Below are 51,301 nucleotides of genomic sequence, written 5' to 3'. Positions count from 1 at the left end.
CAATATCATGAACAGTTTGCAACGACAGTTCAATTTACCCAAAACTATTCACTTTTTTCATATACTTAAGTAATTCCCGAGTTATAAAGGGGTGAACCTCCGCTTCAGCTATGTTAAAAAATTGGCAATATTGCCCATATATGTTCATAGCATTGTGCAATCTCAATTTGTTTGCAATAAAAATTCCACAACAACAACGCCAACAAATTTCGATTTATCTAAAACAAAGAAGTTGCCATTGTCGGATGTACAAATTGCTTAGTGGCACGTTACTGATTTTGTTGGCTCATTTTTTTTTTTTTTTTGGCAAACACAAAACACTTTACTAATTCTTGTTAGCCATCTCCGCCTCCTTCGTCCTTTTACACAAAAACCTATTTACCTATCAACCTTAACTACAATGTACCTGTCCTCTTAGCTCACCCCACACCCCACCATTCGCCGTTGCTCTTCAAGGAATATTCCCAAATTTATGGCTATTCAAGACACATTTGTAACGTCACCAGCCGCCAACAACGTTCTTCCGAAATAGTTGAACTTTAAGCGCAAACACGCTGAGCTTTTAAAGGGCACCAGGCTAATGAAATAAAAACTAATTTGGACTAGTCGCAAAGAAACCGCTAAGCCTTAGGCAAAGACGCTGCATTTACAGGTGGCGTTCATGGGAGTTCTTTGCATTTCTTGGAGTGTAAAAATGTCCATTAAAAAACCAGCCGCCACATTAAAAATACCTTTACTACTGACATTAAAGGCCATGTCCGTGTAGATGTGTGTATACATCGACCGTCGGCATATGTGTGTTCGGATGTTAACTAGTGTTTATTTTTACCTTTCTTACAGGTTTTTGTTTTTCTCTGTTCTGCAAGCCAACACTAAGCGATAAAAACAGGTTGAAACATTTTCAGTTGTTTCAGGAACTTTGAACGATTAAGAACCTCCTAAAAGCGAATTCATTATGGAATCTTAGGAAACGTGCTAACATTTGTTTGCCAATATGTATGTGTGTGTGTGTGTGTGTGCACACGAGTGTTTGTATATTTATTCTCAGTTTGAGTGCTAGCGCAACAATGAAGGATAATGAAAGTAATGTCAACATTAAATACCAATGACAGCAAACGATTTCCATGTGGCGCCTTTGTCTCCAGGCACACTTCCGCTTTATTCAATATCTCTGCATCTATATGTGTGTGTGTATGTGTAAATATGAATCTAGTGTTGATGAATGAAATATAAAAATCTTAGAAATGTGTCTGTAGTAAATTTAATAACGATTTGTAATATATTTTAAAATATAAAAGTAAACCAACGCGAAGACAAACAACATGGGGTGAGTATTTTATTTATTTTGAAATAACACAATATTCAAAATACCAAAACGTTCACGCAATATTCGATACTGACCCAAACTAAAGGGCGAATGATGGTCGACAAGAATCGAAAAAAATATATATTCCGTATCCATATTCATCAAAGCGGATGCGTAGTTGATCTGTTTTGGCTAGACCAAGTCTCCAACTAATTTTTTTAAACGGAGTTGACTCCGAAATAATCTTCAAAGACATTGTATACACCCTTAACTCTCTAGCCTTGCTCCTCTGAATATAGTTCTTGGTTCCTAAAATTGTATAAAGTCCCACAGAACTTCTTGATCTTTGAAATATATGTGGGTGGGTTTTTACTCACTTTTTTAATTTTGCAGGAAAAATCACTTCGATGGAACCATTGGCCCCCTGCGTACGCCCCTATACTGAAAACTTTGTTTTAAATTAATCAACACAATATTACTTCTTCATTTTTCTAATTTCAAAATAACAAAGTAGCAATAGGCTCTAATTGTCATACAACAGAAATATAACAAATTTAAAAAGTATTATTAAAATATATCTGAATCAATCATGGCGGAACCAGATTATGAAGAATTTTCTTCATATCGCAATTTTGTAAGTTATATCATTGCCTTCCACTCTACCATCGCAAATAAGTTTCACTCACCCCATTTCCAGTTAAGCTGTTCCAATGTCAATGATTTGCAATATGAAGATCGTTGTGAATATGTGCTTGGCACCGCCGAATGTCTGGACAAGGGATATTTTATCAACTACATTAAACTTCTGTACTGTTCGTTACAACCATCAACGGATTCACAACAGAATTGGTTTCTCATTCTGCTGATGAGTATGTGTGTAATAATGTTCGTGATTTTGGGAACAACGGCAGATAAATTGTGAGTTTAGATTTCATCTCTCAGAGATTCCAATTCTAATGTCACGTGACAGTTTTTGTCCCGCCCTAGAAGTCATGTCCAAAATCATGGGTATGAGCGAACATTTGGCCGGTGTAACTCTATTGGCTTTTGGCAATGGTTCACCGGATTTATTTACCAATTTGGCCGGAGCCAAGGGATCAACTTCCACGTTGTTTTCAAATATGCTGGGTTCATCGATTTATGTCACGGCATTTATTGGCGGTGTCATATGTCTGATACGCTCCTTTCGCATTGATGGCAGTAATATTTTAAGGGATACATCATTCTTTATTTTGGGTATTTTGTACATTGATTACGTAATGAAAGATGGTTATGTTACCACATGGGAATCGATTTGTAAGTAAAGATGCCATACAATTATTCCCACAGTAATATTCATTATCTGTCACAAGGTTTAATTCTTATTTATGTTGCCTACCTGATTGCCATAATTTTGGATCAATATCTCTTGAAACGCCAGGTTCTATGTAAGCCCAATAAAATAAAAATAAGTTTTCCATTTCATGAAATTTTCTTTTTGATAGGCATGGAGGTCATGGCTCAAAGCGGGAATTTAAGTGGTACCCTACAAAATTTTATTTTATTTTCTATACATTTTTAATCAAAATCTGATCACCCACTCTAGCTGAAGCCTATAAAAGATATTCAAAATTGCGTCAGGAAGCCAATATTGATATTGTACATCGACTGTCTCACACTTCTGTGGATATTGAAGGAACGAGGCATGGTTTCGATTATACCGCTCAGTCGGACGCCAATGGAAATTTATGGCAACAATTTATGAATTCCTTAAAACCTTTCGAAATTGAAGAATGGTGTTCTTCAAATGGCTGTCAAAAGGCAATATTGTGTTTTAAAGTCCCCATAGTATGTTCATTGCAGTTTTTCCTACCCATAGTCAACTATGAGGAGGAACGCCATGGATGGTCGAAATTATTGAATTGTCTGCAAATTATCATATCGCCAATAATTATGTTCATTTTAATATGTAAGTTTTACTACTTTCTTTTAACATACATAAAATTGAGTTAGCTTCTAATGAGATCGACGCTTAGTCTCATCACAAGTGGGTCAGAAATATTAGGAAATATGGCATTGGATTATATTAAAGCTAATGTAAAATTTGTTCATAGAAATTTCCTTATATTAAAATTTTAGGACTTTATATAATTTTAAATAATTTAGATTTTATCTATTTCAAATAGATCACACCCAGACATATTATTCAGTTCACTTTTACTTCCATTATGAAATTTAAAAGACAAAATGTAAACAGAGTGAAAATAATATTCATCCAAACTTGACCCGTTGTGTTAAATCTACTTTACGATCCTCTGGAACATATCTGAATCGTCACATATCTGGCAGTCGATCACACCCCAAGCGACACTCTTTTCATTGGAAATGGACAATTTTGTTATAAAATGTATTTGGAACATGCAAATATACATTTGAACGATGCATCACATATGTTTCCAACAAAGGTATAGGGGGTCGTATTACTATTGCCGTAATGTATACGTTACGTGGGACATGAGCTAATTTATATTAAAATATTGGAACGATATTTTTTACAATAATTGGGGCTTCATTGTAAATCCCTCTTGTTCAATTTCTAAATATCCCTTTTTCAGACTTAATATGGTATATCGTTAGCTAAAATGCAAAAAGGCGTAACTAACAAAAAATTGAAAATTGACTTTTTCAATGAATATTGTGAATGGTAATAAACTACATGTGTTGACAAAGTTTTACACGTCTGCGGTCAAAAAAGGAGCTTACAAGTGGGTTTATTTGATAAATGCAAACAAAAAAAAAATTCAAAAGTTTTTTGTTAAAAAAAATTATAGTCTATTATTCGTATACTACAGTTTTTTGCTTCTCCTACACAATTATGCTTTTGTTAGTTACGCCTTTTTGCATTTTAGCTAACGATATACATTTTTATTTCTTAGGTGGTTCTCCATGTTGGAAATTTTGTCTATATAGCTTAGCTATCACAATACCCCTAAGTGTATTTTGTTTTATGCATACTCGAACAGATGAACCTCCAAAATTTCATGCGGTATTATATTACAATCTAAAATTTTTGCTTGCACTACTAATAAAATTTTGCCTGATTAGCTTTTTGCTCTACTCTCAGCTGTGGGGTCAATGTGTACCATCTATTCTTGTGCTGCTGAAACTGTTGAGATTTTATATGTTTTGGGTTTGATATTGGATTGCAGTAATTCCTTTTTGGGTTGTACACTCTTGGCCTGGGGTAATGGTGTGGGCGATTTGATATCAGATGCCACATTGGCATTTCATGGTTATCCCAGAATGGCATTTGCAGCGTCAATTGGTGGGCCGTTTTTCAGTAAGTTGCTATAAATTAACTATTGTGAAAGATAATAGAAACTACTGACATTTTAGATACCCTCCTGGGCATTGGTTGTGTTATGCTGTTAAAGAATTTGTATGGCCAGACGGGTTATGAACCAGTGAGTTTGGTATTTATTTAAAAATCAACAAAATAATTGCAATTCTTTTAATTTCAATTAAGCTTCCCTCCGGACCTTTGGGTGAGAATTGTTTTGTTTTCCTATTGCTGATACTATTTGCAACCCTTCTATGGTCAATTACCACCAATTTCCACATTCGTCGTTGCATCGGTATCTTCAATATTCTTTTGTATGGTTTATTTTTCCTCTACACCGTCTTGGGAGAGTGTGAGGTGATACAAACTTATGCCGAAATAAGTCAATATGGCACCGAATAATGACCCAGAAATTGAACTTTGTATTGATAGTATTTATTATTCATTTACTTATTTTTTTCTTTATTTATACACATGTACGTATTGTTGTTGTCGTTATCATTGGTAATTAATATTCGTTTGCTGTGTTTTGTTCTAATTTCCCTAAACAAAAATGTCATTGGCCTACAAAATATAATAGAGTAATAGAAAACAAAATAGTTTTATGTTCTTTTATTAGTACTTGGAATAAATGAGGAAAACTATTTAAAGAAACTAACATCAATGAATTGACTTTTATTTATCGATATTGGGATAATTGATTGAAATGTTAAGATGACTAGGTACATATTTCCGTTAGATGAAAAGGAGGAAGGAGAAGAATTTTGTTGAAAGCTTAAATCATTCGTTATAAATTTACAATGGGAACCGGTTTTCCATATACACATAATTAGACTTAACACTTTACTTACACTTAATAAACCCTTTGTGTCCCGAATTTGTTTCCGTGGCTATAGAACTATTTTCTGTGTACATATTTAATGTGACTATCTTAAATACGATATGAACAAACGTTGACGTCGCTACATCCCTGCATTCGGGAGATACAGCACCCTCTTTCTGAAAAATAAAAGTCCAATATCAAGAAAAACAAATGCAATATCGACGAACAATATTTTGGAGGGTACAATTCGTACATTCCGAATACGAAGTGATTTAAATAATTTGTACTATATACGCTAATCGGTACTGTACACATGTTTGCACTCATCTATATATTGAAAAGCATACAACTTGACCAAAAATTTAAAATTTTAAAATTTTTCATTTCTCTTAAAAATACTAATCAAAAAAATATTGTTTGGCCATAAAGGGTTAAATAATCAATCAGGGTGCACTTTTTAAGAGTCGTCGTTTACCAAAACTAGGCATACCCATGGTATAGATAGAGGAACAGCAAACATAATGAATAACCAGATACCCAGTTAAACGAATCTTTTTATAGACCCCCTAGCCTCATTGCCCAAAAAACGGCATCAACCAACATTATGCTTCCTTTCTAATCGAAACAAACGAAAATTGGTTCTCCATAAGCCATGTTGCCCAGACATTCTTTAATGGAATATGGGCTTACCACCAATGGTGATCCGGTGTCCAACTTCCCTCTTGCCCCTCCCCCACAACAATTATGTACAACAATTGTTAATTCATATGATTGCATTCGCACTTAAGTGATTAACAATGAATTGGATGTCTTGACTTTATTTATGGCACAATTCTTGGGATATGACTGACCTTGATTTTTTTTCTTTTGCTATGTAAACGTAACTGACCCGCCGCCAGTCATCCTGTTTGTGTTTTAATGCGAGAATTCATAAAACAAAAAACAAAACACCACAGTTAAAAAAGAAGGTAGAACGAACATATGAAAAGCATGTCATTGCCACACACAGTGGCACGCATTGTATAGCTCGGTGTGCTGGAGCATGTTAGCCACCTTTCACCCACACCAAAGCCTAGAATTTCTCCATGCCTGGGTCAATGATTATCAACTGACCCCTATTATACTACACTTTTATTTTCGCAGTTTGGTTTTTTTCCTAAAATAAAAACAGTTCAACCAAGAAGGACAATGATGAATGGTGTTTTTCCCCTACTTCTTCTTCAAAGAATGTTTCATACGGTTAACAACAACAACAACAGCAGCAAAAACCCAAACCAAGACCATTTGATTTGTGCAAAACTCATTGCGTGCCAAGCGAATATTTAATGAGAAACCATCATTTATTTTGAACCGTAATCTGTTTCTCTTTTTTTCGACTTCTTTTTCTTCAGGAACAGGAATAAAGAAAGCATAGCTGAAGTAGCGACTGAGAGAATTGTGATTGTTTTTTTTTTTTTGTGAAAAATTTACAGTTGTGATTCTTTCTTTATTTTCTTTTTGGTTTATTTTTTGTAGCCGGAAATATGTATATCGCCAACGCATAGCGATAGTCGCTTAATAAAATCCTCGCAACGTAATAAATAACCGTAAATGAAACAATTTCAATTTCGTCCATGTCTTCCAGTGAATTTTGCTAGCTAACAAGGTCAGCATGTCAGACATTGTAATCAATTACAGTTAATTGGCAAATGTCAATCAGTTGATTAAGGAAGTAAAATATTAAGGCAAAGGCAAAATAAAAACTTGGATTTATTTCATGGTCAACGGAAATGAAGAAACAAGTAAAAACAAGGAGGCGTTGTGTGAGGTAATAATTTTGATTGTTTCTTTTCGAATTAGAAATATTAAAAAAAAAGTAGAGAACGCGTAGAACGTTATCAATACGTTGATGGGTTTTTGTCGCAGATATATCCTACGATCATGGCATAATTATACAAGGTAGTCTCATGCAGTCATATGTTTTCAATTTTTTCATAAATTTGCCTTTGACAGTACTCAGCTTTCGAAATAGGAATGAAAAAAATCTTCCTTCGAAATTTACGCATACCCAATGTTCAGTGGCAAAAATTGCCAAATAATGTATATTTATAAGAATTTTCATGTTCCCCGCCTCTAAAATTTATAAATATAAGATGTAACTACTACCATGAAAATTAAAAGGCGTTTTCTCGAAAAGGGCATGTGATCGGCACACAAGGTTACTAAAATCCATGATCCCATCAGTGCCAAAATGTAATATTTTATTTATAGGAGTGATGCGGAAGATCGAACATGTATTGTATTTTACCTATGTTTTGTAAAACTAGCAGGACGAATGGGCCAATACAGTCAATTTTCGATCAAACTCTTTTTAGCTTCCGATGTTATTACATTTTTTGGCGACGTGCATAATGTATAGATATGTCTAATGTCTGGGCAAGAGTTTTTTTAATTATGGGGTTTTTTATATCTCAGACTTTCTCCTCAACTTTTGCCAGCTTACATTTACCATGACTATACATAACAATGTGATACAAAACAACAACAAAAATTGATTCAGGGGTTCTAACGCACCAAGTTGTTGGAGTCCCTGGACCACGAAAATACCTTTGTTTTTTTCGGGTCAAACGTTAACTGAACTGTGGTTTAATTGTCATAGGCAAACATCCATGATTAGTCTCCAGTTTTGAGATAATCTGGATCGTCATGACGGAGTTTAAAAGCTCCTGAGCGATTTCCATGCGAAATTATTTTTGCTAAAAATTTAAAATGCCAAAAATTAACTTCCAATCCCAAATGGCTGATAAAATTGTATTTAATAAGGTGTATGCATGAATTACAACAACTAATTATATTACAATAACAACATTTGGTCTGCTACCGTACTGCAATAATCTAATAGATTTTACTATTTTCTTCGATATCATAAAGGAAAAATCGTTATCGTAGTAAAAAGTAGTCGATTCGTGCAGTACTGGGACAGACCAATTATTGAAAAAATATTAAAAATGACACGATTTAAAATACATCTCTTATTTTTTTTGGTATGTTTTGGAACCAATTTAGAATAAGTTCATTGAAAATATGATTTGAAGTGAAGACCCTAATATATTCTGACAATTTATTTTACAAAAAAAAGTCTGTATATTAGGTCATCTAGTAAGGTCAACTAATAACTATATTTTTTGTCAAAATATATCCAATTAAAAAAATACACAAAATGTTTATTAAATGTAGTGAAAAAACAATTATTTATTAAAATAAAATCAGGGCTATGTTTAAATCTTGTTGTGCGCGTTCAAAAAATACATAACATTGTGTATTTCCAAAAATTCGCCTGCTGGATGATCTGATATTTGGGCCATGCAAAAAAAAAATAAAAAAACAGTCTGATTGCCACTTACACCTTATATAAATACACCTTGTGTGTCTGATATCGCCTATCTGTTATAACATACATGTGTACTAACATAACTTGAAATACGTAATTCGGGAAATGGTAAAAATAGCTTCATCAGACCTTAAGATGATGAATCTAAAATCATTATTACAAGAAGTTATAAACATAATACAACTCCGTTAACATTGAATGGGCCATAAAAATATGGTAGCTACCTAACAAAATTCTAACTTCAAATCACGTAGATGTACCCACATTTGTTTTTATATTCACATTTCATGCTTATTTGGCAATTTCATTGATTCAAATCACAAGTAACGCACTTATTTCGGTATCGAAAAAAACTACTTCCTGTTTCTGATTTAAGATTAGATTTTTGCAAATGAATAAAAGCAATTCATTCGTACCCTTTTCTACATTTAGTGGAACACTACACGTTTCCTGGTCTTTACCAACTATACCAATTAATTTGTTGTCCCAAACATAAAAGCAGTGAAAGAGGAACCCGAAATACGTTTTTGTCCAGTCACATAGCTGTGCAAAATACTTTGTTGTTTTTTTTTTTTTGCTTACTTACTTTTTACTGCCGCTGCTACTTAATAGTCAAAACGCGTTGTTCTGTAAAGGTGTTAATATTCTACAATGTTATTTACCTTCAACTATTCTCACACCTATGCACCAAGCAACACAAGGAAACCAAATCCGATGGATATCTAATCCCCTTCAGTTTTATTACAAAGCAAGAGAAAGTTACATGCATAGAATTGCACAGTAGGTCGTAATAAATTAACAAATATAAATTTAATTGGATAGAGTAGACTTTATATGGCATAAATATATTATTCTATTATTATTTTATTTAAATTTTAGTGCTTGCAACAGATCAAATAAATATTTCCAATACTCGAACACATAACTTGACAATACTTTAAAAAATGCATAAAGAAATAAAAATATAAATTTTGGAAAAGAGCCATCAAACAACATCGGTGTAAGGAGGGGAAATAATTTCAGAAACCTTAAGCGGGAAACACATACCAGAATTCAGGTCTGGCCTGACTTAAGTTGACTTTGTATGAAATGCCATTTTATAAATTGCATTTATATTGCCAATATAAATTAGCCTAAAATCTACTACAAAAAATACCCAAAAACACTGTAGCCCATAACTCATAACACAACTACTATTAGAACTTCGATTTATTAACTCACCATGGCAAACAATTTACAGTGGAGCCAATAAATTTTGGAAATAATTTATTAACTGGCAAGGCCAAATATAGGGTAAAACTTTACTTGTAGTCTACGAAACTCATAGACATGAATGAGGGTTAGAATACATCTAATATATATATATTAGCTGAGCTTTACCAAATATTCTACAGAGTAGACTTCACTACATTCGACACCTTTTCCATGCCTAATTGTTTACTAAATTTAGTGCTAAGCAACATCATAACAACTTGTAACATATCAAAATGTGTGAGTAAACACACACACCTACATCGATGTAACCGTGAACTAAGTCACCACAGACACAATTGTATACGACAAGGTGGCTGTATAGGAACTGCGATTACTAAGCCAACATTGTTATTATGTGTTCCAAACGAAGTAATATCAACGACATGAATGTAGGAAGGCATTCATGTCGTCCGTCCGTCTGTCTGTCTGTCTTTCATTCAACTCATTCATAGACAGATGAGGAAGTGTACGAAGGTCGTTCGGAAAGTCCGAACGATGAACTTTTTACCATCCACAATATAGACAACTTGATGTTCCCTTTTTTTCATGAAAAGGGAACATTATTTATATCTTCTCTGCATATGGTACTTTACACAAATATTAAATAGAAATAGTGTTTTTTATAGACCCAATAGTAACCCTATAGGTCTATCGACCTGAACTCCAATAGCAACCTCATTCTTCAACCCCATTCTTCTGCACCTGAAAAATATAAATCTCTGATTAATAATTTTTCTATTAAAAAATTTTCGTGCATTCATTTTATAAAAATAAGTTTGCTTCTTTTCCTTTTTAATGTTCAAAAAAGTAATTCCCTTAACTTTCACAAGCAATTATTGTTTCCCTTTCCGAACATTTCCCATCGACCCTCGTGGCAGTGCAGTTCGTGTACCCATATTTGTACATGAAATGGCAAAAGACATGCAAAAAATTCCTTCATATTGAATAGGAAGAATTGTAAGAAAACATTGAAGTGATTTTTATTGCCATGTCCCGAGCGTTCACAGTTGGTTGAGGGAATACCACCACAAAGTGGAAACTAAAAGTTCAGTTGTTCTTGAACTTTGCAAATAGTTAGACGGCATTAGACGAGACCATATTGAAGCAACAAGGATCATTTTCATTTATGTTAGATTGCAATTTTACGTTTGTTTTTTTTTTCTTAACTTAGCAATGAAATAATTTACTTTTTATTCAATTTCTATCTGCAGATACAGTTTTGAAAGCGATCGTTTATCTATTTCTGAGCCGAATTTGGCAGGTGAGCTAACAACCAAAACATCTCTAGAAGCTTTATCTACATCCATAAATGCATTACTTTATTTGTCAGTTTCCAGAAAACACAGTGATCGATTCACCATTAAACACCCACACGAATACATTTGTGTGGACCAATTGAAATTCTACCGAAGGCGAAATCCACCGGAATTTTTAACCAAAAGCCAACTGTGTCTTTCCCACCCTCTTGCCTCGAGTAATGAGAAAGATCTTCCACCAGCAGAACGAACATTGAATACGGAATATCGCATTCATTTCCAGCATTTACCACTGGCAAAACGAACACAGTCCCTAAGGCGTGCTACATCATTACGCCTGGAAGGTTTAATGCCCTTCAATAGATCAGAGCATCAGGATCGATATCTTTGGTTTACACCAGAAGACTGGAGAAGGTTAGTCAATGTGTATTGAGTTAAATTCCCCCAAATCCCAATCAAAATTTCCTTCAACAGTTGTCGTTCATTTCCCATGCGAAAGCCTGAAAGTCTCCGATTAGTTGGACCCTTTGAAATGGAACCAGAATATCGTTCTTCGTACATAACCTATCCCATGGTAGATCGTGCCACAAAAATACTACCCCGTGAAATGTTTCGTATACATTCACCGCCAAAGCCCAAGGTAGTCGAGAATACTAGTCCCGACGAAATCGAAATAATACACAAACTAAAGGAAGATAAGCAACAACGAGAGCGTGCCGCGGAACAGCAACAGGAATGTCATTTACAAAAACGTGCGGTTACCGATGAAAAAGACCCCAAAGTTTCTCCATCAGAATATAAACGACAATTTGTCCCACCATCAGCCAGTGAAAAGGCTCACTCCATACCTCAAATGAGCCATATCAAAATGCAGGGTAACTTCCAGGCCATACCCGAATATCAGGATAATTTCAAAATGTATGCTAACTACAGCAAACCGGAAGCCATACGAAAGGCGGACAACTTACGCATGTCCGGCTCTGAAATTCAAATGACAAATGAAAACGAGAACGTTTTGCCAGAATATCGAGCAAAATTCCACCAACCTCCAAGGGGTATCGAAAAGGAAAAGCCTCTCAAGACAGAGGATCATCTGAGGCCGAATGGACAATTTTCAAAAGATGTGCCAGAATACTACGAGAGCTTCCGTGATCCCCAGGTCAAACAAGTGCCCGAGAAAGGGAAATGTCGTGAGCCATATCTACACTTGAAGGGAAAGCTGGAATTCAATCCGGAATATAGAAACACCTATGTGGATTTTCCCCGTTCAAGGCCAGTTGTAACAAAACCAACTTCCAGTTTTCGTTTGCCCACCTCCAATACCAACATGACCACAAAGTCCACCCCAAAACCCAAACGTCCCAGTCCAAGTCCCTCGAGATTCAATGAGGAAGATGAGATTTTGAAACCAATACCAAGTATCATAGAACCCGATGCTGAATTCACACAGTCTCCCGAATACAGAAAGGCTTGTTATCAATATCAATTACGAGAGAGATCTCCGACACAAAAAGCCATACCCGAAATGCCCGTCAAGGATGCAAAGAAATTAATTCGTAATGATCGAAAATCCCCTATACCACATGCAAAGGCGGCCAGTACGAGTACTAATTATCGGCAACGTAGAACTTCCATATTGGATTCTCAGTCCTCTTCGCCTGGTATGGAAAATATGACCCAAATAAGATATAAACCTGCACGATTTGGTCGTCGAGCTGGCGATTCGGCACTAAGAAATGCTGAAAATTGTCGCTCCAATACCTCGATAATAGAGGGAAATCCTAAATATACATTAACCCAACGTAAAGATGCTGCCTATAATGCGGAAAATATTCACGATTCATTTGTAGTATTAGATCCGAAACCTAGTAAACTTGCCCACTGGATATAAACAAAAACAATAGTTTTTTAAGATAAAATATTCACACTGAAAAAATAAAATAGATATTTCAAAAGAAACTGCCACCTGATAATGAAATAAAATTATCTTTGAATGATTCTTCTGGACTTGTTATTATTTATACATGACTGAATGAAAAATATTTTTAATGAAAGGGATATTTCTAGAGCCATAGCAAAATCTGATGCTAAATGTTGCGGGGTGATAAATTGCAACAAAATCAAATAAAAATTTAAAATGCCAACCAACTACCAACAATAAGCAAGCTAATCAAAGTGTCAATCAGTGTATTGTATTCGCTGTAGGAATAAAAAATGGTCTTCAATCGTTGTAAGCCTTTTATAGACTTCAGAAAAAATATTACGTTACTGACCTTTTGCGAATTAGCCGTCCGAGCTACTATAATACTCACTAATGGCTTTCATTCACCAAAACGAATGTCTCACGCCCCCAAATTTTTATATTATAATATTCAACTCCAGAAAAGCACATACCCCTCCCCAATATTTTGTTGCACAGTGTAATATTCGACAACTGAAATTCGCTCCGCTAAATTTCAAAATTAATTTACAATGAAAACCGAAACTTTAAAGTATTCCTCAACCAATTTAAACCCTTTTTACGTTTATCAATTATATCGAAATTTCAATACATTAATATCTACAGTTAGACCCCGATTGACGGTCTGGATGGGTTTAATGTGAAAGTATACACCGTTAAGTCCAAGATGTCTGAGTGTTTGAGTTTCACCTGTTTGTGTTATCAGATAATGGCAAAAAAATTGTGTATTGTGCTGACAAGTGTGGTAGTTCTCTGGCACAGGGAAAACGTGAGCGCAAAAATTATCGCTTAAAGAAGAGAATTCTACCTTGGTCATTCGTTCTCTCTGAAATGTCTGAAATTCTCAATTCTCAAACATAGATATCATATCTAAGATGCGTCCTACGATAAGAAGACCCAAACAAATTGGCCAGAATGGTGTATCGGTGTAAACAAAAGACCAAACTGCCTTCACACCCAATGCTATCTTATCAGTTTTTAGCGCTTTTGAAGAGAGCATGGGAGCACCAGTTAACCAATATTTTTACTCCAGAATATTGACTCATAGCGCCAATGTGTTTAGTTATTTCGACAATTTCGCAACGTTAACATGAGCTAGTAATTGGAAAACTATCGAAACGCATGACGTCCTCATAGACAGATGTAAATATAGAAAACTAAGGATGGATCCACCAGCAGCAACATGTAATCCTCCACATCATATATTAGGCTACACAATACGATCGCGAACGCGTATTTATGTGTCCTACATTATACCAAACATTCTCGAATTATTAGTCTATATAGCCCAAATTACGGGTGACTGTGCCGTGAGTTACCAGCATTTTAAGTCACATCAAGCCGATTTTGGTTGGGCCACTGCCTGCCTGATATGGGTACCGCCGGTGTTTTGTTTCATTATAGTTTTGTGTTCCAAGTCACAGTGGGAGGAGCCGAAAAGAAATGGAACGTGCGTTAAATTTGTATGCCAACAATTGGTGCAGATGATCTTCTTCCCCTTTTTTGTTATTTATCGGTAAGTTCACAATGAAAGCGGAGATAGCAAAACTAAAAAAAAACAACCACAACAAGCGAATTAGTTATTATCCCAACAGCCGAAATTTACTTCCGTTAATGTTCGTCAAAAAAGATAAGAGGGTATCTTAAGGTATTTGTAATTTGCCAGACATATTATTTTTTAATGGACTGTAAATTTGTTCCAACATCTATGTGTACATATATATTGTACCTTTGGACCGGTACTTCCCAAAGTAAGAATGTTATTTACAAAGAAAAAAGTAAAGAACTGTAAGAAAATCCACTTTGTCATCGATTGCATCAATCAAATTCCCAGAAGTTCTAGACAATGGAAAATATATATTACATCCCCCAATGAGAGTCAATTTGGGCAAATAGTTATAAAGGGGCAATTCCAAAAAAAAAAAAAATTAACCTATATTGACAATTGAAAATGTGTATGGAAATGAGTGGTGGCCTCCCTAGGGAGACTACGTCAAAATGTGCAGCCAAATTAAAAATGTTTGCGGGAATATCTTCAACTGAGATGCAAGAAAACGAAAATACATCAAATTAGGTGTTTTCGGAACAAATACCAAAATGTAGGGAAACCAATTAATCTCCTTCTTCAATTCTCCACAGATTCTCAAAAAGTGTTTTTTGGTCCATAGAGGCTTTGTTTCACGACGATGATGATAAGGAACGAATGCTGTGTCTGGAAAGGGCAGAGGAATGCTCAACATTTCAACTGTATCGCCTGATACAGGCCTATGGACAATCAGCACCACAGATAATTCTGCAACTGTACCACATGTTGACCCAGGATTTGTTTCGAAATTTCCAAACAAGTAAGGACATTAAACTATTTTTTGAATTTCCAAAAAATGAATTTAAATTACTTTGCTTCTATTTTCCAGCAAATGCTCAAGCTATTAGTTTAGTATTTTCTGCCATAGACTTAGCCTCGATAACCACAACGTATCAGCGTTTTGAAAGCCAAAAACAGGTGGGACGACATTATCCCTGGTCAACACCAGAACAAAAACAAAAGAAACAACAACTGCTCGAGACAAATCGTTGTCTGCAAGAAGAATGTTTACGCAAGAAAAGAGAATCGGAACGTTCGCTAAATAAATTTCCCGAATCGGATAAAATTATGGCAAATTTCAAGGCCAGATTATCAAGTCAACCGATCATCACAAATAATGCCATCGTACCCCAAAACTCACTTGGCAATTTAAGTGCAGAAAGTGTAGAAAATATCTCTGAGCCCATAACCCACACTGTTCAGGTACACGGTTATGATGAGACTGACAATGAAACTGGTGTCGAAAATAGCAATGACGAAACTGCCCTATTAAATGTTCCCGAGGATCACAATAAAACCGACGATGACAAACTTCAATTAAGTCCCAGTTTCCATTTGAAACCCATTAAATTGCGTTCCTCCATTACGCCAACAATTCTAGAGGAATGCGACGAAGTGCCCAACAGTCCAGCACCACTGCCGCCCATAAAAACTACACATTTCCATCGAGACACAGTAGGCGCACCACAACTGCGTAGTCAGACCTCTACACAGAGCAGCAGTGAGGGCTACAAAAGACGTTCTCGTCCCTTCTCCCAATTAGAAACATTTAAGGATATGTTGCTGGTAAATGCTCAACTGTATATTAAAGAGAAGGTACCAAGGCCACCTAAAATGCTAATCAAGCGGGTCGATGCAGCACAAAAACCCGGCAGTACACCACCACAAACCCCAAGAACACCCAAAGATGTTGTTGACTTTTTCCTACCACGTCCCACAAAGGTGGTCAATGGCATCGAACAAGATGATTTTGCTGGAAAGACTATAGCGTTTTTTGGTTGGATTGCGTTTATCACCATGCGTATGCTGTCGCTCTCCACCTTTTGTGTCTTCTTTCCCAAAGCGTTCTTAATAATTATGGGAGTTCACTACTTGCTGATGTTGGCTGCCCTATATTTGGAGTCACGCTTTAAGGGGAAGCTCAACAGGACTTTATTTTATTTTCTTCTAGCCTACGTTTATATTTTTGTTTTATTGGAATTTCGTATAAAATTCAAACACATTCGCGCCTGGTTTGTGGCGTATTTCCTTTTAACAATGGCCGAAAATCTAACGATGACAATGATTTGGTATGCTCGAGAGGAATTCGAGTCCTGGTGGTTTGGTTTCATCTTTGAGGGCATTATTTACAGTGGAATACTTTTTGTGGCCACAATTCTGGTATACTATTGGATATTGAAGCCGAAGGATGTATTGCTATTGGTGGAAGAAGATCAGCAACAGCACCAACAGTCAACGAATAATGAACAAAATACGAATACAAATGTTTAGAATAAGACGATATTTTTATTCAATTGTTACGAATAAAGACTCCATAATAGATTACGATAAAACGATTCTTAAGAGTTGGTATTTGAATACATATAGTATGTGTTATACATAGTATTATTATTGCAAGAGAAATAAGAAAATTAAACAACTAATGTTTCAGTCCAATAAAATGGGATTTTTAATTTTCGGGGTTAATATAAGTTACGGTATTCGAAATAATAAAGGCTACAATTATTTTATAAAATTGGAAAATTGAAATTTTCACACACAAGAAATTTTTCTATAGCGTAAAAATTCGTCGTTCCCCAACTTAGTCTCCACCCCCTACCACAATTCAATATAAATTACCATGGATTTGTAAAGTATTATAGGCATGGTAACAATTATTTTCAAATTAGAAATATAACAAACTTTAGCAGGCAACAGTTTATTTGTTTGAAAACTCTCGGAAAGGAAACATTGTTTATTAGAGATATCAGCTTAATTCAAATCCGGAAAATATGTGTGAACAATATGCGGAAATTTCTAGTGAAACGAAGGATAATTATAAACGGCCAAAACTAAAAAAGGCAGCTGGTGGGATATCTTGGATTATTGAATTGCATTCGTAAATTTCTCGATTGTTTTATATTTTTCAGTTACACGAAGCCAACGTTTTGAACAATTTTTATGGCAAGAAATTTACGACGAATATATCCGCCACAATGAAAGGCTAGCCAATGGTGACGATGATAAGGCCACCACTGAATATTTTGATGAATTCTGTAAGGATATGCCACCAGAGGATATGGAAGCAAAAGAGGCAATTATCAATCGTTATCCCTTGTATTGCACAACGGCAATTACCTTGTGGAACAATGATGGAGATATTACGAAAGATTTTAAAAAACGTTATTCTATTACCAGACCTGTGGCAGAAAATACAGAACAATTTGGTTGATTACAAATGAAATAATCAAAACGCCTTTTTGTTATAATATTTCAATTTGGGTCGATTTTTATCGTAATAAGGGAATAATGTTTTAGTGCAAATATAAGTATTTCCACTAAAACATTCGCTACTTCAATGTAGATTAAAAAACAATTTCTTACAGAGCATTAGTCAAAAATGAGTAATTTTGGCACAAACAAAAACAAAGATGCTCGATTTAATAGGTCTAAAATGAGGATAGATAAACTTCTGCAAGAAATTGAAATCTTATAAACCCATTTCGTATCTTTGTTGTATTTGTCGAGCAGTCTGTTCCAATAATTTTAAACAAATTTCGGAATATGTATTAAGTATTAACCATCAGCTAATAAAAATAATCTCCATGGTTGATAGTAAGGGTCAATTTCTGCAACCCACAATTAAGGATGCGTTTTTAAATACTATTAAAAATTAAAAAAAGTGAAGGCACGTGAAGTTGACTTGACTTGTAGAAAAAAATACAAATTTCAGCAATTTTTAATGGATTTTTATACCCTCAACCTTATGGCTAATAAGGTTGTATACACTTTGATACAGTGAAAATGCGCCTCATCGAAATATTGGTTCTAGACCCCATGGGCCTGGGGGGCACCCCTTCACAACCCCCCTCCCCCCCGAAATGAATTTTTTTTCACAGTAAATTTATGTTTGCAACAGCGAATTTCTTAATTTTGTACTACCGTAGATTGTTGCAGTAGGGGAACAGACCAATTGTAGACTAATCCTAGAAGTAGTAGTGTGGCTACCTCTATACCATTTTCAACAGACCGCCTGGTCATGGCAAAATCTCTCAGAACTTCATTCCGAGTAAAAAGAACTCAACATGCCGACAGCTCCCGTTTCCATACAAAATTAGTAGACAAGGCCACACATTTCCACTTCGAGTATTCCTAATTAATATTATATAGAAATATAAAGTACGATTACATTGTACCGGATTTCGTTAACCCATTGGGTTTCAATTGTCAATTCCATTGTATACATGTCAAATAGATCCTCATAGAGTAGGTTAACAGGGAAAAAAGTTCTAATGTAAATGCCGTTATATAGGACTTTAAAAAAAAAACAAACTTACCATTTTTACAATAAATCCAAACTTTAGATGAGAATTTTTTGCCTTTGAAGAAACGAAATATTAAACTATTTTTATTTATTTTTTTATTTTATTTTATTTATTTAATTTTTAAAATAAATATTTTTTTTTTTTTTTGTTTAAACACTTTCCTTTCATATTAACTCACTCGTTTCACAAACACACATATTGCTTTTTTATTTATTCTTAATAATCTACCACGACCGAATGATATGACAATGTACTAATTGTTATTCGAACATATTACACCGCACTATTATCGTTTCAATCATATTGAAAGCTATTCTCACTCACTCGCACATCCGTTTAATGATATTGGTCTAATTAGATTTTTTAATGTTTACGGGAAAGCGGACTCCGACCTTTTTTTTCGAAACGTGGCATTTTTAATTAATTCCCGGCACAAATTACAATAATAATAATTACATTCACTTTTAAAAAATCATAGCTGCGTGTTCAATATTGGTTATTACACTCCAATTCTTATTTTCTCTTTCTTTCTCAAGCTCTCTTCTACTCGTTTTTGTTGATCAAATTGTAACAGGTACACATCTCCTTTGAATGTCATCAACTAGGAAATTTTATAATTTATTTCATACCATGAAACGTCTACGTTAAGCCGAATTTAATTTTTGTAACCCGCACATAAACTATTTGAATTCCCTTTCATTAGGTACGTTTATATTTATATTTAATACCATTATCCAGTCCATTTCACTTGCATGTGACCAATGACTCCTCTTCTTCTTCTTACTTTAGCAGAAACAAAACACCAGATGCAACAAACAAAAGCTAAGGCGGCAAAGTCATTGTCAAACAGGCACACACACATTACTTTACATTTGCAGTAGTGACCTTTTTGCATTATGCATTTCATTGTGACGGCCCTTTCTTTACATGCATTTATTTGTTGAAACTTCATCTCGACAACACTAATTTATATAATACCACAACCCGAAATCGTTTTTCTTCGCAATACACTATTTTTCTTAACAAAAACACGTGCGCGTTATCCGTAAATAATTAATTTTATTTCACCAAATTACATTTCACAAACTTTTCCTTGTCGATCTTTTTGCAAAATGAACCGTTAGTCTAAACAGTATTGCCATAGTGAAATAATTTTACCAAACGGAATACCGGTTTTAGAGTACGCGTAACCGAGTAATTACTACTTTGTCAACAAAACAAAAAACTTAATATATTTAATTTAACATATTTTTATAATTTTATAGATTATTATATAATTGTTGTTGTTTTTTTATTTCTAACAAAATAATGCAATAACCTGCCACCACTTTGAGTTTTTCTTTATCGACTTCGACTTTTATACTTTTCAATACAAACAATCGATTAATCGAAAACATAGCTACATACTAGAGTTTTTTTTCATTCTCGTTTCTTTTTTAAAAAGGAACTAGTTCCTTAATGTAGTTCCTTTGAACTATGTAATTACTTCATAATTAAGAGTCGAACCATCTGTACATGGCATTAGACTTTTCAATACAAAAAGTCGATTAATCGAAAGTCGATTTACTTATCCCTAATCATAATTTGCCTAAACCTCATTCGTAAACAACACGGTTTCCATTTAGTCTCTATCCCACCTCATTCGTAAACTTTCGGTTATACCATTTTGAGTTCATCTTTATCGGCCATTTTGTCTTCTCCTCCCATTCGTTAGCAGGTGGAACGTTTTTCAATTTTTTCAGTCGTCGTTTTTATTTTAGCTCCGTTCCAAAACCTAAAAGAATCTACTAATTTTACAAGTTTTGCAACTTTTTACTCGAAAACCGTTCCTGAACCCATAAAACTGGTAAAGCATTGAATCAAATTTAAGAGAGCACAAAACAAAATGGCTTTCTCTTTGTAAACTTTTTGTTATGTTGATTTTGAAGTATTGCCATCTAATTTTGGCATATTTACTAGATTTGCGTTCCCGAACTTTTCAAATTATTTTGTACTCTGAGACTTGAAATGTTTCCCTTTTACTAGCTTTACTATTAAACAAGTGAAAAAGCGTTAAGTTCGGCCGGGCCGAACTTTGGATACCCTCCACCACAGGTATACTGACAGGTATTTGAAATGAAAAAGTGGACCGATATTTATAATTTTAAATAGAGATATTTGGTACCCAATATGAACCCACTGTACCAAATTTCAGCGAATTCGGTTGAAAATCGCGCTTAAGAACCTCAAAATACCGAAAATTTGGGGTGCCCTTATATGGGGGCTACCAGAAAAAGTGGGCCGATATTTATAATTTTTAGTAGAGATATTTGGTACGCAATATGAACCCAATGTACAAAATTGCAGCGAATTCGGTTGAAAAGCGCGCTCAAGAACCCCAAAATACCGAAATTGGGGGGTACCCTTATATGGGGGATATCCGAAAAAATTGACCTATATTTAAATTTTTTTGTGGAGAGATTTGGTACCTGCTAAGAAATACTAAATTACAGCCAATTCGGTGAAAAATACGATAAAAACCCAAAAAATACTGAAAATTAGGAGGTACCGTTATATGGGGGCTACAAGAAAAAGTGGACCTATATTTATAATTTTTTGTGGATACATTTACTACAAATTCGCTTGAAAAACGCGCTCAAGAACCCCAAAATACCGAAAATTGGGGGGTACCCTTATATGGGAGCTATGCCTAAACGTGGACCGATATATCCCATCTTCGAACTTGACCTGCCTGCAGACAAAAGACAACCCTATGCAAAATTTCAGCACCCTATCTCAATTCCTTCAGAAGATAGCGTGATTACAACAGACGGACGGACATGGCTAGATCGTCTTAGAATTTTACCCTGATCAAGAATATATATACTTTATAGGGTCGGAAATGAATATTTCGATGAGTTACAAACGGAATGACAAAATTAATATACCCTCCATACTATGGTGGAGGGTATAAAAAGTACTGGAACAGACCATTTGTTGGCGAAGGTTTGCGTACGACGTCGCTTGAGTCTTGGCAGAACGACGATTAACAAGCGAATTTTATGAAGGCTGTGTCTTGGAGGCTTCCCACTGTTCTTTTGAATCTCTCTCTCTCTTTTATTATTTTTTTTTTTTCGTTTTTCCATATATAGTTCCTTTGCTCCATATAGTTCCTTTGATCCATATAGTACCTTTGCTCCATATAATTCCTTTAGTCCATACAATTCCTTTGCTCCATATAGTTCCGACTCCTACATAGTTCTTTTGAATCTCTCTCTTTCATCATTCTTTTTTTCGTTTTTCCATATATAATTCCTTTGCTCCATATAGTTCCTTTGCTCTTTATAGTTCCTATGCTCCATACAGTTCCTTTGCTTCAAATAGTTCAAAAAAGGAACTGGATCAGAGAAAGGAATTATATTAAAGAACTGGAACTAGTTCCGTTCGTTCCTTTCTCGGAATAGTTCCAATGAACTAGTTCGTTCCGGAACTACCCAACTCTACTACATACCGAAAAAATATTGACGTGTCGTGTCCATAGTTGTCAAAGCATTCACCGAAGAACAGACGAATTTTGTTGGAATTGTGTGAAAAATATAATTTTTCATTAAATTCTCATAATTTGGTCGCAATATCAGACCCCTCTGCACAGTTCCAATTAAAAACGCAACTGAAAATGAGTAGAATAAGTAAGTATTCTGCAAAATGGCCAATGCCCCTGAACAATGTGAATGATGCCGGTTGAAACAACGTTGTGATGCCGGTTGATATGCTTACGCTCAGAACGCTCAGACACAAGAGGCGTCACAGCAAAGAAAAAAAAACAGAGTCACACCTTATGATTAACAAATATATTTGTGTTATTGTTTGTAGCTTTGTCACTTTTGGTGGTGACCTTGGTGTTATGCATCACGTCCACCACATCCTGGGCTGCACGCACGGTCGACAGCCACTTGTCATCGGTGGACCTACAACGTTTCCAAAATGTATTCTCTGCTGCGTTCTCATCGAACGATTTGCAATCCATATACTATGCCACCCTCAATATTGAGCCGACCAAACCCGAGGAAAAAAAGGAATTGTGCCAGAAACTCAACCAGTTCTACCAAGAATCTAAATTGAATGTAAGTCCGCTGTGGTGTTCTGAAAAGATAACACAAATGATTTTGTAATATTCTCATTTACAGGAATTTGAAAAAGATTTCTACTTGATTGGAATTAGCAAGAATTTGAAATGTACTGAAAAATTGCCCGAACAACAGCTGTCGAAAATTTATGCCGCTTTCAAGAGTTCTGCTGGTTCGGCCCAAGAAATCTACTATCGTGTGGCCACTCACAAGTACTTGGGTGTGGAAATTGACGATACCACCAAGGCAAAGATTGTAAAAAATTTGCAAGACATTTTGAAAAAGGACGATACTCTAACCAATTTGGGCTACTCCTTTAATGTTGCCTCTGAACTCGGTCCCTCAGCTTCCTTCGTTGCCGAACGCATTGAAGATGCCATTGTACAAGCTGATGAGGTTGATGGCAAACTTTTGCAGTTCGAAGGTGGTTTGACCATTACTTCGTTGATCATTAATGGCGCATTCAAGGCCTCCAAAACCTTTGGAACTTCCTTGCCCATCGATGCAAATCAAGCTGTTAAATTTGCCAACTATTTCCTCTCTCGTCGTTCGGTACAAACTGCCAAGGGTGCCCATGTTCTTATTGAAGCATTAAAGACTCTATCGTCTGCATCTAACAAAGTATCTCCAATCTGCATTCAATTAATTGGAAATGGCCAGCTTGTTGCAGAGACACCCGTACTTACCATTGCCATCGTTGACCTTTTGGGTAAACCCTTGTCACCAGCACCACAAACTGTTGTTGGTAAAGTTCTGCTAAAGAAAGACAATTCCGTTTTGGCCGATAAGGTTGCATTTACCTCTAAATCTTCGGATAAGACCACCTATGTCGCTAATCTTGCTACTTACAAACCCAGTCGTGCTTTGTATGTTGCTGAAATTTCCGCTGACTCAATCTACACTCAAAAGTTAAATTTCAAAGTGTTAGGAAAAGTGAAGGTCCAACAATTGGAAATTGGTGTAGGAGAATTGGATGCCAGCTCAGCCATTAAAAAACAACCCGTCTCCTATCCACAAAAGTTGAAGGAGCAATTGTCAGGCGATCACACTCAAAAAGTTATTTTGAAAACCACATTGGTTGAAGAAAGTCAAGCTACCAAGGTTCGTTGCTCGTGTATTTATATTTGTATACCCATTATATGTAATTATTTTGTATTTGATTTTAGCCCATAACCGTCCACCAAACATTTGTACGCTTCTATAATGAAAAAGAAGACAAGGAGATCATTTACATTGCCGAACAGGATAGCTCCAAGGCTTACAAATTTGACATGGATATTGGGGCTAGAGCTGGAGACTTCAATCATGTATCAGGAGTATATCAAATCTATTTGATTGTCGGTGATGCTTCAATTTCAAATTCATTCCAATGGTTGGTAGCAGATATTGAACTGAAATTCCCTGCAGTCTCGAAAACAGGTTAGTAATTGTATTAAATGTTTCAAGAAAGTTATTGTAATTTGAAATGTGTTTATTTTTTCTAGAAGAAAAGAAGCAAACCGTACGCGCTCCCTTGCCAGAAATTGAACATCAGTTCCGCGTGCCTGAGAAGCGTCCATCACGCATTGTATCAGATGTTTTCACCGGTTTGTGCTTGACACCATTGGTCTTGCTTTTGGTTTTCTGGTCGAAGTTGGGCATAAATATTGGCAATTTTAATTTCCAACCCTGTGCAATTGGATTCCATTTGGGCTTTGGTGGCATTTTAGTTCTGTTCGCTGTGTTTTGGCTAAAACTGAACATGTTCCAGACATTGCGCTGGCTTATTCCCATTGCAATATTCACATTCCTATGTGGCAACCGCCTTCTACGTCGTCTATACGCCCAGCGTATAGCCAAAAATCCAACATCATCATCGGTCTCAGCGTCCTCGTAAAATGATGCTCATTACATTCTAATATCTCGTAACTAAGAAATTATAGAGAGAAGCAGAAGAAGATACAAGATTTTAAATGTTATTTGTGGTACTACTCCTAGCCCTCAACAAAGCCGTTGTAACGATCTATGATCGATGAAATTAGATGGGCGTTTTGAAATCGATAAGCACATTTATTTATAGTTTTTTTTTTCCTTTTGTATTCTGAGAAATTTAATGTGTTCTATTTTTTAAGCGAATTGTGTTTAGCACAAAATGTACATTTCGGCGTTCTTCTTTTTTCCAATTTAGGGAGTAATGAAGTAATAATAAAACAAAACATTTTTAAAAATAAAGATTGTCTTTGGTTTGTATAATGATGATTTGGTTGTTTAAAATTTAAATGAAGCATGAATGTCCTAGAGGTGGCTTTCGTACGATGTCTTTCTGTAATTGATTAAACATGTTAGGGAAAACAAATACATACAAATCGTGTATTTTTGGCAACAAAAATTAACCACATAGTACATTTGTAATCTTCTTAACTGATAAGGGTATTTGTAAAGGTTGTCCATTTATTTTTAGTGTTGGGCAATTTTCCAGATTAATTTTTCTCATTCCTTTTCTCGAATGAAACTAGTCCGCAATTGAAATAAATCGATTAGTCGAAAAACGACTATCGGATCCCTATATTTTATAGGGGGAATCCATAAGCTGATTGACATTCTTCCATGCCCCTTTCTAAACACATAATGTTTACACACATAATTCGTAAACATTGGGTTGTAACCTGTCTTACCATCCACTAGCCATTTATGGGATGGGGAACTTTTCTGAATTAGATCGGTTTCCATTCACTAAAAGGCTCGCAAAGGAAGTTTGGTCAAAAAGAATGGATCAAGAACCATTTCGAGTTTTAATTTTACATTGCTTTTTCGTGGGAAAAATCCCGTCCATGCGAATGAATGGCTTGAAAGGTGTTACAAGGATTCAGCCCGTCCCTCAAGTGTATAGAACGGTAGTATTCTGATTTCCAGAGTAATCGTAGGAACATCGATGATGTAGTATGTAAAGGCAATGACCCAGATGTGTATGTAGATGTAAGGATGCTATTGAAGTTCCAGAACACCCGGCATATTCCAATGAAAGGACAGCCAATGACAAAATGGACCAAAGACAGTTTCGTGCACTAATTCTGCACAGCTTCCTGATGAAGAAAAATTCCCTTAAAGCAAAGCAATGGCTTGAAAAGGGTTACGAGGGAACCACTCTCTCAAATACCACAATATTGTGAAGATATCTAAGGAAAGTGTTGGTTTTATCTTGCAACAGCATCTATCCATGAGAAAGATGTATTCAAAATAGGTGCCTCGCCGCCTGAATATTGAACACAAATTACAACGCGTTAACGACTATAAAATGTGCTTTCGAACTTTCAAGGGTACATCAACAACTGAGTTTTTGAGTCGATATGTGGTCATGGATTCATCGTTTCTCTCCATCTAGCATCTGAGCGAACAGCAAATGGAGAACCTTGTTCAATGTTTTGGGATGCTGAAGGTGTAATATTCATCGATCATGTTGAGAATGCAAATGGCAGTGGCTACAACATAGATTTATTGGAACGTTTTAAGAAAGAACTCACAAGAAAAAGACTTAAGATGACACTGGACATAATAATATTCCATCAAGATAACGCGCCATGCCACAGGTCACCAAAGACAATGCTAAAACTAGATAAATAGAAATTTCAATTACTGCGGCATCGACCATATTTTCCAGATTTGGCTCCCAGTGACTACTGGCTGTTTGCTGATCTAAGAAATTTCACACGACCCATGAGGTTATTAGAGAAATTGGGGTTTAGTTATTTATTTCGTCGCATAATACTAATACCGCGATGAAAAAGATAAATCTTTCTTCCGAATCGGTATTGAAGTGTTGAAACGGCGATGGTGTGCATGCATTGCACTTGAAGGCAACTATATAGAGACATAAAATAGAAAAACAAAAAACTAAACAATTTGTGTTTCTTTGTCGGGCATCTGACATTGAATGAATCACAACCCGGAGTATATACAGTAAATAACTACAAAATATATACGTTTTATTCACAAAAAAACCATAGCGGTTAAAAAGTGTATAAACTAGAAACTAAAACTAAATAAGTAAAGATTTCAATAAGGCCTCTCGTTAAAATATAGTAGCAATATGTTTGTGTGTGTATGCGCACATATCAAAAGATTCCGCTTTAGACCACTTCCGCCAGGAAGCCCTCTGTGTCCTCCGTTACTATTGCATCGATATTATAAAAAATAGCATGCAATGAGATAACGAAGCATGATGCACCTGTCGAAGAAAAGTTAAAGAAAATAAATATGCAGGATGTCACGTTACAGCGTGAGTTTCTTCCTACCTAGTGTCCAGAAGAGAGCAGCGCCAGCGCCAACCAAAAATAATACTGGTACTGAGGCAATATTTAGGGCCATTATTTGATGGGCTGGCGACAATTGATGACCGAAAACATTTACTGGGGCCTGGGCTTTTCTAATCTTATTGCTGGCATATGCCACACCAGCCAACACTATTAAGATCAAGGGGGAAGTGATGCTGCAATGACAAAATAATAGTGACATGTAATATACGATCATCGCTCCGCAACCTTACAATCAACTTACAGACAGTATATCATCAAAACAATAAAAACAAAGATGTAATTGCTCTTGAAATAATCCAGATTTCTTACAAAGCGGCTGGTCAAGCGTGGCATACTGGCTGCAGCTTTGAAATTGCCAGTATTCAAAAATTCCGACCATGGCCGAATATACTTGCGAGTCAATTGCACCAATTCCATGGGCGAGGGTATTTTCTGAAACTGAGTAAAGGTGCTGAAGTCGAATTGGGGCTTTGGTTCCGTTTTGGGAACATTCATGTCGCCCGACATATCCACTTTGATATCTTCCATTGTGCGCGTGCCTTATCGGATGAATGGATGCTGGTTAGAACGTTATTTATGTTGGTGTTGTTGGATGCGTTTGTTGACTCTTGATTTTTGTGATGTCAGCAACTACTCAAAAGAAGACACGTCGTAGTTCGCACTTGAGTATTTGTTTATCTTTTTACTCGTTCGTTGTTTTTATCGTTCGATATGCGATTTGTTCTCGAAGTTATTGCAATTTTGTTGTTATTGCTAAATGTAGTATTTATCTGCTCTGTTACAAATGAAATGAGTAATATATCCACAATATACTGAGTGACTGTGAGAAGCTTCCAATAATGGGAATGAAATGAGATATTTTTTTACGATTCTTAATGAATCAAGAAGAAGAAAAGAGGGATATCAAATCCAGTGAATACTTTTATTGAAAAGAAGAAGAAGAATGTCGAATATTTGAGGGGCAAAAACGGAGCTAATAAATAGAAATGAGTGTAAAGGCGGAACTAATAATAACGATATTTTGATTTTTACCAATTGGAGTTTAAAAACTCTATATTTTTGTACTTTTTGGCGGGTTATTTGGGATACCATTTATATTTTGCTATTACATAATAGTCTACACAATTTATTGCATTTATAAAAACAACAATTTGTTAGTGGCGAAAGTACGGCATTGTCCACCAAGTGGTAAGGTAAGGAATACTATAGTCTCGTATGTCGCCACTGATCCTCGTCAGTTCTCTTACTTTTTTTGTTAGGAATATTTTCTCCCAAACCTATTTATAGCCTCTTTCCAAAAACCACTTATCACAAATCGAAGTACTTCGTTACCAGCGATACCACTTCACTGAGAAGTTCTTTGTTGCACCTTTGTTGGAGACATCATAACACATGATACTGGTCCGTTCTCCATTATTTTTTACATTTTAGAGGAGTTAATTTGAACTTTATACCAACAGCGGATATCAGATGCTGTAGGTGGACTCCGAGGTTTAAAGATAGTGCAATAGCAAAAGATTCTGATTAATGGTTATTAACAAATTACAATGCGCATTTTACTCATTAATATGTAATATAATAAAAAGGACGATAAAAGTACGAGAGCTAGTTAAAGCCAAAACAATCTGCATGCTTCCGATTAAAACCCTACTCTACCTTTGTTTTTAAATTAACAAATGTTTATAAATATAGTATGCCGATTTTTTAACATGTTTTTATTTAGCTGCCATTTATTGTGCCACTTAATGAATGGGAAATTGAAATAACTTTCAATTTAATATTTTTATTATTTTATTGTATATAATACTCACATATATAATAAATACATTTAAATATATATAGGTATATATTGATTTTTCTCTCGTATTTTGTTTGAATGGGTGTTATTTGTATTGTATTGGTGGCATGTGTTTTGGATGTGAGGACGGGGGTAGTGTCGATACACGAATGTTGATGCCGATCTCTCCTTGCTTAATTTATTTGCAAATATTATCTGTTGCACATAAAATATGGTTCGTTATCCGTTTTGCAGGTATTGGATATTGGAACTTGACATAACCTAAGTAACATAGACATTTTAATGAGAATATTAATAATTATACATGCTACCGTTATTTAGTTATTATTTTTGTAGGTTAGGTTATTTGGTTGTGAATCAATAACGTGTTACTACGGGTTTTAAATAATATTTCCTTTGTCTTCTGAGTTGGGTGTAACACTAATTTTGATTTTCATCGGTTTCGTTTATACTTCCATAGATTCATGGATGTTGTATTACATTTGATCCTGACTTAGAAACTAAATACACTGAGATTTAATGAAAACACTCTTTTTCTTTTGCAGTGGACAAAAAAGCTTGAACGAAAAACGCAACAACCATAACGGACTCGTTTAACCAGCAGCCATTTATAGGCCTATCTCGCGCATGGCGCTGTATAAACAGGAATTCTTAACACATTCACGCGGTCCCAATTGGGGTCCAGGAGTGCCTCTCAAAATCATTAGAACGGAACGGGCAGTTGCCTGACAGTCATTATTGTTGGGACCACAAACTGCATCGGCTTCGGCCAGGTACTGATAGTCACAGGCTATTTGGGAAGTGCCCTGCAAACAAAACGAAACAAAAGTGTAAATGTATTTTTCACATTCACAACTCGGTATGTATTTTACTTACGCATAAATAACACAATTGATGAACTCCACACAGGGGCAACAATTCTTGATTTATATCACCGCTCAACAGGTCCACTCCACGGCATCGTTGGGCCATTGACTTTAAAATAAAACGAACATATTATAATCAATTAAAAGTGAATATTAATCGATTCATACCTCAAGAATGGGACATTGGTTGGTACCCAAAATATAGTTTTTATTGCCCAAATAAGCATCGTTTAAGGTCTCATATCGATTTGGTCCTTGTATGGCTTCCTCAAAGTCTCCAAATTCATTGGGAACATCTGGATAACGCATAAAACCATTGCTCTTCTTCATTTTGCGTTTAATTTCATCATCTTTGTCTTCGTTGATCATCGGTTGTGGTGGTTTGCTTAGGGATTTCTCACGTTTAGTTGCCTCCAATGAAGTATTTTCCGAAGATTCCGAGGAGTCGGGTTCAATGATGTTATGTGTAAGATGATTCTCATTTTCTACTGATTGTCTTAATTTTTCTAGAGCTCGGCGCATTTTCTCTAAACTGTAGGCGGTAGCAAGTCGCGAAAGAACACGATCCTTAAGACGTTGAATTTCATCGGGATCACCAATGCCTGTCAATTTATGAAAGTTGTAAATAATGGAATAAAAAGTCAATTGGAATGAAATTGGCCAGAAATACACACCTTCGTGCGCTCCAGTGTATTTAATTGTTTCGTTGATAATAAAATCCTCTATAGCTTGCAATTTCTTGTTCATATTTTCCAATTTGGTGGGGTCAATGTTACGCTTCTTTTTGTCAGCATCATCGCCGGCCGATGGTGGCAAGGTATCTTCTCCGGCATCACGTTTCTTCATATCAGCATCGCTGGAAAATATGAAACTTTGTAAATAATAACAACAAACAATTGTTTTCATGATTGAATTACGTTTTATTGGAATCACCAATACTCATGGCTTTTTTCTTACGATCCAAGCCGAAATATTTTGACCAATCAATAGATTTTTTGCTGCGCATTGTCATAGATTCCAGAGTACGTCTCAGTGGAGCAGCAGCATTTCGCTTGCGTTTGGCCGAAGAGGGAAAAGAAGATGTTGCGGAAGCATCACGCTTCTTTTTACGTTTCTTAGCCTCTTCGTCGTCCTCCTCATGGTCGTGATCGTGTTCGTGCTCTTCATCTTCTTCCTCACTTTCATGTTCTTCTTCCGAATCTTCCTCCTCTTCTTCACCGCCCTCATCTTCGTGACTTTCGTGTGAGGCAGGATGATTGCTGCGTTTACCATGCTTATGTTCGGCCATTGTATGACCCGCATGTTGGTGGTGATTTGGCTCCATTGTGGTGGCAACAGGTTTAGTTTCTTCGGCTTTCGTTGAATTTGTATTCGCTTCTAAACGCATATCAGCTGTATTGGTGGATGCGGCATTATCACTTGCATGTGTAGTTTCCGATGCTTGGGGCTGTTTATCATCTATGGAACGTTTCTTTTTCTCATCATTGGCGGTACCGAATAGTTCACTTAATTCTCTCTCCACATTTTCATCGGTTTTGCCCAAGTTATTCATGGGACCCTCGTTACCGATGTGATTGGTAGAACGTTTGGAGACTGGAAAACGTTTCCTACGCTCGACCGGTAACCACGGCAATACCGGATACGAACGTTTCTTTTGCATTAGCATGTAATAGGGTGGCATACGCATTCGTTTCTTTTGTTCCTCAAAGACATCGCCATCGATTTCATTTTCCTGCTGTTGATATTTTTCCCAAAGGTTGCGCAAGGCCTCCTTGTAGCGGTCTTGATGACCATGTTCCTGAGAACGTTCAATTTCTCTTAAAAATTGGTCAGTCAATTCAGAACGATCAATGTTATCGGGGACCTCACGCTCGCGGAAAATCGAAGCTGGACTTTCATCTGAAAAATATATTCGAATTATACGGATACAATGGAATGCATTTTAAACAAAAACAGGTTCGGGGTATATGGATGGAATTTTTATGGAATTGATGATGTAATTGAATCGATTTTATACGCCCACTTAGTTCGTGATTTGTTGTCCGATGCCTCTGATTTTATTACACTCACTTACCATAGAAATTACTGCGCTCCCTAAACACCGATGAACGTTTACGTTCATCTGTGTACGGAGGCAATGAAAGCCTATTGCTATCTGCATCAAATTCATAGCCACCAAAGGGTCCGAGTGTTAAGCCACCACGATCGGCTTCAAAATTTTCACGTTCCAAATATTTTGCTAGCTGTTTATTTATGCGATTTCGCTGTTTCTTTGTGTTGAAAGTGTAAGCGGCGTCTGGAAATTGGTTAAGAAAATGGGGATATACATAGGGAACAGAGGAAAAGTGTTGTGTATTCAATAGCAAATAATGAAAAGCATGGGAAATGGAGGGACACTATGTTTGCGTTGTTGTGTGTTGTATCCAACAAATAGTTGTGGTAGCATGCATCTTGGCAAAAAAACAAACATTAAAGTTCGAGGGTGACTGATTAACACTAGATTGCCGAAGGCGGTCATTTTGACTGTTTTTCAATTTCAAGTACAAAAAAAATTGTGTATATTATGACACAGCCTTTTAAAATTTGTTGACTTTTTGTACCACAAAGAACTACGTTTATTAATCATAGTAGCAGCTTCCTCCCCTCTTTCATTCCCCGTATTTACATGTGCTATACCTATATTGCCTAAAAGCGGCCATGTTGACCTCTTGTGAAATATTAAATAATCAAATTACTTTTATTATTGTATAAAGTAATTTTTTTATATGACCAGATCAGAACAACGACATCGAAAACCGTTTGATACTCTAGAAACACAAACAAACACACAAATCGAGAAAAATAAATTTTATATTTCCAGTCGATTTCACTCTTAGAGTAAACACTTACTCTTTTTCGAACATTTTGTCCGCGCTCTTGTTTTTTAAAAAGGGAAACTCGAGAGCCCTCCCACCGAAAACAAATAAAAATAACGTTTTGTATGATTGTAAATAATGTAAAAAATATTAAAAAATAAGTTAAAAAAATTTCTTTACACAATAAAAATTCTTTCAGATTGAAGTCATTTTGACCGATTTTAGGCAATATAGGTATATACAAAATTCCAGTCTTTCTAGTGTTAAAGTCGTTTGCAGATGTGCCAGTAATTATTGTGCAGGGTATAAAAATCATGGATTAAGGGGATTGATGTTTGGTAAGGCCAATTTACACGAATATGTATATTTATGTATGTTTTAATCTAGCATTTTCTAATTTTATTTAACTTTGAACAAAATAAATATTTATCTTAGAGCAAATCACAGTACATGTGCGTAAGTGAAAAGTGAATGTGTACAGATGAACAATATGCATAGTACCAATTTTATTACAATTCTTTTGACTTTTGCATAAAAATTTGAATATTTTACATCAATGTTATATTTTTGATTTGTAATTAGATGTAATTTTTAAATTACTAAGCCTTTAAAAATAATTGCCATTGGTCTATAAATAAAGTAGAGTTTCTGCACAATGAGTGTGCAGTTATCATATGTTGTAGATATATGTTGTTTATAATGTTATGATAAATAACTTTTCATAGGATGAATATATACCACCCTAGTATGTTTATTGTGGTATGTTAGATAACAGCACAGTGCACAACATTTAATCGTTTCAAATTTAGTTTCTAATCAATCCATTGCTATTTTCCTTTAAAGCCTATAGCAGTAGTCTTCATAGTTTACAAACCCATAAACATTCAATGGTAATGTTGACACATGCCACATGGAATCATAGCTATCAGCATGCAAAAAGATATATTTTATTACCTTCATCCCAATAGTCCTGATCTGGCGATGAACCGAATGCTCCTGCCACATATCTTGATTGTTGGCCGGGTGGATAATTCAAAGGATATTCTTGGCGATGTAATTCATCTACGGCAGCCTGCAAGGAAAATGGAGAACGTTGTGCCCAACCACTTGATATGGTTACCATCCATAAAATGAATAAAATTGTTGTGCTGCGTCTCATATTGATGGTTATGCTGTTCAGCTAACCTGTTGCTAAGCTGAAAACAGACAGAACAGCAATAATATAATAAAGCCTGAAGAAGGATTCTGGAATAACAATGTCACTAATTTAATATTCATAGAAGGTGTTGTGTTCGTAACCTTATTGTTGGCCTTAAATCAAATGAACAGCCGGAAGGGGTTCGAATTAATTTGCATAATAGAAATCATCCTTTTAGTGTTAAATCAAGTTTAAGAAAAGAAAAAAAAAAAACAAAAACAGAGACAAGGACACAAACAAAAACCTCAAAAGAGAAGAAAAAAGTCGTGGCTCAATATTGTTTTAGTTAACCTTTAACTTTAAACCACCTGTAGATGTTTGTATCAGGCTGTGTGTGCGGCTCTTGTAATTGAAGAAGATGAAGTGTGAAAGGTGTTGATTAGTTGATCACATTCTTTTGATTTTCTTGTTATGCCAGAATACAATTTTTGTTTCCATGTTGGTCTTTTTCTTGGAATTCATAAGCAGATATTTTCATTTTATTATTTTTAACAAGTTTTGAATATATTACAAGTTATGAATGTTAAATGTAAACCCAATCAACCATGCCATATGTATGTTGTTAGCTATGTGTTATGCTTTCAAAAAAGCTTTTATGGTATCATGAATCCTTTTTAATGGGATTCATAAAAAACAATATTTCATAATAGAAAAGAAACCCGACACTTTTTTAAGATTTTTCTTTGAAGACTGTCACACATACATACAAGGTGTTTTTCCAATACAATTTGTTTTAAATTGATTGATATACATATATTGTTACTGACTCTTAAATGTTTTATTGATATAATATGACAACTCGTCTTTTAACCTTTGCCATTTTAATGGAAATCATTTGGTTACTTGTATAAAACGGCATTTACATTATAACTTCTTGCAGTGTTAACCTACGTTATGAGGCATGGTACAATTATAAAAGGTAACAGCAAGTCCCAGCTGGTTTGATTCCAACGTAATACTTGTGTCAATATGAATTTGACAAATTATGTTTTTAAAAATCACCCAACAGGAAAATTGGGAACGCATACAATTCGAAATTGTTCTTTATTAAATGTACTCCCGTATTCATTTTACTCAATCTGCCTGTTGGGAAAGTTTGAGGAAGCAAATCTTTCTTCATTGAATAACTCGCAATTCCCTTCACTTTCATATGTGTTACACATATAAGTGGCCATAGTTCAATCATAGGAAAGATGTGGAAGCGATAGAAATATAAATTTGATAGATTTTCATTCATGTTTTTCAAATTTTATTTTTAGGATTCGAAAATATTTTATTTTCAAAATAAATATAATTTATTTGTTTGTTTACATTTTTCTGTCAAATGACGTTGACACTAGTATAACTTACAAAAACAAATTTCCATGTGGTTGTTGTATCGTTTGTTGTACAACAACACTTGCTGTTACCTTCTATTATTATACCATGGTTATGAGGATTTATTTGACAAATATGCAATGGAATTGATAAATATTAACTACGGAGTCTTTTTTTTAAATATAAAATGTTCCTGCTCATTTTAGATATTTTATTGTTGTCCTTAAGAATAAACATCAAGTGGTTATATTGCTAAAATAAAATTGGTAGTGAATTTTATTTCTAAAATGTTCAATTGTCAAAAGCCGTAGTACAGTTTTTTAAGTAATTTTTTCAAGATTCGACCCAATTTTATTATTACCTTTTACTAACGAAATATGTTTTTTGAAAAAATAATAAAAACATATTTAAAATCGTTTCATCTCGCAATACGAATCCGAGTAACTCTATTCTATTAACCTTTGTTTCGGTAGAAATATTTTTATATCTGAAATTCATATTCCAGAAGTAGGTTAAATGGTGCGTATAAGTAATAGCTCCTATCCTAAGCATCTATAAATCGTAATACTCTTCTTCATTTCTCTTTCAACTTAACCAAAAAATAAAATAATGCTCACGTATTTATTATATTGTGGTTTGGGACATTTGCCATTACTTAACCCAAATCATTTTAGGGGAGCTTTTTAATTTAAGTGGCCATGAATGCATACACATGCACATGCATACATACAGGCATATCCGATCCTATAAATCAAATTCATTTATGGCAGCATTCAACTAGTGTACATTATATTTTGACCACATTTTCTATGATGGCTTTTGATATTAATATTGGAATTTCGGCATTCCATCACGTACCGTTAAGTAGATTATATGAACTAGACGTTCGCAATGTACCCAATATTGAGTGTTTGGAATGCCATTGTGTTTTTCCTCGAACTCCTTAATGACATCAACAAAGATGTTTGTGTGTGTGTGTGTGGGTGGTTGGATGGATGAATGGTTGGGCCGGAACAAAGGGACATCTTTGACAGGTTAGATGTCACAGCAAATAATTGCAAATAAAGTTGGAAATTTTTTTCATGTTCTCATTGCATACATATTTATGAATGCCTTCATCAAAGAATTCTAAAGTAATTGAGTGTCAGGGTTGTTTTTGTTGCGTACACTGCATCGTTAAGATAGATGGCCGGAAAATTGATGAAACAGTTTACACCTGTGAGGGGAGCCCTGTACAAAAAGCAGGGTGGCATATATGTATGTATATTGGTCGTAAAAATGTTTTATGGAATTTATATCAATTACTGGAACAAAAAGTCCTTTAGACTTCAGTTTCAAGGTGACTGAACATCGTTCGAACATAATTTATGATGGTATCGCTTAAAATGTTGTGTGAATATGTTAAGGGTAATATCAAATATACCTCCTCCTCGTCCATATTAATGAAATTTCATTCAAAACGATTCATGAATTATTCATACTGAATTGGTATTTCCAATATAAGGTTCGAAATAAGAAAACTGTGTAGGGTCAATAGTTTACAAGGCAAACAAATAAGTTATACACATATTTACCAGAATCAACAGATCCGATAAATATATTTTATTTAACTAGTACTCAGTAGCCTTTTGTGAGATTGTGCGAAAGGTATGAGTGAACTCATAAGACAATATATTGCACAAAACTTTTAAAATGTAAAATAACATTTTGTTAAGAACACTGATAAGTCAAGCTTCATTTTAAATATAAATATTTTAAATCTCTGTCAGAAATCAGTTGAATTCAATGACAATTGTGTCCGAATCTCAATAAACCTATTATCATGATAATACTAAAATCGCTTGATAAATCATACACAAAATGTGTACATTTGGTTGTTATATTGTTTCTAAGCATATGCCAATATTCCAAGGATGGAAATATTTAATTTTATTCCCAGCTTTATTTTGAGGGAAAAACATAAATTTGTTTTTGGTAAAATTACATAACATTTTTTTTTTTGGTAAAATTAATTTATATTTACCTTCATTATTAAATCCTAGATTAATTTGTATCATTGTACTTTCTTATTTCAATCATAATTTGGTATATACTTGTGACAATTTCAAACTAGCCAGGAAAAATCCTGCATAATTAGATAATTTGTTGTGTCTTTAATAAATACCGGGCACATTAACAACACGAATAGCATTGAATCAACATAAATTGTAATAATGCCCCGAGGAGGAGCATTAAATGTAAGGATGTCATAAAAATAAAACATAATATTTAATTGAATTGAATATTCAAATCCTTGAGGGAAAACTTGTTGTTCTTTTCTTTTTTTAACAAAACAAGATGATAATCAAGTCAACTGAAGGAATGTATACACAATTCCATGCATAAATATGTATATCGATGCAAAAACATATTATCAAATACACATGTAGCTATGTATGTGCGCCTGAGTACAGAAATTTATCTATCAACAGGTATCACTTCAGTCAGCGGCATACATTCATTGATAGACTGTCGGACGCACAGACAGACAGACAGACAGATAGGCAAATCCGTGAAAAAACACTAAAAAACACGGCGATTTTCAGCGCCATAGTGCAGCAGTCAATGATGAGTAGCACCACCAACTGAAGATTAATTTGACCAAAGGCATTCCGCATGTCATCGCATTTAATGTATATTCACACAAACATTCCTTCGTACATATATACACTTTGATATACGGTCGCATATAAACATTTATACATATATGTATAAAATAATCGACATGTGTGTTAATGTAGGTGTGTGTCTGTGTACTCAGTGACAATAACAACACAAATTGACATTTCTATTACTCCATACCAAAGCATCTTTTTTCTTTCTTTCATTCTTTTAAATTCTATTGGATTACAAAACTAATCCAGAATGGCATTTGAAAAATAACATAAATTATACATCGACTAGTAAAGACTAGCAACAACATTAGCCTCCAGCCGTCTATATTAAATTTAAAAAGACTATTACAAATTATAGTTGTGGAATTAACAAAATTTGACTCGAATTTGTTGAGGATTAAAACGACGACAACCAAATAACAAATTATGCATTCACACTTAAATTTCCCAATACACTCCTTGTATGGGTGGATAGATACAAAATCATCACATGAAGGCAAACATTGCACTTGGTATTCCCCCAAAAGATAGGGGGTATATTTTCGTATATACAGATGCTTTATGACTTTTAACCTTTACCAAAGTGTCTCATTTATAATAATTTTTTTTATATAATGTAGATGATAAGAAAGTTTGTACTTACATATTTGAAACAATAACGTAAAGTGAGTTTTTTTCTTATAAAGATACTAGGAAATGTCTTGTTTTAGCACTGCGTGGGTTCACTTTAGAATTTTTTTCTGTTTGCAAAATATTCTTTTATTGTTGAGAATGTTCTCTCTTGTTGTCCCTCTTTTGTGTGTCTTAATATGACGACAACTCTTGTTTGGTCAATAGTGCCAGCCAGTCGTTGATGTTGTTATCCTTTAGGGTACTTATTGTCGAATGAGTGTTACTGGCCTGATGCTTACGTATTTTATGTAAATATACACAGTCTTCATTGACTTGCGGATAAAAGGGACACACACTTGTCGCAATTCATGGCGTATATGTGTGTTTGTATGTTTGTCACATCCTTCTATCCATGAATGAAGAGACGACGAGGAATTTATCCAAGTTATGTTTGTTTTTGTGTTTTTTCTTCTTCGCAACACCTTTCGGCATATTATGCCTACTGAAGAAGTTTTTGCTGTGAGAGTGGTTATCCTAAATCGATATGCGTGCGCAGTCCATACGCAAAATCGGGTTGCCATGTAGTATTTATAAAATACCAATTGTATTTTAATTCACATAAAATTATTCCGTTTATTGACTACATACATATACATATATTTAGATATGAAAAAATAATTTTCGTTTTAATAATTTATTTTTAGTACGATCTATTATTGGATTTTAGCATTGTATATAACTGAACAAGCTATTCCACACATACGTGGTAGCATAAGATTTAGTGCATTTATACGATAAATACAATTGTGTTTGTTTTCATTAAACATTTATATATTTAAATACGCTAACAATAATTTAAGTAATATAAAAAGAATATAATAAAATAGAAAATGATTATCCGAGTGTAGAGTTTTAAATTTTAATCAATCCGAAATAGCTTCGATTATTTTCTTCTTGCAGATGAGTTCTACGATCTGTATGGAAGTCTTGAATGTGTATTTGTTCGTCACGTTTCAAATATATTAGGCCGCTGGTGTGACAGGTATTGATAACCGAATTATTGTTCGTAAATATGTGACTCAGACACTGCAGGAATGGTTTGTGGCCATGGAATATAATGAAACCATTCTGATTATGATGATTGTGATAACATATTTGAGCGTAGACATAATACAGACCCGGCTCGTGGACAGTCAGAACACCATTTTCTACGTGAAAATATGTGTCTAGAGATTCTCGTTCATTTGTCCACGTTGGTTTTCCAATGTACAAATCACCATTATATGCTGCAATGAAAAAAATTTAAGTTCAAATTAAAATGTACTTTTTTTTAATCTTTAAACATAATTTTCTTGCACTTTCAAACGAATGCCAAATACTTATAATTTGTAATAAATACTTACAGTGAACTCGAACCGATGAATGATGATTTGGCAATTTGTGCGTTAGATGGAAATGAACGGCCGGCTTAGTGGTTTCAATTTCATTCAAAGCATTGTTTGGTGATATTACTGTTTTAGCTGAAATTAAATGTTTATCTGAAAATGATTATTATTTATTTACGATTTATTGTAGATATCATGTGTAACAATATTCAATAAAATTAAAAATTTCAATATTTTGTGTTTATCTCTATTCAAAAAAAGAGCTAGAGAAAAAATACCAGGCGCTTTTACTATTGGTTAAGTGGTTTATTAGGGTTATTGGGCTAGTTAGACCGACTTCTGTTCATTTGTATTTATATCGAATTATTTATCAAAATTAATTAATTTTATATTCGACAATCTTTACTACAAAAAACCATTTATAATATTATTGGTATTGTTTCCCAATTACACAAATGTTACTGTATAAACTTTTGTCTGTTAGAGCGAATATTATGAATATTCTGATAATTTTCCGTTACGAGAAGTTATATCGTACAGAAGGCGGATATATGACATATAGAGTTAAATATATCCCATATTTAGAATTTTATAATAAATATTTTTACTTAATCCTCTATCCTGGAAAATATCACGATCATATTCAAATATAAATGGATTCATTTCAAAACCTTTTTGTGGAAAATGTAAGTATTTGATTGTTGATTCATATCACAGATATCATTCTTGACACTCAACTTATATAAAGAAATGTCTGATTATATGAAAACTCCCCAATAAGTCTTCCTATAGACACAAAAGAGATACACGGTTCTACAATACAGGCATTTACAAACTGTTCACTTATAATTTCCTTTCTCAAATCTAGTTTTGAAACAATAAATACAACGTACCGCTTTTTATCATTGGAAACTTTCGTCTACGAGAACTGTATAATCTCATTGGACTGCGGCGTCTTTCAGCATTCTCTGCAGCGACAAGGGGCTTGTAAGACCTGGTGTAATATAAGAAATAACTTTATAATACTTTATTTTCAATTAAAATGTAAAACCTACCTTTGAATTGAGGGACGACTAGTTTCTAATGTAATTTCATCTGCTTCTTCCTTCAGCTCAGACAAAGAACGAATTTTTCGTCTCCTTAAATAAAAACGATACAAAGAATTAATTATCAAAACGTAGTTAACATAAATAAAATTAAATGTTAACATACCTTTGCCGTTTTTCCTTGGTGGACTCAACAAATTTTCCATAATCACCATACAAGTTATCGTCATCATCATCGTCGTCGTCAAAAAGATCATCGTCGTCCTCGTTAGTTCGACTATTGTTATGATCGTCGTCATCATCTTCTTCATAATCGCTATATTTCTTAATTAATTCATCGTATGTGTAATCGGCATCTTCATCCTCATCATCTTCTTCGCCGCTGTTACTTTCACTGTCATTGTCATCGCCTCCATCATCATCGTCGTCGTCGTCGGGCAGCATATCATCAATTAAAGCATTGTTATTCTATTAAGGAAAACAACAACAAAAACGTGAAGAATGAATACAGGAAAATATTTCAAAAAGAAAAACACCGAAGCAAAATGAGAAAAAATACCGCTCGGAGATGATCAATTAAGATGTTGTACACTTTGCAACATTTTTTCCTAAATGGATTTTAATTCATTATTTTTCCCATAACCAGAAAAAACTAAAATAAAACACAATGAATTGAATTCAGAAATGAATAGATTTCGATCTTCAAATATATAAAATTGATTTGAATGCAAGTAATGCGCATTTTGAAATTCCTTTTATTATTATAAAATATAAAAAAAGTGAATACTGATTTTAGAAAGTCTACATTTGCCAAATGGGTTTAACCCTTTAAATGAGTTTAAAAATATACTATACGTATGTTTAATTCGACAGTTTAATATATTAGATATATAATTAGGGGCTATAAATCAGGAATCAGGAAGAAGATGCGGAAATATTTATATATTTACTAGTGACCATACACTTTTTAATAATGATTGTTTTTATTTAGCTAAAGAATAAACACAACTAAATATCGGGCATACTATCCCAAATAATGTAGGAGAAAATATGAAAAGAAACACGACGATAAAAAACATATAGAATAAAAACTGTCAGCTAATCATAAACACAAGACCTTCCATACAAAAAATATCAACAACTAAAAATCTAGGCATTTTAAAAATAGAAACATTTTCATTATGAATTATCGCATGGGATTATAATTATTAGTTGTTTTTTGTTGCTGTCGAAGAATTTACATATGTACGTACATACATACGTATAAAACAAAAATTATCGAATGTTTGTGATATTGAGAGATCAACATAAAAATAAACCTATGAAATGTTTTATTTGCAGGCCAAAAGGGGTTAATAATATATTTCAGTAATAAATAATACTGAAAAGTGCAAAAAAAATATGCTAAAGCATATTTGAGCCAGATGTTCTTTAAAGATATAGTGTTGCTTATATTTATTAAGAATAAAAAAAAAATAATTGTGGTAAAAAGTGGAAAATTCCACGTTACCGCAAAATTGTTCCTAATTTGATTTTGAAATATTGGCAGTACAGGAAATAGAGTTAATATAAAGAGTTAAAGTATTCTAACAAAAAATTGCATCGAGATTTGGTTTTAGAAAAAGGATTAATGTTTACAGGATTAGATTTTACAATTTTATCTATTTATCTACTACATTTTACAATTTTGTTCGATATTATAAAGGAAAATTCATTATCGTAGTAAAAAGTAGTAGATTGCAGTACGGAAACAGACAAAATATGAAAATACCTCTCTGAAAAATAAAAACGAAAAGTACAAGTTAAATCACATAGTATGGAGTCACAAAATATCTCGAATTTTGGATATGCAAAAAACACTTCTTCAAATATTCGTCGATCCCTCTGTTGAAATCAAAATAAACCTCACAATATTTAATTTTGGATTCTCAATATAATTGGCTTTAATTGCATATTATGGGTTTTCATTGAGTTTAAAATCTTACTACAAGAAATGTTTGTCCTCGGTTTAGTATAGGGAATTTGGAGTTTCCAACCTGGAAAGTTCGTCCCGTACCCTTATAATAAAAAACATTTACTCCACCTTAAAATGACGACGACGACAACAACAAAAACAAACCCTGCATGTTTCATGATTCGTTAAGCATTGTATTGTAGCATAACGACGACAACGTCATGCTATCCAATTGTGATCTTCCGAGTTGTCGTCGTTATAATGTTTAGAGATGCAACAATGCTCGACAATTGCCAGTGACGCATGCTTGTAATTTTCCTTTTTGTGGCCACAGTCAGAATCGTATAGGTTTCTAACTCTGTATATGTGTGTATGTAGTATGTCAAACAGATACACAACACTCATTATTACATATCCATACACAAATGGCCGCATCAAATTGACCCTTCGATACAATAAGTACTTGTCAAGTGATTCAGATTTGTTATTTCTCTGTGGTCGCGCCGACCGCCCCTTCGCTCTAGATGCCGGAAATACAAAAGCAGTGTGTTTTCACAAACTTATTGTGATATGTTGTCTAATCTATTTGGAATTCCCATAGCCCATATTCTTAGCCATAGCCTTAGACAGCGGCAGCTAAGCAGTCCTCCCATTTCCATTGATATGAGTATTTGAAAAGTTTGGATATACGCACATATATAGTACACGATCGCTAAAGTGCCAGCAGAAAAGGCCACCGCCATTGACTTGGCGACTGGCTACACACAGTCCATTTGTAAGTGCATAAATCATTTTGTGATTCTAGAAAATTGTTTACGCATTTTCTTCTTTTTCTTCTGCTGTGGATAATCATTTATTTGATCGGACATTAGACATGATCGACACAAAAATCTGTTGGATAATGCTGCACGTGCTGAAATGATCCCGCATATGGTGGTTGGTTATTGTCCGAGTGTGTGACTTCTACCGGGCGGTTTAATGAGCATTTATGTGTATTTAATGCAACTAATTCGAAGATTACTACACGTACGATTCGGAAGTAAAATAAAAACGGAAGTGCAATATCGGTACACAATGGCACATAGTTATTAAGGAAATTCTGGATATGTGAAAGTTCAAATACATTTCATTGATTTCAGAGTCCACTGGATGGTTAAATTAATTGACCACTAATTTCCTAATGCCGGTTTACGATATAAGGGTAAAGCGACGTACCAGAAGTGTACATAATATGTATTTATGTACTTGTAAATGACACTCGACTATAGAAAAATTACATAATGGCATGGACAAGGGGTCTAAAATGAGTTAAGATACAATTTCCAAGCCACACGAGAAAATACAAATATATACATAATTCCTCATCAATTGAAGACCAACAGTTCAACAAACTCTGAATAATAAACAATAATATTTTGCTTATTAAAAACGAAAATCTTCAAACTAATTGCTCACTATTCGACACAGTCTAATAAAATGCCAAAATAATCCAAAAGAATTGAAGATTTTTGTGGCCCAGAAACAATTTTGCAATCTGTCATCGTCCATGGATTGCCTGTTTGTGGTGTTTGCTTTCAAATGTGGAAATATTTAATTTTTTTTGGGATTTTATTTTCAAAAAATATGTATGTACATACATATATATTTATATTTTTTGTCTGAATGCAAAAGAATGGCGCCAATGGCAATTTTAAGCTAATTAAATGTTTGTGCCACAACACACAACAGCGGAAAGCAGCAAACGACACATCTTTCTGAGTTTTGAGTTTCTGCTCTCTATTCCAAATTGTCTGCTTTTCGTCATATTGGCAATCAAGTGTATAATAATTTCGTTTATGATTTCATATTTTAAAAAGAACAGAGCAAAATATTTATATACAATAAATAAAAATTAACCCCCACCCCTTGCTCGTGGCATCAATTATAATTTTGTTTTTATATCTCACTCAAATTAATTATTATGGCGCTAAAGAACAACAACAACAACAAGAGCAGCAGCAAACAAACTCTTTTGAAAATATGTTATTATACCACAATTGATCGTCACATTAGAATGTTACGCATTTATGATGTGTCTGTCCGTTTGTTGGATTGAAATATTGTTCTGAATTCATTCGATAACACTTGTCGGCTAGTTGCTTTACCTCATCCTCCTTTTCCAGATCGCTTAAGTCATCCAAATATGTGAGGCCCAAACGTTTTTGCATACTCTCAATAACTTTATTTAAGTTTTCCACTTCGGTTTGAAGATTTGATATGCGTACGGTATGCCATATCTGTAAATCAAATAAAATGGAAATATGTCAATTTATTTAAAATTCGAAATTATTTAAAGATTTGTGACATTTTTCATGGTTATTAAATCAAGGCACTACATGGGGATTATTTACTATTTAATTTCTATTCGAATTAATTTCAATCCTACTAAGGCAATCTGATCTTTACTTACTAAAAAAAATAATAATTTTGAAGTGACTATGGTTCGTGTCTTCGCTGTTTGTTCATAAAAATTTTGATTTTTTTCATACTATTTTTTTATAATAATCTCAAACTAGTTATTATTAATCTGCCATCCTAAATATTGTTTGAGATTTTAAATTTTATACTATTTTTTAATTTTTTATATATAATTTTTGTATTTTATATATAAGATAGAATACAAATTTTAGGTAAAAATAAATTCGGAGTCAATGTACACCAATTTATGGATAAATTGGCAATATTCTACTATCAAATAGTTTAACCCATGGCATAATTACACGAGTTGGTCTCATGAAGACATGTGATTCCAATTTTGTCATAATTTTACTTTTGACAACACTCAGCTTTCTAAATTTAAATGAAAATATCCTCCTTCGAAAGGTTTACGACAGATTTAATGACAGATATCGATAAGAACCTAAATCGTTAACGACCAAAAATGTAGTCCCTAAACCCAAAACAGTTCTTTTTCCAAAAAATTGTATATCAATACGAAAAATATGTTTATTATTTTTACCGATTTTTGTTTGTAACGGTAAAAATGTTAGAGAAGCTTCTGAAAAGTAATTTTTCTCTATAGTTTGTGAAATATAAAAATACAGACCAAATCGTTTATAACGACATATCGGTTATGTCAACTTATACAAAAGTCCCGAGGAAAGATCTACCTTTAATTTGATATCGTTTATAACGACATATCGCTTTTTTGCCAGTCCCTTGGTCGTCGTTATAAGCTATTTCGGCTGTGGAAGTTTCCAGATTAGAATTACGAATTTTTTCCTTTAAATATTTTTATATATTTCTAATAAAATATGTTAAACGTTTTTAACTTTCATTAAATGACCTATTCGTGAACCATTCTCTGAATTGTGATGTCTAAATTCTTGCCGGAAATGAAGGTGGGTGTCAATAATCATCACATCCATGTGTCGCACGCAGACTTACCGTTATGCCCAACAACGTTGAGATTAGCACCACCACAAGGGCACTTGCAGCAATTGCAAGAAAGCACCGTCTATTCCGATTATGAACGGATGAGGTACTTGAATGTGATGCTGTCACATAATCGACACTGCCGGGTGTTATAAACGGCTTAAGAGTTTCAGCAGTCATGTTAGCAGCGATCAGTAACCACAAGTACAATTAAAAACAAAATTAAAGTACAAAGCGTTCAGTTGTCCGCTCTTGGCCGAAGAGAAGAATAGACAGTCTTAATTTAGTTCTTTTGTCACTTTACACCAAATGGTTCCACAATAATTGCTATTAATTGTTATGATCACAATTCAAGGGATACATCTGTGTGCATGATACGAAAATGTATTTCCCAAGGGCCTGACTGCTCACCGCACAGACACACTTCACTGTTTATTCGCGAGCGGAATGGAGTATTTGGCAAAAACTAGTTTCTTGACTGATCTTGTATCCAATGATCGGTGGATTCAAGTGTACTTATTTTGTTCGTAGCTGATTTGTTCTTGTTGCAAATTCTAATGTAAATACCATGAGACACGCTTAATAAAATATGGACACAAACTTTAATTTTCAATTATTTTCTTTTCGTATTTTTCATTCACAAATACAAAAAAATTTAATATTTTTATTCATTTTGTTTTTATCATCACTTAAATTAAAACGAATTTTGGTATTTTTTGAGATCAGGGGACAAGCGACAACAATAACAACACACAACACTCTCTGCCACTAGATAGACTTCTTTACGATCGGATTTGTCGACGACGACTAAATGAATGAATTGAGCATTTATACGATGTCCGTTCGTTCTTATGACCCGCACGCGACTGATTTGTATTTCCTTGCGTGTTTTTGTGTTTCGCCGAAGAAGTGATCAGTGTGAGACTAGACGGCTATGCTCATTCTGGTTGTCACAGCCAGCCAGCCAGACAACTCTGATGATGTCCACTCGGTCGTCTTCGTTGTCCACACAGAGATCAGCAAACACAGTAGCAAATGGTAGCAGAATTGTGTCTATTCGTTTTGGCAAAGAGCTGTTTTATCCATTCATGAGATAGCAGCCAGCCAAAGACATTGAAGGAAGGAAGGAATTTTGAAAATCTCCTACAATCAAACACACACTCACACACGTAATTATACAATGTGTGAAAATGTTATTTGTGTTGGGTGAGTGCATGATCAAAATACAGGGCGGTAAGTGAGCAGGCCTTGCGTACAAAGGACCGTCCTAAACAATGGAGTGATTATATTTCGGAATGTATTGAAAAATACATCCTTTTAAAGATGTGACTTTGTGAAAATCACAAGTAAATATCTAAAGATAATTCGAAATTACAATTTAAAAGATTCAATCAGTGAGATATGTTCGCTCTCTAAATAAATTAATGAATATATTGTTGGATATATACAATTTCATACGATCAAACAATGTTTCATCGAAACATTAGTTATTGACAAATCTGTTACAAAAAATTGGAATCGATTTCGAAATATCCGTCTGTTCGAAATAATATGTTTTATGAAATAATCGTATATACTATTCCTCTACACATTCTTTCTAAAATGAAATGAATAAGAAGAGATATATAATTTGGACCTCATAAATTATATATCTCTTATTCTTCAACTTCCCACAAAAGGCTCAAACATTTGAACATTTTTCTTCGACAATTGTCTCCAAATAGTTATCTCTTAAGAGAATTTTTTATATATTCTTGAATATTGAATTTATGTCCTTTGAAACTAGTCAGCTCTGTTCAGTGATAGAGAAAGGGCACATGCGTCAGAATGAAATGAAATTAAAAAAATGATTGCAATACTTTTTTATAAGTCGTGTATTTTAAAAGTGGTTTAAGTCAATTTTTTCTTATTTTGAGATATTTAATAGTTTGGATTTGATTTGTTTCAAAAATATTGTAATGTGGTATTAATTTTGTTTGTAGCTTTGTGTGCATAAACATTATAGTATATATAATGTTTTGTAATCTTAAAAAAAGTTTTGTTTCAGAACCTAAAATGGACTTAAGTCACTTTCCAAATAAACGACTCAAATCGACAATAATTCAATAATTTTTTTTAATTTAATTTCATTTTGAGCCGCCACCATTCTTTCTTTTTGACATAAAGGCCCCACAAGCGTTTACGCCACTGCTTTCTTGAGTGCGCCTGTATCTGTGCCTAAGAGTCTGCCATAGGTTGCAAGAGAACAAGAACAATTTTTTCTTGAGTATTAAAAAATACGACGATGAGACCATATCGTTTGGCGGCGATGATGATGCTGATCTTTGATTTGTCGGAAAACAATGTTGTTCTCGATGTAGTATTTTTGTCTCCTTAATATAGTATGTGCGTGTGTGTATGTACATATATAAAATTCGAGTAGAAACCAATGTGTTGAGGGATTTTTGCAATTATTTTATTTTTTTCTTTAACCTCCCCTATCTGGCTTTTTTGGTTTATTGCTCCCTGAGGTTGTGTGTGTTTTGTTGTTGTTATGAGTGTGAAGAAAATGATTTAAACAAAATTCGAATTTACTTAATGACATTTGGTTTTTAATGTTGTGTTAATTACTGATCGAGGGTTGTGTTTATGTTTTCTTGTTATTGTTGTTGTCACATTGTAAAAAACAGAAATCAATAAAAATGTAGTAAATATTTCTAACATATGGAATAGTGGCATATTAAGACGAATGATATATAGTTTCCGAACGAACTTCATCGAGTTCATTCAAACACAAATAACTCCAATGCAAACTTTTATAGTTTGGTTGGATTGAAGATTGTATACATAGCCTAGTATAGGTGTAATCCAATAAAAATGGAATTAATAGTAAAAGAAAATTTATTTGTTATTCCAGATTATTTGAATGCCGTCCATATCCTAAGAAGACATGCTCCCTAAATCACCTTCAAGTCTTTCCAAACTTGGCATTCTAAAGACAAGTATTCCAAAAAAGCATTCTCAGCATACTCTCAAAATTAACAAATGTAATATCTTCGATTCTTTTTGCAAGTACCCTCAAGCATAATATCACATATCAGTATGGTGTAGGGTATACATATACAAACACCCTTCAGAAGACCGCAAGGGTCTTATCTGACCAATATTCGGTTAGTGTTTTATGGACGGACACGAAAGCGATAGCTTTTTGTTTTGTATTTCGGTTACATTACAAATGCTCAATTGAACAACAGAAATACCAAAATACATTTGCTCATGACATTTACGAGATAACAATTCTTTCGTTCGTTTATTTTCCAAAACCAAGAAAATATAATCACTGGAAAAAATAGAACTCAATACACATTTACAAGACTATGCTGCACATTAGCATTCTCGCAGCCAATTATCCCATTCCAATTTCCATGATCACTTTTTTTGCCCATTTTGTGTACGAAGAAGAAATCCGAACAATAAAATCGAAACGTAAAAAAAGAACCCAAAAAATCCCATTTTAATTTGTGACTGATAAACAAACCGTAAACCAATGACAATAATTATTAATGTATTTTAATGAACCTTTTGAACTACGATAATATATGTGTGTATGTGCATAGTACACACATGTCTTTGAGTGAAACCACTCTTAATAATAACATAAGCATGCATGTATATAAATATGTCTGCTTATAATCAAATTTATAAATTTTTAAATTTTTTGAAACCAAATTAGAATCTAATTATTTGGTTTCTTTACTGAAATGTTTCTTTAATAGCTCGCATTATGTAGGGATTAATGGCAGGGAATCGAGATTTATTTCTGTATATTGTTCTTATCACATGAAAAATGTTCCAGATTTCTGTTTCAGTTACTATAAAAATGGGGCACAATTTGATTTACAACAAAGCTTTAGAAATGTTAATCGAAATCATAAATCACTGGACTATTTTAATAAATCAAATTGTCACAGTTTCTTACAAAGTGGATTAGATACTTGAGTTTTCCACAATATTCTGCTTTATTTTCAGTTTCAGTAATAATATCAATATGGACCAATTTTAAGAAATTTTTAATCACAAATTTTGAATTTTATAAAGCCATGATAACATCAAAAATATTTTAAATTAAATGTATTTTATTCTGTTGTGAGACAAAAGTAATAGACAATAAAAAGTTGTAGCAATTTTGTAAAAGGAAAATATTATTAATAAGGTGTTTTTCTTATTTGCCCTAAAATCACCTCCTTTCGAAGAACTAATCACTTGAGAAATTATGACAATTGTTAGGACACAAACTCTACAGGTATCAACTTACTACTATTATATATTCGGTGTAAATGGTATCTTTTTTTTGCAAGACCAATACAATGCTGACCTCCCACCACATCGTTGTTTAAACAAAGCAATTACATACATATTTACAGAATATATATCACTTTGCAATAAACATTAGCTGAGACCTCCCATCCTCATACTAATTACTCTACACACTCAGTCCATAAATATGCTCAAAGAACAACAACAAAGTCAACAAATGATCATTGCATTTATTATGTTTATCTAGGCTTACTGACGCACGTCGGTAATCTCTTTAAAATGTTTTTATTTTTTCCAGGCCTACAAAGTCTAATTGACACGAGAAAATATT

At 34.1% G+C, this 51,301-nt stretch overlaps 8 protein-coding genes across 8 annotated transcripts; 5 read left to right on the top strand and 3 right to left on the bottom strand.

The window, feature by feature from the left end:
• Positions 1–1,898: 1,898 nt before the first annotated feature.
• Positions 1,899–5,055, top strand: LOC133333094 (mitochondrial sodium/calcium exchanger protein-like). Its single transcript, XM_061541426.1, has 9 exons — positions 1,899–1,940; positions 2,004–2,224; positions 2,277–2,602; positions 2,659–2,733; positions 2,892–3,254; positions 4,222–4,331; positions 4,391–4,625; positions 4,682–4,749; positions 4,812–5,055. The coding sequence occupies exons 2-9, from the start codon at positions 2,172–2,174 to the stop codon at positions 5,025–5,027; spliced, it is 1,446 nt and encodes a 481-aa protein (XP_061397410.1). The 5' UTR covers positions 1,899–1,940; positions 2,004–2,171; the 3' UTR covers positions 5,028–5,055.
• Positions 5,056–7,217: 2,162 nt separating this feature from the next.
• LOC133333093 (uncharacterized) lies at positions 7,218–13,219 on the top strand. The gene is made up of 4 exons (XM_061541425.1): positions 7,218–7,255; positions 11,284–11,333; positions 11,403–11,742; positions 11,803–13,219. Exons 1-4 carry the CDS (start codon positions 7,218–7,220, stop codon positions 13,217–13,219), a joined length of 1,845 nt encoding a protein of 614 aa, XP_061397409.1.
• Positions 13,220–14,451: 1,232 nt separating this feature from the next.
• LOC133333092 (uncharacterized) lies at positions 14,452–17,144 on the top strand. The gene is made up of 3 exons (XM_061541424.1): positions 14,452–14,804; positions 15,428–15,633; positions 15,703–17,144. Exons 1-3 carry the CDS (start codon positions 14,452–14,454, stop codon positions 17,142–17,144), a joined length of 2,001 nt encoding a protein of 666 aa, XP_061397408.1.
• A 634-nt stretch (positions 17,145–17,778) lies between these two features.
• On the top strand, positions 17,779–18,084 carry LOC133333091 (uncharacterized; the record flags this gene model as incomplete). The annotated part of the gene is made up of 1 exon (XM_061541422.1): positions 17,779–18,084. A coding segment is annotated over one exon (306 nt), but the record flags the coding sequence as incomplete, so codon positions are not given.
• A 4,777-nt stretch (positions 18,085–22,861) lies between these two features.
• LOC133333090 (dolichyl-diphosphooligosaccharide--protein glycosyltransferase subunit 2) lies at positions 22,862–25,178 on the top strand. Its single transcript, XM_061541421.1, has 5 exons — positions 22,862–22,883; positions 23,030–23,280; positions 23,344–24,384; positions 24,450–24,702; positions 24,768–25,178. Exons 1-5 carry the CDS (start codon positions 22,862–22,864, stop codon positions 25,157–25,159), a joined length of 1,959 nt encoding a protein of 652 aa, XP_061397405.1. The 3' UTR covers positions 25,160–25,178.
• Positions 25,179–27,388: 2,210 nt separating this feature from the next.
• On the bottom strand, positions 27,389–28,119 carry LOC133333107 (prenylated Rab acceptor protein 1). Its single transcript, XM_061541451.1, has 3 exons — positions 27,817–28,119; positions 27,555–27,748; positions 27,389–27,487 (listed from the first exon to the last, which is right to left on the bottom strand). The coding sequence occupies exons 1-3, from the start codon at positions 28,101–28,103 to the stop codon at positions 27,390–27,392; spliced, it is 579 nt and encodes a 192-aa protein (XP_061397435.1). The 5' UTR covers positions 28,104–28,119; the 3' UTR covers position 27,389.
• A 1,639-nt stretch (positions 28,120–29,758) lies between these two features.
• Positions 29,759–34,251, bottom strand: LOC133333110 (uncharacterized). Its single transcript, XM_061541454.1, has 7 exons — positions 34,049–34,251; positions 32,314–32,535; positions 31,157–32,138; positions 30,914–31,095; positions 30,408–30,841; positions 30,250–30,348; positions 29,759–30,179 (listed from the first exon to the last, which is right to left on the bottom strand). The coding sequence occupies exons 1-7, from the start codon at positions 34,215–34,217 to the stop codon at positions 29,982–29,984; spliced, it is 2,286 nt and encodes a 761-aa protein (XP_061397438.1). The 5' UTR covers positions 34,218–34,251; the 3' UTR covers positions 29,759–29,981.
• Positions 34,252–39,779: 5,528 nt separating this feature from the next.
• On the bottom strand, positions 39,780–46,864 carry LOC133333101 (protein eiger). Its single transcript, XM_061541445.1, has 7 exons — positions 46,687–46,864; positions 45,405–45,536; positions 41,473–41,774; positions 41,316–41,399; positions 41,154–41,254; positions 40,279–40,413; positions 39,780–40,161 (listed from the first exon to the last, which is right to left on the bottom strand). Exons 1-7 carry the CDS (start codon positions 46,852–46,854, stop codon positions 39,788–39,790), a joined length of 1,296 nt encoding a protein of 431 aa, XP_061397429.1. The 5' UTR covers positions 46,855–46,864; the 3' UTR covers positions 39,780–39,787.
• Between the last annotated feature and the right edge of the window lie 4,437 nt (positions 46,865–51,301).

Source organism: Musca vetustissima, unplaced genomic scaffold, assembly GCF_032173495.1.
Source record: "Musca vetustissima isolate MV318-11 ecotype Yass unplaced genomic scaffold, APGP_CSIRO_Mvet_v1 utg900, whole genome shotgun sequence".
NCBI classification, from domain to species: Eukaryota; Metazoa; Arthropoda; class Insecta; order Diptera; family Muscidae; genus Musca; species Musca vetustissima.
This window is presented reverse-complemented; position numbering and strand designations above follow the sequence as displayed.

Bases quoted from the DNA above. Each gene is read 5' to 3' on its own strand.
- LOC133333094 (XM_061541426.1), top strand. From the start codon at position 2,172: ATGAGTATGTGTGTAATAATGTTCGTGATTTTGGGAACAACGGCAGAT. The intron at 2,734-2,891 runs GTAAGCCCAATA...CACCCACTCTAG, and splicing joins CTTGAAACGCCAGGTTCTAT to CTGAAGCCTATAAAAGATAT. The intron at 3,255-4,221 runs GTAAGTTTTACT...TTTATTTCTTAG, and splicing joins AATTATGTTCATTTTAATAT to GTGGTTCTCCATGTTGGAAA.
- LOC133333093 (XM_061541425.1), top strand. From the start codon at position 7,218: ATGAAGAAACAAGTAAAAACAAGGAGGCGTTGTGTGAG. The intron at 7,256-11,283 runs GTAATAATTTTG...TTCTATCTGCAG, and splicing joins ACAAGGAGGCGTTGTGTGAG to ATACAGTTTTGAAAGCGATC. The intron at 11,743-11,802 runs GTTAGTCAATGT...TTCCTTCAACAG, and splicing joins ACACCAGAAGACTGGAGAAG to TTGTCGTTCATTTCCCATGC.
- LOC133333092 (XM_061541424.1), top strand. From the start codon at position 14,452: ATGGATCCACCAGCAGCAACATGTAATCCTCCACATCATATATTAGGC. The intron at 14,805-15,427 runs GTAAGTTCACAA...AATTCTCCACAG, and splicing joins CCCTTTTTTGTTATTTATCG to ATTCTCAAAAAGTGTTTTTT. The intron at 15,634-15,702 runs GTAAGGACATTA...TCTATTTTCCAG, and splicing joins GTTTCGAAATTTCCAAACAA to CAAATGCTCAAGCTATTAGT.
- LOC133333090 (XM_061541421.1), top strand. From the start codon at position 22,862: ATGGCCAATGCCCCTGAACAAT. The intron at 24,385-24,449 runs GTTCGTTGCTCG...ATTTGATTTTAG, and splicing joins AAGAAAGTCAAGCTACCAAG to CCCATAACCGTCCACCAAAC. The intron at 24,703-24,767 runs GTTAGTAATTGT...TATTTTTTCTAG, and splicing joins CCCTGCAGTCTCGAAAACAG to AAGAAAAGAAGCAAACCGTA.
- LOC133333107 (XM_061541451.1), bottom strand. From the start codon at position 28,103: ATGGAAGATATCAAAGTGGATATGTCGGGCGACATGAATGTTCCCAAA. The intron at 27,749-27,816 runs GTAAGTTGATTG...TTGTCATTGCAG, and splicing joins GTTTTGATGATATACTGTCT to CATCACTTCCCCCTTGATCT. The intron at 27,488-27,554 runs GTAGGAAGAAAC...TTTCTTCGACAG, and splicing joins TGCTCTCTTCTGGACACTAG to GTGCATCATGCTTCGTTATC.
- LOC133333110 (XM_061541454.1), bottom strand. From the start codon at position 34,217: ATGGTAACCATATCAAGTGGTTGGGCACAACGTTCTCCATTTTCCTTG. The intron at 31,096-31,156 runs GTAATTCAATCA...CATATTTTCCAG, and splicing joins ATTGGTGATTCCAATAAAAC to CGATGCTGATATGAAGAAAC. The intron at 30,842-30,913 runs GTGTGTATTTCT...ATAAATTGACAG, and splicing joins ATACACTGGAGCGCACGAAG to GCATTGGTGATCCCGATGAA.
- LOC133333101 (XM_061541445.1), bottom strand. From the start codon at position 46,854: ATGACTGCTGAAACTCTTAAGCCGTTTATAACACCCGGCAGTGTCGAT. The intron at 41,775-45,404 runs GTAAAGCAACTA...TTTCCTTAATAG, and splicing joins ATCTGGAAAAGGAGGATGAG to AATAACAATGCTTTAATTGA. The intron at 40,162-40,278 runs GTAAGTATTTAT...TTTTCATTGCAG, and splicing joins TTCATCGGTTCGAGTTCACT to CATATAATGGTGATTTGTAC.